The following is a 71659-nucleotide window of genomic DNA, read 5'->3' on the forward strand; positions in this document are numbered from 1 at the left end:
AAACACTTTAGAATGTATTGTGTAACTACGACGGACAGACCCTTTATGTGTAATTCATATATCGAGTCCTCATTTCAGGCTTTGCAAACAAATACAACTTTTCATGACTGTTCACAATTTCTACTTCAGGTTCTGTTTAGTGCTCCCATTCCGAAGAGTTGCAGTGACTTAATCTTAATCACTTTGGGGTGGGGGCTGGTAGAGTGGAGTGTGGTGGGTTATCGCCTTCAGCATGGGGTATTCCCATGTGTCCTTATTCACACCTGGCCTCTGGAAAGTGATGTATATGGTGCTGTCTCCCCGACCTCGTTCTGATGAGGCCCCTTGGGCCTGGCTCCCTCTCAGCCGCTCTTCTGCCTTTCTCTAGATTGCAGAAAATCTTGTTGCTGTTCACTCACTACATCATGTCTGACTCTGACTCAGTGGACTGCAGCATGCCAGGCTCCCCTGTCCTTCACTATCTCCTGGAATTTGCTGAAATTCATGTCCATGGAGTCAGTGCTGCTATCCAACCACCTCCTCCTCTGCTGGCCCCTTCTCCTTTTGCCTTCAATCTTTTCCAGCACTGAGGTCTTTTATTTATTTATTTATTTTTAATTTTTATTTTTACTTCTGAAGTCTTTTCCAGTGAGTCAGCTCTTCACTTCCGGTGGCCAAAGTATTGGCCATTGGTGCAGAAAATATCAAGCTGTAGTTTCTTCCTTGCTTCACCCCCGATTAATTTCTGCCGTATTGTTTCCCATCACGCTGGGCACGGGGGAGTTTGAGGTCTTATGAATGGCGGAGGTTTTACATGTGTTCTGGGGTCTTTCAAGCTCATTGAGTCTCTGTCCATCATCTTTCTTCTCTGGGCTTAGTTCCAGATAGACTGGGGAGGGACAAGGGTCAGGGCTATTTCTGGAACCACATGGTTCAATGGCCAACCCTCTTGACCAACCCTTCACTGATAGGATTTTATCTTGGTTACACTGGACTAACCTGGCTGCAGAGAATCTTCTCCCAATTTTTTTTATTTTTAAGGGCATAATTTTATACTCTGAAAATTTCACCTTCATCACAGACAGGGAAGTTGATGTTGAGGCAAATGAAGCCACTATCCAAAGTTGACTGAGTTCGGAAGAGATGAAGGGACTTGAATTTTAAAGCTGGCACCCTCTCCATCAGGCTAACCTGGCTTTATGGACAAAGAAATGTTTTTGAGCAAAAAAAATGGGACAAAATGGGGATCTTTGGGCATCTCAACTCTAGTGTAAAGATTGCAATGCCTTGTTTGGGAACAAGACAGAGCATTTCTATCTCAGGATATTCTGTTGGGTGGTGGGAGAAGGTCTCAGTTTAGGGGGCAAGATGGAGATGGAATGCTTTCAGATCTTATTTCTAAGACTACAGAACACAGTCCAGATGGAGAGAGTCTGAGGCCAAGTTTCCTCCTTGCTAGAGCTAGAACCGAGTGCCTAGTGGGTCACCCTGGACTCGGTAATTGGGTTTGAAAACCAGGCTTTGGTTTGTGGGCCAGAAAGCAGTGCTTACATGTGGCATGGTTATGCTTCCTCTTACTTTGGGGGAAGACCTGATACATGAAAGCTGTTGTTCTATCTTCTCTGATTTCTGCTGCAAATGATATTCCTTCCAATTTAAGAGATTTTACTCCATTGCTGAGCATAGGAAATACACTTTTGTGATTTAATTAAAGGCGTATTCTTGCTCCAGGCCCCTTCTCCCCCAGTGATACTGTCTACACAAATGATGGACTTGGGCAGACATCACATTCTGTTTATTCTTTGTCAAAACCACAACCTTTTCTTCTCTGTCACTCTTGGCTTCTCTCTCACTTGTCATTAATCATGGTGGCATGCCCAAATATTATCCCTGCAAAATAGCATCACCGTGGCACAGGGAATAGGAAATCAGACAAGTATCTTTTTTGTGTGTGTAACTGTTGACTTTTTTCCAGCCTCTACACGTTCTGAAAGAAGTTGAAATACTCTCTGAAGTATTACTATTTGTCTGTTACTTAGCTTCCCTGCTGCTGCTGCTGCTGCTAAGTCGCTTCAGTCATGTCCGACTCTGTGCGACCCCATAGATGGCAGCCCACCAGGCTCCCCCGTCCCTGGGATTCTCCAGGCAAGAACATTGGAGTGGGTTGCCATTTCCTTCTCCAGTGCATGAAAGTGAAAAGTGAAAGTGAAGTCGCTCAGTCGTGTCTGACCCTCAGTGACCCCGTGGACTGCAGCCTTCTAGGCTCCTCCATCCATGGGATTTTCCAGGCAAGAGTACTGGAGAGGGGTGCCATTGCCTTTTCCGTAGCTTCCCTAAACCTTATGAAATAATGGAATATTGACTGGGGAACAAAAAAGTAGGTGGAGGTCCCAGCTATACGCATTGAACGTCCCATTTGTGTGAAAATATGTACATGAAAAACCTGCTGGCAGAAAACATACCAGTGTATTGATGGTGGTTGTCCTTGGGTTTTGAGATTATGGGCAAATTCGAATTTCTTCTTTATATTACTCAGCTCGACTGCTCTTCTCTTTCACAGAATTTGCTTCCAAGTGAGTTTTCCTGTTCCCAAAATTATACTCATTCTCAAAGACAGAGATGTGCTGCTTTCTAACAGCATTTTTAAAATATACAGCCAGCTTTGAAGGAAATCACACAAAAAAGATTCTCAGCACAGTTTTAAGCATTGGCAACTCTTGGGATAATTGGATGAGGTGACTGGTTTGAAGGAGCAGCATTCATTTTGTCTTATAATTTCTGGCAGCATTAGATATGATGCTTTGATAGTTATGTCCATAGATGGAAAGAAAAGATAGCTTTTTCTATTGTTCAGTCTTTTTTTTAAACTCCAGATCAATGTACCATGAGAAGGTAGTAATTCAACCAGTCACCTGGAAAATTCCTGTATATGAAAAGTAAATACGTACCTTAAAAAACCCAGTTCATTGAGTTCTTCAATATAAAGCAAGTCTTTCTGCCTATATAAATAAAAAGAGGAACTACCCTGGGTTGAAAACTAAGCTATGAAAAAAATATGATTCTGAAGAACTGTTTCTGCTCTCAAATATAGAATATGAAAATCAAGGATTATTAGCTCTCATACACAAAATATATTTTATTAAGAAAACTGAGACATTTAGAATGGTAACATTGGGCATGACTATGAACTTTTCACAGGTTTTACTTTGCAGATTTTAATTAGGTAACTTGTCTGGCTCACTTGTATTTTTGTTAATTTATTTGGGATGGGAAATGAAAAAATTTACTTTCAATATCTTGTGGAACTGATAATTGAAGATTGCCAAAAGAAGACAAAACATATGAAACTGAATGTTAGTAACTCAGAAATATTTACCTGATTGACCAAAACTCAATCACATTTGCCTTTCCTGTGAACATTTCATAAATATTTGAAGGCGTTTTATGGCCAGGGGCTTCCCTGGTGGCTCAGACAGTAAAGAATCTGCCTGCATTGCTGGAGACCCAGGTTCAATCCCTGTATGAGGAAGATCCCCTGGAGAAGGGTGTGGCAACCCACTCCAGTATTCTTGCCTGGAGAAGTCCATGGAGAGAGGAACCCAATGGGCTATAGTCCACGGGGGTGCAGAGTTGGACACGATGGAGCTTCTAATACTTTCACTTTTCACTTTCACTCTTATGGCCCCTGTGTGTAATGCCTTTTGCTGCCCCCCCGTATGTATGATAACAGTGTGTTTTTAAGTAAATATTGGAAGGCTTATTCTGACAAGCATGAGTGATAGTGCTACAGAATATATGTAATTAAGAGTTTTATTGCCTATACTTTGTTCATATGATCTCCGTTCTCAATGACTTCATAGTCTTCTTGAGAAGATTTCAAAAGTGCAGTTATTAAATAATGCTTCAGACTGAGTTCTAGAATGTGTTATACTGAATATAAACCAGGTGCCAAAATATAGGCCACAAAAAAGAAGGGTTTTGTGGTCAAGTTGTGGAGGGTCTGAAGTAGCCAGGGAAGTTTTAATGAAACAGGTGGTCTTTTTCTTTTTGTTTCTCTAGGATTCTGCCTTCTGGTGACTAGTTGTTTTTTTTTTTTTATACACATTTATTTTTAATTGAAGGGTAATTTCTTTACAAAGTTATGCCAGTTTCTGCCACACATCAACATGAGTCAGCCATTGGTATACACGTGTCCCCTCCCTCTTGCACTTCCCTCCCTCCTCCCACTGCATCCCACCCTTCTAGGATGTCACAGGGCATCAGACTGAGCTCCCTGCATTTATAGCAATTTCCCATTAGCTATCCTCTTTACTTGGACTGCAAGGAGATCCAACCAGTCCATTCTGAAGGAGATCAACCCTGGGATTTCTTTGGAGGGAATGATGCTGAAGCTGAAACTCCAGTACTTTGGCCACCTCATGTGAAGAATTGACTCATTGGAAAAGACTCTGATGCTGGGAGGGATTGGGGGCAGTAGGAGAAAGGGACGACCGAGGATGAGATGGCTGGATAGCATCACGGACTCGATGGAGGTGAGTCTGAGTGAACTCCGGGAGATGGTGATGGACAGGGAGGCCTGGCGTGCTGTGATTCATGGGGTCGCAAAGAGTCGGACACGACTGAGCGACTGAACTGAACTGAACTGAACTGATCCACTTTACACATGGTAATGTATATATTTCAGCTCTACTCTCTCAATTTGTCCCACCCTCTCCTTCCCCCAGTGTGTCCATAAATCTTTTCTCTATGACTATTTGCCCTGCAAATAGGTTCATCAGGACCGTTATTCTAGATTCCATATATATGTGTTAATATATGATATTTGTTTTTCTCTTTCTGACTTACTTCACTCTGTATAACAGGCTCTAGGTTCACCCAGAAAGAGGTGGTCTTAAAGGTTATACCATGCAAGGATCAGGTGTAATCTGGCTACAGACCTTACTGCTTAGATACTGTTGTATAAAGAATAAGCCCCCAAATCTCTGTGACTTGCATCACAGACAATTATTTTTCTTGCTCACAGGTCTGCAGGGTGGCTGAGGCTCAGCTGATCTTGGACTCGGTTGGGTCATATCTCCACTTTGGGCCTCCTTTCCCTGTCTCTTTCTGGGACTGGCACTGCCTGGGGCATGGTCTTCTTGTGGTTATGGCAGAAACACAAGAGGCCAACTCAAGTCAGGCCAACACATCTGAAGCTTCTGCTCATTATTTCCCCTAGCATTCTGTCATTCAAAGCAAGTCATGCGACCAAGCCAAATATCAGTGGGGTGAGGAGGGCTTCCCTGGTGGCTCAATGGTAAAGAAGCCACCTGCCAATGAAGGAGACACGAGTTTGAACCCTGGTCGGGGGAAGATCCCACATGCCTCAGGGCAACTAAGCCCATACACCGCAACTATTGAGCTTGTGCTCTAGAGTCTGGGAACTGCAACTAGAGAGTAGCCCTGCTCTCCGCAGCTTGAAAAAGGGCCTTGCAGCAATGAAGACCCAGCAAAAATAAATAAACAAACTAAAACGGGGTGACTTGTGACATGTGACTGCAAGTCACATGGCAAAGGTCATGGATATATAATTCTATATAACTGGGAAAGAGGGAAGAATGGGAAACCATAATTCAACCTGCCACAGTCACATCTGAAAAAAAGAAACAAAACAACAAACATTTGAAAAATTGCAAACAGCACAGATAAGAACCTATAGTGAAGAACACAGGTACAGCGAACTTGAAATGACTGATAACTACTTTATCTTTAAGATTTTGGAGGTTTGTAATAGGACTAATGCTGACTAGTTCTTCTTCCTGGATAAAAAAAAATCACAGTAGACCAAAATTAAGTAAGAACTTGAACTGGATGAAAATCTTCTCTATTTGGGAGTTACAATGCTGGCAGAAATTACTGGAAGAGGTACAGTACCCATTTCTGACTCTTCCGGGAGAGAGCTGTGTTTCAGATCACAGAGGTGCCTGGACACAGTGAGCCCTTCAAGCCTTTTTTGGTTCTATGTTCCTGTGATGTCAGTGTTACTTCCCCTCCCAAAACCCCCAACAGTGGCCGCGTGTCAGAATGCCGCATGACAAGACCCATGACGATCTTTGCGAGTTCTTCTTTTGGTTCCTCTCACAGGAAGGGAGGGAGGAGGAATGAAAGACTGGAAGTTCGCTTTGGGGGTCACGGTCCTGGGATGGCTAAACCACCCCAGGAAGCCTGATTGCCAACCCCTGGCAGCATCCCTGTGCTGGAGAGTATTGGGGAGGGGGGAACAAAATATACCTGATATGTGTGGACAGGGCTTCAAACAAAAAACAGATTCTACTTTCAAAATTTTCGTACAGATCTTAGGACCTTCAGAAATAATCTAGGTGGAACTATGTTATCAAACCTCAGTGCACAGAGGGGGATGGTACCAGTGACCTCCCATGGCTGCAGTACAAATTGAATCAGAAAATGTATGTCGCGTTTCCAGTACCATGTCCAGCACATATGAGGTATTAAGTAATTGGTAGCTTTATTTTTAAGCTTTTTATTTTGTATTGGGTTATAGCTGATTAACAGTGTTATGACAGTTTCAAGTGAACTGTAGCTTTTTTTTTTGGATACACCACCAGATACATCCCATTATGGAAACAGATGATATTTTTTTAATTCTTAAAACTCAATTTGGTGGTATATAGACACTGCTAACCTCAGGTGGAATTGCCAGTGGCAAGTCCGAGGTGCTGGTAAAAAATTTCTGAGAGGCTCCCAGCAAAGGAATTCTGGTTAAGAAACTCATACAAAGAAATGGTTATTGAAGGGCAGTATTATCTGGCCTTGGGCCCCACTGCAGACACAAAGCAGGTAATTTGCACAGAGAAGGCAATGGCACCCCACTCCAGTACTCTTTTTTTTTTTTTTTCACTCCAGTACTCTTGCCTGGAAAATCCCATGGACGGAGGAGCCTGGTAGGCTGCGGTCCATGGGGTTGCTAAGAGTCGGAGTCGACTAAACGACTTCACTTTCACTTTTCACTTTCATGCATTGGAGAAGGAAATGGCAACCCACTCCAGAATTCTTGCCTGGAGAATCCCAGGGACGGGGGAGCCTGGTGGGCTGCCATCTATGGGGTCGCACAGAGTCGGACACGATTGAAGCGACTTGGCGGCAGCAGCAGCAGCAGCAGCAGCAGCAGCAGCCCTGAACCTTATTGGTTTCCAGCTGCCAGACTAGAACTTGACTGACTGAGTGGCTTATAATTTTTTCCAGGGTTAAGGCAGGGTCTTACCCACTCTTGTGGGCTCCCTCGTGTTAAGCATAATGGATTCTACACTCTAGGTGCTCGGTTAATGAATGTTTACTGAATGATGGAAGATATCCAGAATCACCCTGTATCCTTAGTACATCTACATCAGCTCAGGGCTACACTGGTCTTCAAATCACAGGCTAAAAATGAACATAAAGTATATGATTATACCTTGGGGTGTAGGAGGCATTCTATCTTCTGAGACCTTCACATTAGCTGAATTGGAGAACCAGGACTCTGTTGAATTAGCTCCGTAATGAACCACACTGGCGGCTCGTCTGCTAGGGATTCTGGCTGACATTTAATTAGGCTTTGATAGAGCTCTCCCCAAACTCACTGAGAACTTTTACTTTTTGTCCTGTGCCAAAGTGTAAAACTAGATTCAAGGGAACTTCCTGAGAAGAGGCCAAACCTGGCCTCTTGTGGGTTCCACATGAGAACCCACCAGAACGTCACCAGCCTCTGTAAGTTCCACCTGGTTTCCTGTCTCCCAGCCAGCTGTACCTGTTTACGTCACCAGGAGACCAGGCCCTAACCTGGACTTACCCCAAGGGCGCCACTAGCTCTCCCAGCAGGTGCTCAGAGGCTAGAGTTCTTGCCTCTGAACTTGTTCCCTCTGTCCTCGACCCTGTCTCCACCCTGACAGCCCCAAGGCAACCACTGGTCTACGTGCCAGCCCCCCTATCTGGGACGATATCCTAGACTTTTTATCTCAGCCAACAGAACTTGAGCTTGAGTCCTTATTCCCCTTCCCTGTCTTCAGTCCATGAACCTTATGTAGCCACTTGCATTTATTAGTACACTTGTGCTTGTGAACTCAGACCTGCGAGCACCAAGCAGATGGGGTCAGGAGTGGAGGTGGCAGGATGAGAGTGGCACGGGTCTCTTTGCTAACCCTTGCCTTCCCCACTCCAGGGAGCGAACGATATAGAGCAGCAGTTCTCCGCCTCAGGGACAAAGAGCAGCCTGAGATGCTGAGTGGTCAGTGGAACCCACTGTCAGTTCAGCTGCAGTGGGGGTGGGGTGGGTGATGCGAGACCAGAGAGTGGGTTAGCCATTCACGACTGGATGAAGGGGCAAGCACCTCACTGTTCTGGCCAGTGTTCCCAAGTCTTGCTCCTTTATTTTTCAGTTCAGTTCAGTTGCTCAGTCGTGTCCGACTCTTTGCGACCCCATGAATCACAGTACGCCTTTATTTTTAAGAGAAAGCAAAAAAAAAAAAAAAAACCTGGATTTTTTTTTTAATCATCCAGCACAGTTTTTTTTTTTTTTTTTTTTTTTTTTTTTTTTTTACAATAAGTGGGCCAGTTTGGAAACTGGGGTATTTTGCATTAAAAAAAAAAACACCCTGAATTTCTTTTTTTAATGCAAAATACCCCAGTTTCCAAACTGGCCCACTTATTGTTAAAAAAAAAAAAACAAACCTGTGCTGGCTGATTAAAACCACCCCGGGGCTGGCTTGTGACCTGTGGGCTGCTGGCAGGTGGTTCCTTGTTTCCTTGGGGCATTGTTCTTACCCGCCCTTCAGATGCGGAGGGCCCCTGGTGAGTGGAAGAGCTGGGATCTGAACCCATTCCCTTCAACTCCAAGTCCGTGGGTCTGGCCACCACAGTCAGCAATTCCCCAGTGACTGAGCGTCCTCCACACACAACCCAATGGGCTGGTGCCCAGGACAAAGAGCCTGCATTAGGCTCCTGTTAACACCGCGCCCACCACACCCAAAGTTCTGTCTGGGCTGGTGCGCTCTGCCATGGAGCTCATCCAGGTCTCTAGGGTCACGAGTCAGACGTGACTGAAGCGACTTAGCTCACACATGAAGCTCATCCCAGCACAGCGGGAGCCTCGGGGCCTCCCACGATGGCCTCAGAGCGTATCCTGTGTTCCCTGCAGACACAGGGGACACGAGTGCCCCAGCCCCAAGGCGGCCGTAGGGGCAGGAAGCCGGGCTCTCCTGCTCCAGCCTTCCCTGACACTTTGGACGTAAGCTTCTCTCCGCTTTCTCCCTCTGTGAGCCTGGGGTGAAGGCCACCCACCACCCCGACTAGTCTGAAGTTGGACCCAGATGGTCTGAGTGTTGCCCCCACCTTTGCTCTCATCTCCCAGCGTGATCTCGGACTCTCTCTTCACCTAGAGTCCGCATTAGGCCAAACAAGACCCGTCAATCAGTGCTCTGTCGAGACTCCGAATGCGCATGACGGAAAACCCAACGCAAGCCGGCCCGGGCAAACGCTTGATGGTTGGAGTCATTAAGTAAAAACAGCAGGCGATTGAACACGATTTCAGCAAATTGGTCTCTTAGGTCTCAGCTCCGCTATCTTCTGTTTTGACTTCCTTTCAAGGTGGCAGCCGGTCACTCCAGGCCTATAGCTTCCTGGACACAAGTGTGGTGAAAAAGAGGAAGGTGGCTTCTGTCCACACAGCCGCAGCTAAAGGCTTACACTGGGTCACTGGCTCTCTCTGTGTTGGACGCCTGACCCTGGACCAGTCCCTATGGCCAGAGAAATGCGATACACAGAATCGTGTTGCATGGGCTGGGCAAGCGGGAGGGAAGTCAGGGTATGGCCAGAGGCGGAAAGGGGTCCTGGGTATTCAACTTTCTTATTGATTTCATTATATGTTTTGATATGTAGAACACTGAAATGCAACCCAAAGTCAAAACCATAGAGAAAAGAAGGCTTGGAGAAGCATACTTCTGTGCTATAGTTCACCATACCCGGACCCCTCACTGCCCTGGTGCGCCTTGGAAACCAACTATATTGCCTTTTGGATTGTTCTTCCTGTGCTTCTTTTCGTAAATAGAAGCAGATATATTGCAATCTGATTATTTCCCTTATTTCATACGTGGAAGAGAGCAGATGATACATTTTCTTTTGTCTTTTCACTTCATAACATCTCCTGGAAATCATTCCATCTCTGCTCATAGAGCTCTTCCTCATATTTTGTAATATCTCAGTACCTTGTTGTGTGTGTATCATATTTAATTCAACCAATCTCCTATGCTTGGGCATTTAGGGAGTTTCCAATATTTTGTGATGATAAATAATGCTGCAATGTATAACCTTGAGTATCTGTGGTTTATTGAAGTATAATTGATTTACAACATTATGTTAGTTTCAGGTGTACAGCAAAGTGATTCATTTATATATATTCATACATATATATATATTCTTTTTAGAATCATTTCCATTATAGGTTATTACATGATACTGAGTATAGTTCCCTGTGCTATACAGTGGGTTCTGAGTATCTATATATTTATATTGCTAGAGGTATCTATTTGGAGTCAATTTCTAGAAGAGGAATCGCTGGGTGGAAGGGTAAATACATGCACATGTTCGTTCAGTTCAGTTTAGTTCAATTCAGTCGCTCAGTCGTGTCGGACTCTTTGCAACCCCATGAATCGCAGCACACCAGGCCTCCCTGTCCACCACCAACTCCCGGAGTTCACTCAAACCCACGTCCATCGAGTCAGTGATGCCATCCAGCCATCTCATCCTCTGTTGTCCCCTGCTCCTCCTGCCCCCAATCCCTCCCAGCATCAGAGTCTTTTCCAATGAGTCAACTCTTCACATGAGGTGGCCAGAGTACTGGAGTTTCAGCTTTAGTATCAGTCCTTCCAAAGAAATCCCAGGGCTGATCTCCTTCAGAATGTATTTGTTGGATCTCCTTGCAGTCCAAGGGACTCTCAAGTCTTCTCCAACACCACAGTTCAAAAGCATCAATTCTTCGGCACTCAGCCTTCTTCACAATCCAACTCTCACATCCATACATGACTACTGGAAAAACCATAGCCTTGACTAGATGGACCTTAGTCGGCAAAGTAATGTCTCTGCTTTTGAATATGCTATCTAGGTTGGTCATGGCTTTTCTTCGGTATTGCCGATTTCCGCTCCCTGGAGGTTGTCCCACATCACAAGCCCACCAGCTGTGTTCCTGAGTGCCTGTTTCTTCAGGCTCACCTACAGAGGGTATTGTTAAACTCTTGAATATTTTTTTGTTTGCTAACATGATGGATAAAAATGTTATTCAATGTAGATTTCATAGGCATTTTTATTAAAAGTGAAATTGATTACACTTTCATATATTTGAATGTTATGTTTCATCTAATGGATTGTCTATTCCTATCTTATGCCCACTTTGCTATTGGATTTTTGGCCTTCCTTAATTTAAAAAATATTAGATATTAGTTCTTTATGATCTATACTACAAAGGCTTTTCTGTCAGTTTTCATTTGTATTTTGATTATGCTAAAGTTTTTTTTTTGTAGTCAAATTTATCAGTTTCTCCTTTGCAGCATGCAGATTTTTAATTATATTAAAAAATATTTTCCTACCCAGTTTATGGGAAATAGATGGGGAAACAGTGGAAACAGTGTCAGACTTTATTTTTTTATGCTCCAAAATCACTGCAGATGGTGACTGCAGCCATGAAATTAAAAGACGCCTACTCCTTGGAAGAAAAGTTATGACCAACCTAGATAGCATATTCAAAAGCAGAGACATTACTTTGCCGACTAAGGTCCGTCTAGTCAAGGCTGTGGTTTTTCCAGTAGTCATGTATGGATGTGAGAGTTGGACTGTGAAGAAGGCTGAGCGCTGAAGAATTGTTGCGTTTGAACTGTGGTGTTGGAGAAGACTCTTGAGAGTCCCTTGGACTGCAAGGAGATCCAACCAGTCCATTCTGAAGGAGATCAACCCTGGGATTTCTTTGGAAGGAATGATGCTAAAGCTGAAACTCCAGTACTTTGGCCACCTCATGTGAAGAGTTGACTCATTGGAAAAGACTCTGATGCTGGGAGGGATTGGGGGCAGGAGGAGAAGGGGACGACCGAGGATGAGATGGCTGGATGGCATCACGTACTCAATGGACGTGAGTCTGAGTGAACTCCGGGTGTTGGTGATGGACAGGGAGGCCTGGCGTGGTGCGATTCATGGGGTTGCAAAGAGTCCGACACGACTGAGCAACTGAACTGAACTGAACCAAACCCAGCTTATATAAAAGTTAATCCATATTTTCTCCTAATACGTGTGAAGTTTTATTTTGTATATAGATCTTTGGTTAATTTGATAACTATGGGGGATCAACTCTGAATATTCATTGGAAGGACTGATGCTGAAGCTGAAGCTCCAATACTTTGGCCACCTGATGTGAAGAGCTGACTCACTGGAAAAGACCCAAATGCTGGGAAAGATAGAAGGCAGGAGGAGAAGGGAAAGACAGAGGATGAGATGGTTGGATGGCATCACTGACTCAATGGGCATGAGTTTGAGCAGGCTCTGGGAGATGGCGAAGGATAGGGAAGCCTGACATGCTGTAGTCCATGAGATCGCAGAGTTGGACACGAATGAAAGACTGAACAACAAGTTCTTGTATATAGTACAAGAAATAGATCTAAATTTATTTTTAAAATGCCTATCCAGTTAGCCTAACACCAGTCAGCCCCAGTGATTCTGAGATATCTCCTTTATCGTAACCTAGATTTCTTCAAGTGTTCAGGCCTATTTCTTGACTTCTCATTTTGTTCCATTGGTGTGCCTTTTTAAGTGTTGCTACCCATGGTTTTGATGATAGAGGCTTTGTTGTGTGTATTTATATCCTGTAGGACCACTCCTCTTTCACAGAAGATTGTTTTTAAAAGACAGGAGTTATTATAGAACATTGGTAGGCAGAGAGAAATGACCAAGTAGAGATATGAGTCGAGAGAGAGAGGGGGGAAAATTGTGATGTCCTTGAATAAGCACAAGCAGAGAATTCTGAAAGGAGCCAGAGAATACAGATTCAGAAGGTGGTAGATTTGCTGGGGAGAAGAATTCTCTTCTGACTTTATTCCCCAGTGAAAGAGAACCAAAGTCAACAGCTGAGTGCGGGGGAAGCGGGGGAGAAGGCTAATCACTCAGACTATCCTGAAGGCCTACTTGAGGTCTGTGGTCATAAATGGAAAGCAAGACCCATGTGCAGAGTTATGTTTTCCTCTAGCCTCACACGATGGCTTGAGCATGAGGGCTGAGCAGGCACGCCATTGAGTTTAAACTGAGTTGGGATTTAGCCAAACAAGCATGGCCAATGGAAAGAGGGGTTAAGTAGTAAAGGCAACATGGATGCAAGTAAGCAGAATGATGGGCCAGGAATCCAAGTTGGGTGAGGAGGGAAATGAAGAGAGTGGGCAAGGGGGGTGGATGTGAAGGCTATCATGACAACGGGTTAATCCTGAAAGCATTTAAGAGGTGCTGGAGTCTTTGGAAGGGGAAGTGATGGTCTTGGGGTGGGTGGATAAGATAGGATAGAAGAAAAGATGTCAACAAAGATGTAAAAAGACTGAGGGGCCAGAATGTGGTCAGATTGTCTTTGTGGTTGGGATGGTAGTGAGGAGGAAACAGACAGAACAGGCTCCATCTTGAAAGCAGGACTCCATCTTGGGCTGGACTGTGGACTTTGAGCTATGTGCCCAGTATCTATAGAAACCACGTACCAACTGGAAAACCAGGTCCCTAGAAGGAAGAGCCCCAGGGCTTGAACCTAGACTCTCCTTAGCCTAAAAGAATACCCTAATTATCTGTGTAATCCAATAGAATCATACATTCTATTATGCTTATTGGGATATGACCACAGGCCTATTGATAATTGTCCACTGTTAACTACCTAGGCTTAAGACATATGAATCACAGGTTATCTTTGATTATATCTTTCTTTTCCTTTGTTCAGACTAGTTTCAGGGAATTTGGGGAGGTGGGTTTGGGCACGTACACTTAGGGTATATAAGCTTTTCACAAAAACTGGTCTGGGTCCTTGGCTAAGAGGAGACTCTGCCTTGGGCCCGCTGGTGTAATAAACTGCACTCCACTATCTGCTTTGTCCTTCTGAGTGAGTTTGTTTCCCGGAGCGCATGGCTACAACAGTAGTGCCAGAGAGAACCAGTAAGCCTGATCCTAAAATCTCTAAGAGTGAAGGGCAGTGGCTGCCAGGTCGGAGGTGCCTGCAAATGAGAGTGAGGAGTGGGTGGGATCTCAAGGCTCCTCAGGGACCCGCAGAATTTCAGCACTGGAAGTTCAGGTCCCCACCACCCTTAGGAATCTCCTCAAGCTCTGCTTCCATCTGTTCCCTTGGCAGCCTTCCAGGGTTGATTAAGCTGTGAAGTCGGAGACTAAGAAGCTTGGCTAACAGATTTGTCTTGAAGTCTGTAGAGCCTGGCATCCCTTAAAACACAAAGACAATTCAAGAGCCCTGAGGGAGATGGTAGAGCTAAGTGGGATGCTTTCTGCAGGGCTGGTGTGAATTCTACCATAGAGAAGATTCTGAAATTCCTTTGCAGTGCTGGCCAGGTGAACAGAGAGGCTATATGCTGTCATGCAGGAACACAATGGGGTAAGCTTAAACTCTCAAAGGGTCAGGTACCCTGGACAGCCCTCCCTGGCTGCAGAATCAAAGCCATAGCTATTTCTAAAGGAGTTCCTAAGTGTTGAAAAGCCATCCTCCTACTTCAAGTATCCTGCTGCATCCAGATTTCCTGAGACTCCCCAACATCTGAAGTTCCATCATGGAAGATGGTGTGTCCCAGCCAGGTGAGCCGGATCTGGGCCGCCTTCAGAAGACCAGCACTCTCATGAGCCCTGGCTCCCATGGGTGACCTGAGTGTGGTTTAGGCCATGCAGTTGAGGCTGACTGTGCCTGAGACTTGTCAACAGGAAAGGGCCCAGGTCTTGACGAGGGAGAAATGGGTAAGGTGAGATGGTTAACCTTTGGGGGAGCAGGAATAGTCAATGGATTTAGGATGGAGTCCATTTGTGAGGTGACAGGACACGTGGAATGTCATATCTGAGTGCTGAGAATGAAAGTTTATGGTCTAGGGCCAGTTAAGATGTTAGATATAAGATTCAAGGTTATTTTCAGTCACATATAGTAATGTGGGCTTCCCTGCTGGCTCAGATGGTAAAGAGTCCACTTGCAATGCAGGAGATCTGGTTTGATTCCTGGGTTGGGAAGATCCCTTGTAGGAGGTCATGGCAACCCACTCCAGTATTCTTACCTGGAGAATTCCATGGACAGAGGAGCCTGGTGGGCTACAGTTGATAAGGTCACAAAGAGTCAGATAGGACTCAGCCACTAAGCACAAACACATAGTAATTTGGAAGCTGGCGTAGACGTAGAAGAAAAGTACATACTGGACTCAGAGCCCACTGACTTGTGCTCACTCGGACTGGACAGAACGGGTGAGAAAACCCCATCTCTCTTTCCCAGCTGGGTCTCAGGAGGTCCTGTGTGGAGGAGGGCCAGGTCCTGTCGGCGCTTACTCTTAGGCTGTGATTTGCCAGTGGGACTGGGTTCTGAGATTGACAGATGGAGCTGGCACTGGGGTAGGAGAGGGGGCGGAGGTGGAGCAGGTTGGTTCCAGACACCTCCACCCTCTCATTCCTGCGGCTCCCTTTGCTCAGAGAGAAGTGGTTATTGGGGGTTCCCAACCTTGAGCCCCCATCCAAAAGAGACACCTCAGATCTTCTAGAAACACACACACACACACACAGCCACTCCCACTTAAGCATATCCTGACTTCCCTGGTAGTTCAGTGAGTAAAGAATCTGCCTGCAGTGCAGAAGACCTGGGTTCGACCCCTGGGTCCAAAAGATCTCCTGGAGAAGGAAATGGCAACCCACTCCAGTATTCTTGCCTGGAAAATCCCATGGATGGAGGAGCATGGTGGGGTGCAGTCCAGGGGGTTGCAAAGAGTCAGGCATGACTGAATGACTAACACACACAAATCCACAAACCCAAAGTTGCAATTTTTCTCCCTTAGCTGCACACAGTGGCTGTGGACCCTCTACTCGCTTGGTGACCTGGGGTGAGAGAGCAGCGCCTCATCACACAGAGAACATCAACCCCAAACTCCAGAGTCTGGTAAGATACCCAGGTCTGTGGAGATGCTCTTAGGCAAACAAATTCCACATCTCCCCAGTGCTTAGAGTTATGTTTCTGTCTATAGCACCTGGCTCCAGGCTCAGCACTCAGGAAACTCAGGAAACAAGTCTGAGGACCTCGGATGGGAATCCTTGCTGAGCTTGGGGGTCCTGGTCCTGCTTGACTCCCGCCTTGCTGCCCAGAGTCCTCAGGCCAAGAGTCTGACCTTGTTTCCCAGCCCAACTTTCTTGTCCAAAACCTGGGAAACACTGTCACGTCCCGTGATGCTGATAATCTAACTTCCTGGCTCCCTGACCCCAAATACACACACTCACACCCATACCCACACACACTGTCTGTCTCTTCCAGCTTGGACCAACTTACCATAAGTCTGATATAATTGAAATGTCAGCTTCTGCTCCCCAAACACTCACCTCTTTTCTTCCTGGTTGGGAGACCCCCTTTTACAGATTTATGTTTTGAACTCACGTCCCCACAAAAGCCTGCCTTTGGAATAGCAGACAGTTAGCTGTACCATCTTTCTTTGGGCTGTGATGAGTCTCCATCGCTCACTCCCATTGCACGGGCTTTTCTCTAATTGCTGCAACTGGAGGCTACTCTCTAGTTACGTACGGTGTGCAGGCTTCTCATTGCAGTTGCTTCTTTGTTGCAGAGCACAGGCCCTAGGGTACCAGGGCTTCAGAGGGCTTCAGTAGTTGTGGTGCACAGGCTTAGTTGCGGCGCACGGGCTGTTTCTCCAAGGTATGTGGGGTCTTCCCAGACTGCTTCCAGGGCCCAAGAGTAGGCGTTTGTCTAACACTTGGAAATGAATTGTCCAAGGAGACCCACGTGCTGACAAAGGAAAAGATTTTATTTGGAAAAAGGCACCCAGGAGGAGAGCAGGAGGGTAAGAGAACCCAGGAGAACTGCTCTGCCACGTGGCTTGAGTCTCGGGTTTTATGGTCATGGGATTAGTTTCCGGGTGGTCTTTGGCCAATCATTCTGACTTATGGTCCTTCCCAGTGGCACACATGTTGCTCAACCAAGATGGATGCCTGCGAGAAGGATTCTGGGAGGTGGTAGGACATGTGAGGTGTCCTTTTGACCTTCCCCAGACTCTTCCTGTTGGTGGTGGCTTATTAGTTCCGTGTTCCTTGCCAGGACCTCCTGTCATAAAGTAACTCATGCTAATGGTTGCTATGGTGCCTGGCCAGGGTGGGCGGTCTCAGCTAGTGTGCTTCCCCTAACAAGACTAAGGATCACACCAGTGTTTGATCCTTAACCACTGGACCCCCAGGGAAGCCCTGTGCCATCATGTTTAAACCTTTGTGTGTTTGCTAAGTCGCTTCAGTCGTGTCTCTTTGGGACCCTATGGACTGCAGCCTGCCAGGCTCCTCTGTTCATGGGATTCTCCAGGCAAGAATACTGGAGTGGGTTGCCATGCCCTCCTCCAGGGCATCTTCCCGACCCAGGGATGGAACCTACATCTCTTACGTCTCCTGCATTGGCAGGGGGTTTCTTTACCACCAGCACCACTGTAAGTCCTATTCTGTTAGCCAGGACACACAGAAAGTCAGCCTTTAACTCAGTGATGTCACAGCATTTTACTCCCACGTAAGCTACTGCGTATGTGTTTTTGAGGAACTTTGGCTTGCTTTTCTATTACATAGGGGATCACACGCAAATATGAATTCTCTCTTCCTTTTTGGTTTGATGCTCACTCGTGTGACCTCAAGGACATTGCTTTGATCAGTTTTGTAAGGCACTGAAGGGTGGGCCCTGGGCTCCTCCTGGGATCACAGCAGAGTGGGCACAGATTCCGAAGCCTGGGCCAGGGACTGCAGAGCAGAGTATTCAAAATGCGGAGAGCCCAAGACACACAACTAATAAACACTGGATTCCTGGGTCAGGCCCCTCTGGGGCTCAATTCCCTTAAGTGGAGAAATAGACTATCGCCCATCAGAATTACCTTAAGGACGAAGCAGTGTGATGTGTGTGTGGTGCGTGTGGTAACCGCTCAGTAGATGTTACTTTCTTTTCTCTTTCTCATCCTTAGTCGAATGTGCTTTCTGTGGCACTGTTGGCATCCGTTCCAGCTGATGAAACCCTTTAAAGAAGCTCAGATGCTTTTGTGCACGAAGCGTCCCTGACAATTAGAGACGCACGCTCTGCCATCTTGGCTTGTCCTCCGGCAGCTGCGCCCCGATCTGTTCAGGTTGGGGAGACCTTTCCTGGCCTTCCTCAAAACCATCATTTGTGCAGCGTCCCCGGGGCTACGAACAGCAAGGAAATGAAGGAAAGCAAGCAACATCTGGCGTTAAACAAATACCATCATCTTACAAATGTCTCGTCTCTGGGATAACGATTCTTGCATATGCAGAGCAAAGAGGGATGTCAACAGCAGGACCCAATACTAGAGAAGAAACAGCTGAAAGGCAGTCATAGCTCTTCCCTACTGTGTCTCCAGCAAAATTCCATTTTGGAAAACAAGAAAAGGTGCTGACGTTCATAGCCTTTTCTCACACCAGACTGAAAACCCACCTCCTGCTCTCTGTTCTGATGAGCTGAATCCTGCAAACATATGTCGTGACAGTGGGTCAGTGTCTGGGGTGGTATCCAGCAAAGGGTGAGCTAGTGTGGACTCCATGAGCATCTTCTGTCTTGCTCCCTTGCTCCCCAGCTGAGACCATTCCTGCTGTGCTGCTGCAGGTGCATTTGGGAGTTCCGGAGACATTCTCAAGCATCATCCAGAGAATTCTGCCTGTAAATGGCTAAGACAGATGTTTTATGTCTTGCTTCGTTATTATGGGTGTTATAGCCCAAAGAAGAAAAACGTTAATGAATCATTTTGTAACACTTAAAAGACTCCTGTTGAGCTGTGATGGGAATGGCCTGGAGCCAAATGGCGATGCAGACCTTTGTCCTTGGCATCCACTCACTCAGTCTTCTCTCCTCTTAGCATGATTTTTTCTCTCTCAACTGAAATCCATCACCTAGTTTCACATGAGGCAACCAGTCACCTCGCGCTGACCCGGGCCATCAAGGATCCTCTTTGTCAGATCTCAGACAAGGCTGCTACCACCAGATGTTGTATCCTGTGACATAAATGGCAGCCGTGGGTGTGTTTGCTTTGCCTTGCCTAGTGTTTTGAACAAAAATCAATGATCAACGGTTTATTTACAACAGGGGTCCCCACCCTCCAGGATCTAATGCCTGATGATCTGAGGTGGAGCTGATGTAATAATAATAGGAAAAAAGTGCACAATAAATGTTATGTACTTGAGTCATCCTGAAAGCATCTCCCCTACCCTGAGGTCCGTGGAAGAGTGATCTTCCACGAAATTGGTCCCTGGTGCCAAAAAGCTTGGGGACAGCTGGCTTACAACATTGAAGAGATTTCATATAAATATCTAAATTCTCAGTTTCTCTGGAAAATAAAAACCCCAGAAAGGCTGGGTTAACATTTTCAAATTAGCAACACTTGGTTGAAGCTGAGACACGGCTGCTCCTTACTGATGTGCGGTTGCTGTTCAGTTTTCCATGGACCCCACTGCTCCCTATTGCCTCCCTTCTCACTTAGGTCAAAGTTCGTGCCAGGCAACTGGCTCTTTTTATTTCCTCATGTTACCTTCCTGGCCCTAGAGGTACCTGTTTGCAGTCTCTGCTTTAGATCTTCCAAGCTTCCAGTGATGCCAACCGTGTGATCAGAAGGTTAGAACATTCAGTCCCACCGACTCCTCCATTCCCCTAATCTCCAGGTAGGGGAGAGGCGCTGGAAATCACGTTCAGTCACCAATGGCCACTGATTTCATTGAGCATGCCTAGGTAACAAAGCCTCCATAAAAAACTAAAAGGAGCCCTGCAGAGCCAAAGCTTTCCTGAGAATGAAGAACAAAGCCAGAGGCATGACCCTCCATGGTTTCATCCTCCATATTAAAACCAATGGTAAGGGCTTTCTTCATTATCCAGTGGTTGAGAATCTGCCCCTATCTTACACCATACACAAAAATCAATTCAAAACAGATTAAAGACTTGAATGTAAGAAGTTAGACCATAAAAATCCTAGAAGAAAGCATCCATGCTAGGCTCTGGGAATCAGTATTTCTGATGATTTTTTTCTTTCTTTCTTTTTTTTTTTTTTTGGATTTTGACACCAGAAGCAGAGACAACAAAAGCAAAAATAAACAAGCGGGACTAAAAGTATCTGCACAGGGAAGAAAACTGTCAACAAAATGAAAATCTATGAATGGGAGAAAATATTTGCCAATCAGACATCTGATAAAGGGTAAATCCTGCAAATATATAAAGACCTCATACAACTTAACAGCTAAAAACAAAATTCAATTCGAAAATGGGCAGAGGATCTGAATAAATATTTTTCCAAAGAAGACATACAGATGAAGGAGAAGGCTTTCCTCTAAAGTGCCTCAAATCAAGTCTGAGGCCGATTTCTCCGTGCATCGTTTCTGTGTAATTTGCTCCTGTTGTGAGCAGCGTCTCTAAGTGCTTCTAGTTTCTCAGAGGAGGAAAGCAAACCAGCCAGAAAAGTACAGAAAAAGGAGGGCTTTCTGTTTATTTTCTTATTTAAGTGAACACACGAGCACATCCTGGAAAGTACAGGGTGACTAAGAAGTAGCCCAAAGGGAAAAACCTAATGGGGGAATTTTGTTAAAAGACAGAATTTACGTATCCACACTTTGGGTTTCCCTCTCAGCCTCTCTGTGGTTCTTTAAGCCCCAGGGAGAAGCCAGAGGGATGGAGGCTATATTCGAAGGTCCCATCAGCTTGAGGGCAAGGCTGCCGGACTGGGGCCCCAAGACCCCATGGGTAGCTCATAAGAGCCCTCCACACAGGGCTGCCTGTGGACTGGAAGGTGCCTGACCACAAGCCTTGACTCTCGACAGGGTTCAACCATGGTAGATTCGTTGGCAGGGTTAGTTCAAGTGCATTCTGTTCATTCAGAAACACTTCTCTGGAAAGGAGTTTCAGAAGACACCCTTGCGGCAAAGGGGAAGCCCACCTTTTCTTTTTATAGGATTTCCTCATCTGTCAGGCCAGTCAACCCAAGAGGTGAGAGTCTGGGTAGAGAGGAGGGTGCCCAGGGTAGCCACCGTAGATTGTGTGCCTGTCAGCCAGCGGCGGTCACCAGATGACCTGTTCCTAGTCAGTCACAAACATCTTTTGCATGTTTGTGATCTGCTCAGCATTTGACAGGCTTGATAAGACTTCAAATACTCAAAGTGTGTTTCCTGGCCCCTCCTGCAGGATTTTCCCTCAAAGCGCACGCTTTACTCTCATTTCCTTTTTCTCCTGATCCAACCTCTGTCCCCTACCCCGCCCCCCCAACAAATCCCGTCCTCACTGTCCCTTCCCTTTATGTAGAACTGCCCTCCAGCTCTTCACCCCACACCCCTCACCCCCAGCCTCGGACCTTCAGAGAAAAATCGTGGAGAATCCAGAGACAAAGCAAGTTCCACTTGAAGAAAGAGTGTCTGCCCACGTAAACTTCTTGAGAACAATCTTTGCACAACTTAACGTGCTGCTTAGTAAGTGTTGAATGGCAAACCCAAACTTCCTCCTCTCCAGGCCCATCCCCCAGAGCCCCTGCTCTGGGAGGGGGAGGGGAGAACTAAGATAACCTTCTTGCTTTCTCCATCCCCAGCTTTCCTATGTCCAAATTCCTCATGTGAGGACATGCTCTACTGGCAGGACCTTTGAGAGTAAACAGAACAACTGAAGGTCCGCAGAAGTGACGAGGGCCCTGGCTATCTCTGTGCTTTGCCAAAGGTGAATGCATGCCTGCTACTGGCAGTGAGAATGGGTGAGGAGTGAGAAAGTGTTAGTGGCTCAGTCGTGTCCGACTCTTTGCGACCCCATGGACTGTAGCCCACCAGGCTCCTCTGTCCATGGGATTCTCCGGGCAAGAACACTGGAGTGGGCTGGCATTCCCTTCCGATGGTTTAAGGTTCTCTTCTTAAAGTAATGGGCAGACACACGTGAAGGTGACCGCTAGTGGTTTCAGAACGACCGTACGCATGTCTTCATGTACATTTTTCTTTTCCCTCTCCAATGGAGGTGAAGCCCAAGCCAACTGTAAACTCTGTTCTCTTGTTCAAGGAAGACCCCCACGGTAGGGCTGGGATATATGTCCCTGCCTATAATTATTTCCACGTCTGGTACACTCTGAGATCCTCTAATTCTTTATTGCAATGTGGCCTGTATAACCCAAGGATTCTTCACAAGGAGCCGCCTTCTCAGAAATATGTTCATACCTCAGTATGAAGGACTATTTAGAAGATGAGGAAGAATACCATACGGATGAAAATGAACGTGAGTAATTCAGTGGGTTTGGTGGGAGCTGCTGTGAAGCCACATTTGAGACTATTAAATAACAGATTGTTCTATTTTTAAGAACATGGTTTTTTGTGTAATGCAAAATAAATGCCACCTTTTGCAAATGTGTAGAACTAATGAATAAACACTAACCAATATCCAGCTGCACCTGCAGGAGAGTAAGGGCATTCTGGAGGGTGAAAAATGAAGAGAGAGCTGTGAAGCTGCAGGAACTACACTGGGGCTTCTTGGTGGGGGCAGTGATAGGGTAAGAGAGCAGACGAGGTACGGGTGGGAAAAGCAGTTGTTTGGGCTTCAGAACTGGCTGAGGAATTAAGGGACTTAGGGCTTAATAACAGCAGGTAGAGGAGACGAAACCTGGACCCCAAGAGAGTAGAAGGTTGGAACCGAGTCCCCTCTGCCACCCCCAGCAACAATGTAGGGGTGAACTAAAAACAACTGCCTACTCACCCGGTGAGATGACAAAGAAGCTTTTAAAAAAAAAAAAAAAAAAAGAACAAAAGCCTCTCCCTTAATTTATTAATTTATAATCATAGAGGTGCCGGTTACAAAGATATGGTATTTAAATTTAAATTACTGGCATGGTCCAGGACACATTCTACTAAAAGAACCCAGCATCAAGTCATATGAGGCAACAAACTGATAAAACTTCAGAGATAAATGGGCAATTTCATAGTCACAGGGGGATTTTGGGGCACATCTCTTTCAGCCACTGACAGTTCAAGATGACAAAAAGTAGGGCTATAGACTTGAGTAACTCAATGAGCAAGGTTGATCAGACACCGATGTGGCAAACGCACATTCTTTTCGAGAGCACGTGATGCGTACATCGAAAAACCACACATTAGGTCCAGAGCACTTCCTGACAAGCAGCAAAGAATCACGCAGACCACACTCTTGAACATACTCAACTGTTAGACTCCAGTAGTAATGACTTAATCAAACCTCATCCTTGGAATTTTGGAGGGAAAAAAACCCTTTAAGTAATTCACGACTACAAGTGTCTTATTGAAGAGTCTAAGAACAAATTCTTTTTTAAAAAGATTTTTTATATGGACCATTTTTAGAGTCTTTATTGAATTTGTTACAACATGGCTTCTGCTTTGGTTTTTTGACCGCACATGGGATCTTAGCTTCCCTGGACTGTGTGCTAAGTTGCTTCAGTCATGTCCAACTCTGTGGCCGTATGGACCACAGCCTTCCAGGCTACTCTGTCCATGGGATTCTTCAGGCAAGAGTACTGGAGAGGGTTGCCAGGCCCTCCTCCAGGGGATCTTCCCATCCCAGGGATGGAATCTGCATTTCTTATATCTCCTGCATTAGCAGGAGGGTTCTTTACCACTAGCACCATCTAGGAAGCCCCTTAGCTCCCCTAGTAGGGATCAAACTCACACCTTCTGTGTTGGAAGGCAAAGTCTTAACCATTGGACTGCCAGGAAAGTCCCCAATTATCAATATTATAAGAAAGTTTGGCAAGATTACTGGCTACACAAAAGTAAATTTTTATTCACAGGCAACAAGCAACTAGAAAACTTAGTTTAGAAAATATCCATGTGTGAATAACACCCTCAAATATAAAGGTACCTCAGAATACAGCGACCAAAAGACAGAAAATTTTTATGTATGAAATTTAAAAAATTCCTGAAGACCTAAATAAGTGAAAAGATACTTAATACTGATGGATTTGTAGAATTGAGGTCTAAAGATGTTAATTTTCTGCAATTAATGAATTGAAATATATTCCTCTTAAAATTCAAACTAGATTTTTTTGAGGTTCACAAGTTGATTCTAACGTGTGTAAGGTAGAGCAAAAAACCAAGAGTTGCCAGGACAACCAACATCTGAGGGCTCACTCACTCCATCATCATAGGAACACTTAAGAAAGAAGTGTTAGTTGCTCAGTCGTGTCCGAGTCTTTGCGACCCCATGGATTGTAGCCTGCCAGGCTCCTCTGTCCATGGGGTTTTCCATCAAGAACACTAACTCTAGTGTAATTAAGCAATAAAGAAAGTGATATGAGCACAGGGAGCCTCCCAAGTGGTGATAGTGGTAAAGAAACCAGCTGCCCATGAAGGAGACATAAGAGATGCAATTTCCATCCCTGGGTCGGGAAGATCCCCTGGAGGAGGAAATGGCAACCCACTCCAGTATTCTTACCCGGAAAATCCATGGACAGAGGAGCCATAGTGTTGCAGAGTTGGACATGACCGAAGCGACTTAGCACGCATGCACGCATGCATTAGCACAGCGAGAGACAGAATAGAGTCAGGCCCACAAACATATGGAAATTTGTATATAACAGAGATGCTATTTCAACTTCAGTGGGGAAATAAGGACTTAAAGCAAGCAGCATTGGAACAATTGGTTATCCATATGGAAAAAATAATTTAGATCCCTACATCAAACCATAGTTAAATGGATTAAAGACCTACATATGAGAAAGCATGACTTTAAAAAGTTTTGGAAGAAAAGAAAAGAGAATGTTCTTCTGATCTCAGGGTAGGAAAAGATTTCTTAACCATAACACCAGAAGCATGAACCATGAATGAATAAAACCAATAAATTTGACTACATTAATATATTTTTTAAAGTCCTTTTGTACATTAAAGGCATCATAAAGTGAGAAATACACAACTTAGACTTGGAGAAGCTCTTTGGCACACACTGTACCAAGAAAGGGTTTTGCTCCCAATTTATAAACAGCTCCAGTGGAAAAGGCCAAATGATATGACACCCAACGGCTTTGAAAGATAAGAAATAATTTTCCTTTGTCCTGGTAATCAATGGCATGTAAGTTAAACAAAGGGGAACTAATATTTCATATTCAATAGACTAGCAAAAATGAAAAACAATCTGATGATGCCAAGGGAGAGTATAAATGGGCACATACATTTTGGAGAACAAAATGTCAGTATCTAATAAAGTGATGGAATTGTTGGACCAGATTAAAGCATCTCCAGCTCCATGCAACACTGTAAGAATGGAAAGACAGCTTAGATGCAGGTATGGGATCTACCAAGGGATGTTTAATTAAGAATCTATTAGAGCTTCCCAGGTGGTCCAGTGGTTAAAATCCACTTTGCAGTGCAGAGGACACCAGTTCTATCCCTGGTCAGGGAAGGCCCCACATGCTGAGAATCAACTAAGCCCTTGCATCATAACTCTTGAGCCTGTTCTCTGGAGCCTGTGAGCCGTAACTACTGAGTCCGCACGCTGCAGCTGCTGAAGCCAGTGCACCTAAGCCTGCCCTCCACAACTAGAGAAAGCCTGCTCACAGTAACAAAAACAGCTCAGCCAAAAGTAAATAAATATTAAAAATTAGTGTGTCACTAAATAAAAATACAATTAAAAAAGAGTCTATTGCATACAGATATGTTTGACTATTTTCTTTTCTGTACCTAGTTTTATATCTTTAAAAATGTCTTAATTGAAACAGTAATTTTAGTGGGGGTTAAGAGGGAAAGGCACTTACACAGAGCTTGTGTGACTGTCAGCTGGTAGAGCCACATTCAGGGCAAACGAAAATGTCGTGTTCTGCCTTTCTTTTTAACTTCTTGAGTGGACAAAGGCGGAAGAGTTAGCTAGTAGTTTGCATCGGCAAGAGTGTTGGGAGAGAGGTATGTTCACGCACCACAGATGGGCATGAAGTGTGAGGACACCCCTGTGGAGCTAATTTCAGCAATATTTAACAAAGCTGTGAATTCCCTTTGACCTAGTACATTGTCCTCTAGGTATTTACTCTAAGAAAATATATCATATTATATATATGTTATGAAGCAAAGTTTTATCTACACAGAAGTTCATCATAATAATCACAGTGTTGTTTTAATAATAGTGAAAGAAATAACTAATACTAACACTATCTAAACTAGTAACCCTAGACTAAGCATCATACAACTGTCAGATGGACTATTACGCAGTGGTGACAATGATGCTGTTGAATCCTTTTAATGATGTGGAAGCTCTTGCAAACATGAAGTTAATATGAATTAGGCTACAAAACAGCATGTGGAGTATCTATGCACTGAAGCAAAGACTCCAAAATGTAACCAGAGGTTATTTCTGGTTGGTCAGAGGCAATCTCTATTTTATTCTGGATTTTAAAGAAATCTTTCATATATATTTTCTCCCTCTCTCTGTGTGTATGTGTGCATAACCTTTGTTTTAAATTATGTGCTGAAATAATTTAAACAGGCTTGATGCTATGGATGACAACGCCAGCAGGCCGGGGCGGGAGGTGGCGGGGTGGGGGTGGGGGGGCGAAGTATGATGGATTTGCCAGGTTCCTGGGGAAACCGAGTCTCATGATCATGGAACCAGGACAAGTGCGAAGACCTGGGTTCACCGTGATGTCACCACCGGCAGCTGGGCTATCAGGGGGGTCGCTCATCCACTCTGAACCTGGTTTCGCTTCCGCGCAAAGGACCTAACAGCCCCGGCTCGCCTGGCTCCCGCCTCTGTTTGCAGGGTGTCCGGCGTGTGCGCGCGCGGCTGCCGAGACCCAGGAGCGGCGCGTTTCACCGGGACTGCGGTCGCCGCGGTAGGGTAGAGGCCAGAGCAGTATCAGCATCAGCGACGCGGGCTGGGGTCTCGGGGGAGGGGCCGGGCCAAAGGGGCGGGGCCGGGCCCGGGCTCGGGGCGGGGCCAAGCTCGGGGGCGGGGCCGGGGCTCTTCGGGTGGCCGCCGCGGGGGTGGGGGAGGAGCACCGCCGCTTCCGCCGCCCGCGGGGATCCCCCCGGGACCGGCGCCCGGGGAAGTCCCGGGTGTGCGCGGGTACAAAAGCCGGCGCCAGGGCTCCAGGCCGGCAGTCCTCAGCGATGTCACGCGGGCTCCAGCTCCTGTTCCTGAGCTGCGGTAGGGCCTGCGGACGCCTGGCGCCCCCCGCCCGCCTCCCCGCAACACCCTCTTTTCTCGCTTGCTCACGCCGCTCTCTCTCCCTCTTGCAGCCTGCAGCCTGGCGCCCGCGGCGCGGGAGGTGAAGGTGGTCTGTTCAGAGGATGTGGACTTGCCCTGCACTGCCCCCTGGGACCCTCAGGTCACCTACACGGTCTCCTGGGCCAAGGTAAGTGCGGCCAGGCTGGCGGGTTGGGGTTTGGTGGTTTAATTGCGGGAGGGGGAACCGCCTCGCTCGGGCCGGTGACCCTCTGTGGCTGGGGGTCAGGGATATCGCCGATAACTGCACTCGGTACCGGGTCTTCGCACGCGCCTCTCCCATCGCGACTCAGCCCCTTCGCATCCAGGTACAGGCTGACATAGATGTCGTTCCCCCGGGGACCTCAAATCTTCTTGCCTCTAAAGGTGGCCTGAGATGAATGATCCAGATAAGACGTTTTGGAGAGCAGAAAACCTCTTATTTGGATTAATTCTAGAGGCCACCTGTGGTTGTGGTCAGCAGGCCAGGGAGAAGGCAGCTGGTGAAGATTTGACATTGGCCGGAGGCATGTCTCTGGATTTATTATTTCTGCTGTTTTGTGACTGCGGTGCTCATACATGTGGGGAGAGGGGAGGGGGCTATTTGAGGGGAAGGATGACCAGATAGAAGCTGATGTAGGCTCTCTTCTTGGATGGTAGCTATCTGCCAGTCATCCCCTTTCAGGGAAACCCTTGGCCTCCTCCCCATCCCTTTCTCCTCCTCCCTCTGAGCATTCTAAAAGTTCCAGCAAGGAGGGCTTCTGTGTGATGGTGCATTGGAGGGTCCTCGTGTGTAAGAGCAGTGTCATCTACCCTACCACAAGAGGATTGAGTCAGACTGGTGCTTTTTTAAGGTTTCCTCTCAACTGTAACCTTTTCAGCTTATAAGATTGTAGTTGTGGTGGCCTTGCAAACACAAGCAACCCAACTGTTTGCTGTCACTGGTTTATTTATATTTTTTTGCACATCACCTTTAATGAGGTTACTGCCACAATGGCACCTCAGGTTGAAGCCCAGTGACTATGCTATCCCAGCCTTGCTTTGGTTAGCTCACTGATTGGTCGTCTTACCTTGCTGGAAATCTCTGTGCCTTTGTAGTTTTCCACAAAACGCTGGGTTTTCTTCTGCCCGCCATAAAAGATGCTGTAAGGACCTGCACAAGTATCTAGCCATTTAATAGGGCAGCCTAGGACCATTATCTGTGTGTGTGTACGCGCGCGCACGTGTGTCTTCTCTCCTAACCAGATTGTCAGTTCCCTAGGGACAGCGCCACAGCTTTTGTGTCTCCTGCACGGCACCCAGTGTTTGCCCTGTTCATTTCAAAGGTGCTCAGTGAATTCAGGCCAACCTTTTGTGATTATGCATGGTGGAAATGGTGCTGAGGCTTGGGGGCCCTGTGTTGTGTATGCAAATAGGTTTGTTATTATTCCTGCATCATCTCCACCTTAGTCACTGTGGAATCAGAGAAGACAGCAATTCCAAAATTGTTCCCTTGTAAAAACAATAGTATTTAAACAGAAATATTGGAAAACCAGTGTTATTTGGGTAGTCACCATCTGGCAAGCTCTGAGGTAAATGTCTTCATGCATCAGCAGTTCCACTGGACTTAAGAGATAACTCCTGTCACTGATGAGGAAACTGAGCCTTAGGGCTGAAGTAACCAACTCACTATTACACAGCTGGCTAAACACTAGAGTTGGGATTTGAATCCAGCAGTCTGGTTCCACAGCCTAAGTTCTTAGAGGTCTGTCTTGTTATTTCTGTTTTCTATCTTAATTCCTTAAAGAAAATGAAAGTGTCTTTGGGCTAGCCAGGCAGGGACTTGGTTATCTAAAAAGAGGAGAAAACATGAAACCATGATCCTTTCCAGATTGATTAAAAAGGGAAAACAATATTAATATCCCCAGGGGAGTAATTGCAAAGTGCTCATGAAACAAGTAGATGAAATTTCAGACTGTAAAGTTCAAACAGTTGTCAAGTTAAATCTTCTTGCACGAGGTCATTTGGAATGATGTAGTAAACCAGAGCGATTAACCTCTGGCTTTTCCTTGGATGTCAGCTGGTGATGTAACCCTATAATGTATGTGCTTGTTTGTTGAACACAGTTCTTACAAACTTTACCCTGAAGGGCTCTCAAAGCTCTGCTAAGAAAAAAGACAACAGTCTCTTGGCATTGTCTTTTTTCTGTTGGTCCATGGAATAGGGGCACTGAAAAATCATGCCCAATTTATTTTTTTAAGAAAGAAACTAGGATGGAGTCATGGTGGATAGAAGCGCTGTGCTGTTTCAGTAAACTAATCAGATACCTTGAAAGTGATACGCTTTGTTTTTCAAGCTCTTTTTAACAGATCTCAGCATATTCTGTAGATATTTATTATTTTCCAGCCCAGTAATTATACTTTTTGCATCAATTGTGCTTGTACAACAAAAACGGATAGAATGTTCTGGAAATAAAGCCAGCGGTGAAGTACTGAAATTCTTCGTCTTACGGAAGATTATCTTGTCATTTTCACTCACAACTTTCTTGTAAAATGTTTCTGCGAAGCTTTAGAGGTAGCTATAAAGTGGGGAATTTAAGCCTGGTGACCACAGCCAACCTCACTGCATCATCAGTAGGGTAACTGGTAAAACCACTTTGCACAGTTGTGGGCTGTGTGCTGGACAAGTAAGCAGAGAGTCCTTTGCAGTGTGGGTTTTCTCCGTCCGCCAGATTGAATCACATTCTTGCAGGATTTCTGCATACCACAATTACGGTTATAATGACTCACGATTAAAAAATCCATTGCCCACTCAGTTCCCTGGCACCCTGGAGCACTCTGCCACTGTCCAGTTGGCGCTGATTACGTGCAGTGAGCGAAAGAGCCCGTGTAAACCATGTGCTTCTTCTCATGTGCCTTTTACCAAAAGACTCAAAGCAGACAGTGTCTAGTTAGTGTTTGCAACATGAGGGCAAGTTGGGAAGGAACAATGTCCATCTTATTCTCTGTGTTTCCAAGATGCAAAGACGGGATTGGGGTTGAGGAATGCAATCTAGACTTGCACGGGGCGTGGGCTCAAAGGTGGAGCCAAGAGTGGGCACTGGTAGCCCCATTCCAGTTAGCACAACTCTTCTTTCTCTTCCCAACTGGGATCCAAGAATGGGACCTCCTCTCATCCCTTCCTGTATTGTACCCTTTAAAGCAGAGTGAATGATTGAGAAGAAGTAGAAAATGCAGTGTATGCATCCAGTGTAGCTGTTAAGATCGTGAATAGATTGTGGTTGTTGGAGGAGACGTTTTGAGATATTATAAGGCACATAGGCCTTGGTCCAGCCCTCTTCTACCAATGGCTGTGACCTCCGATTAGATTTCTAGCATAAGAAGATCATAGCACAAATTCCGTGTCTGCCAGGAGGAAGACCATCCGTTTGGGGGCCAGTCTGTGCTTCTCGTGGGGTGGCCTGGTCCATGCTCTCTTTCATGAGGCTACAGTAGGTCCGGAGGGGCAGGATGGCACTGGGTGCACGGAACGTCTGGGCATGGGTGAGGTTGGCCACTGCTAATGATGAGTGGTTGCTCACGAGGGAAACATATCTCTATCTTGTATTGTTCTGGGGGCTCCCACAGCCTGTGTGGATGCATATCGAAAGAGGATCTCTGAGATGAAACTCAGGTTTCCTCTCTGAGTGACACTGCGGAGGAGAGGACAGACCTGCGTCACAAGACAAGTGCCCTTTTTAGATGATTTCCAAAGGAAGGTATAAAGGGGAAGTGAGACTATGATTTCAGAGGCTAGAGCAGACTTGAACTTTATCATATTTAGAAGAGCTGCAGCTGCGGCAAGTCAGGGGCTCTCCTGGGGACTAAGGGAGAGCAGGTTGATGGCTTGTGTGTGGCCACTTGGAAAGTTCCAGGATAGTCGTTCCACGGCTCTTGCTTGTCCTTGATGTGTTTAAGAGCCGTCCGCCGTGGGCATGGCCAGTCTCCTGTTTTCTGTCTCTACAGCATCTTGTGTGATAATGAACCACAAAGCAAGGAGGCACTAAGGAGGAGCCCGCAGAGGGTCTAGGCTTGATGAATGGCCCGGGCAGATGGCAGCGGTACAGCTACCAACTCTGACGGCCCCACAGGGAGACAACGCATGCCGCTTACCGCACTTACCTGATTCTAGAATGCCATCTGCTTTAAGATAAGATTTGAGATGTTTTAGGAGAAGAAGGAAACATTTCTATATTAAATATAGAAGCACTGAAACACTGCAATGTAAAAAACAAGGCCTGTGTGAGCGTCAAAGAAACGTTGTATCATCCCCATGGGACCGGTATTACTTGACCTGATTGAATAACCTTTAGGTCAGACTATGAAAGGCATAAAATTAGTTTTCAGATGTCTGTCATATTTTCATTTTCATCATTTAGTTAATATTTCTATGTCCCAAATGTGTGCCACGTCCTGGGCCTGGCAGTGACTGTCCTAAGACCAATCCAGAACATTGGCCAGAGGACAGAGGCCTGGACGCAAGAATGCACAGGCGTTGTTTGGGGAGCTGATGGGTAACTGCTAATCTGGAAGGGAGGATTATACTGCAGAGAATACCGCAGCAAGCAGGCTGGGAACAGAGGGTGAGGACCCCTGAATGCTGAATCATAGGGGCTAGAATTTGGTCCATTCGGCATCAAGGAGCCTTTGACAGTTTTTAAGCGAAGAGGACAACATAATGGAAAATACGTCAGAAGAAAATCGTATTTCTTATGGTGAGAGGCAGAATATAATTCATCCTAGCAAATGAATGTCAGAGGCGGGCTTCAGCCTTGTGCTCCAGTGAAGCTGCCGGTGGGTTAACTGTGAGCCTGCAATGTGGGCCTGGGGTTTGCCTCCCCTTTCTCTCTCGGGCACCAGTCCTGTCATCCATGTGGGTCTAGGGACCAGTGAGCCAGGATTTGGAAGAAATCCCAGCCAGATGAAAACGATGGAGCACTGAGATTTTTGGACCATGATGAGAAACGTTGCTAAAAATCTTTCAGCTTGGAAGAGGGGTGGGAGGGAAAAGGCAGCTGAGAGTGAAATCCTAAAGACTGCAAACACTTGTTTTCCATAAATAAAAGGGGGAACCCGAATCACATGACGACTGATTATCTTAGTTCTGTATATGGTTATGTCACTTCACAAAGAAGAGGAAGTTAGGAGAAGGTCTCAGTGACATAAGGGAAGGTTTTCTGTAGGGCAGGACTAAAAAGAGGTTCATTACCTTAAAGGGAGGCTTCCTCCATCTATTAATACAACTGTTCTCCATAAGCTCTTTCTGGAAACTCTTGGGATAACCCCCAAATTTCTACCAACAATGCTTAGCTCAAACCAGAGCTGAACTAAAGTACTTCCCTAAGACTCTTCCACCCTGAAGTACATTTTTGACTTTGTTTTTGCACTGAGGTATACCTGGGTAAAATTTCTCTATGTGTCGTGTATTTCTGGTACAGATGTAAGAGCCCAAGGCTTGTGAATCTCACTTGATATTTTTGTGGAGCACCAGTTAATCTACCGCATGGTCTTGTCTCAGTTGTCCAAGAGAAGACAGATCCCAGAACGGGTAGTTGTCCAGGATTATCAGTCCAGATGGGGAAAACCAAAGGGAAAAAAGACAGATGCTCGTTGCTGTGGATAGTTCATATTCACTTACAACCAGACTCACTGGGTCAGTTCTAGAGAACAGAGGTTCTGAGTCCAGTCAGACCCGGGTGTCTCTTTCCGTGAGAAGTGGGAGGCACGTGAGCCCAAGTGACAAAACAGGACTGGCCTTGAGGTTGGAGCCCTGTGAAGGTCCTCCCTTATATGCCACGTGTATTTTTGGAGGAGGGCAAGGTGCACGTATCAGTTGGCAATCTTTCTGTTGTGAAGGCTTGTAATCCAGTCAAAACTGGCTTCAAGAAAAGGGAATATATTGGCTTCTCTAGTTGAAACAATTTTTTGAAATGAAAATATAGTTCATACTTCAGTTATGGTTGATGTTGTAGGTTAGTGTCCCACAAAATGACATGTGTCAGTCCTAATCCCTGGTGTTTGTGAATAGAACCTTATTTGGAAATAAGGTCTTTGCAGATGTAACCAAGTTAAAATGAGGTCATGCTTGATCAGGATGGGCCCTGAATCCAATGGCTGGTGTCATTAAAAGAAAACAGACAGACACACAGGGAGATCCCATGGGAAGATGGAGGCAGCGATTGGAGTGATGTGTCTACAGATCAAAGAACGCCAGTTTCCAGCAACACCAGAAGCTGGGAGCGAGACCTGAAACAGATTCTCCCCTTCAGAGAGAGCGTGGCCCCGCCAGCACCTTGATATTGCCCTTAACGGTCTTCAGAACCATGACAGAATACATTTCTGCTGTTTTAAGCCACCCAGTTTGGAGTAAGGCTAGATGTGGAGGTTCGTGGCTGTCCAAAGGGCTTGGTGACTTTCTGTCTCTCAACTTGCCTTTCCTTAGTGTTGGTTTTATTGTCAGCCTCCACGAGGCAGTGAGATAGTAGCCGATAACTGCAGACCTGTCTGTCCTCCCAAGGTCAAGTGCCAAGCGAAAGATTATGCCTCTTCCATCTCAACAAATGTCTGATTATGCTCAAGTGGCTTTGATTGGGTCATGAACTCATCAGAACCAGTCTCTCTGGTCACAGAGGCCAGGCGGGTGTCAAGTGTGCCTTTTCTAGAATGAGAGGTAGTACCCTTGAAGAACATGAATTCAGAGGATTCAGGAATTTAGGAATGCCCCTCCAGGGTCCAGCAGGATCCCTAAGAAGCTCTTGGGAGAAGGATGATTGGCATGAACAGTGAGTAGCCTAACCTTCTCGTCAAATCCTAGTTCCAGAGGGGCTTTGCCAATTACAATGATGCCGTAGAAAATTCAGAATATTCTGGCTGTTTTGGAGACCTTGTGGATAGAAAAATAACTTCTTTCTAGAGCAGAGATTGAGACTTCCAGAACAGCTTTGCCAGAGAGGAGACAGGAAGGGTCAGCAGGAAGAAATGACTGAATGGGTGGGTGGAGATAGAAAGCTATCAGATACAACACCAATTCCTATGTCCTACATTACCGCTTATAAAGCACTATTATATGTTTTCCCATTTGATCCTTAAAATACCAAGAGGGAAGTAGGTAGTTACAGGTGAGGAACTCGGAATCAGAGGTGAAGGGATTTCCCAGCAATGACCCAGTTATCTGATGAAGCAGCCAGGGCTTGACCTCAGGCCCTCTGATTCTGGATCGACTTACTCATTGTTTTTAAAATTTACTCATTCATTCAGTAAATAATGTTGTTTTGAATATTTCCTACGTGCAGGGAAGTATTTAGAATGCCGAAGGAAACCTTAGCTGTGAAAAAAAAAAAGAGTGGTAACATTTTTAGGTGTGATTGACATTATGCTCCATGATCCACCTACGCCATCATAGGTATCTTCACACCAACTTTCAGTTCAGGTCAGTTCAGTTGCTCAGTCTTGTCCGACTCTTTGTGACCCATGAATCGCAGCATGCCAGGCCTCCCTGTCCATCACCATCTCCCGGAGTTCACTGAGTCACGCCAACTTTGGGAGATATTAATTACCCTTCCCCCACCTCAGGGGAGCAAACACAGCCTGAGAGCTCTTCAGTCACTTTGACTAAGCGCAGAGCTGGCCATGGGGTTTGTTTCCACATCTGCCCAAGTCCAAGGCTCTTCATTACGTTGGCTCTGCCATATTCGTGGCTCTGTTAACAGCCATAAATCCAATCTGTCTGTTAGACCCAGTAAATTTCAAAGTGGAAAATCATTTTTCCAATAAAACTACACTTAGAAAAAAACGATGTTAATGCTCGTACATTCTACCCTCATTATGACATCAACCTCTGAGCCAAACTATTTTGCACGTTATAAAGAGCTGTTTTTATGATGAATGGGAATTATATTGGCACTTTAATTGAGTTAGAAACCAAGGTACATGAATGTTAGTGCATGGGAAATGCAATAAAAAAAAAGCTGTTCAATGTGATTGGAATATATCAGATTAATTTAATACCACCTTTAAGTACTTAATGTCCATTCCTTTAAATATGTTTAATTAAATTGTTGGATTAAATATTTATATGCACATATGTGTGCACACATTTTTCCCCTCAAAAAATCTCTTCCTTTTCTTTTACTTTCCTGTCACATTCCAAACACATCACATATGTGATAAATTCAGATTTCAAGGTTGTCAAATCAAAATTCTTTGTGGTAGGAATGGAACAAATATGGTATAGGTAATCTAGATAATCTGGATAATCTATGGTAATCTATGAAGTCAGTATACATTTGGATAAAAATATGTAAACATCTAAAAAACTTCTCACAGTAAGGATTTTGACTGAAATATTGGTTCTATTTCAGCCATATTTAGATATTTATTTGATTTGTTTCTCTCTAGTTCAAATTTATCCACCAGTTAAAAAAAACTTGATTCACATGCCTTTAAAATTAGTACTTGTTGTATTTGCTTGACTTCAGTTCAGTTCAGTTCAGTCCCTCAGTCATGTCCTACTCTTTGCGACCCCATGAATCGCAGCACACCAGGCCTCCCTGTCCATCACCAACTCCTGGAGTTCACCCAAACTCATGTGCATCGAGTCGGTGATGCCATCCAGCCATCTCATCTTCTGTCTTCCCCTTCTCCTCCTGCCCCCAATCCCTCCCAGCATCAGAGTCTTTTCCAATGAGTCAACGCTTCACATGAGGTGGACAAAGTATTGGAGTTTCAGCTTTAGCATCAGTCCTTCCAATGAACACCCAGGACTGATCTCCTTTAGGATGGATTGGTTGGATCTTCTTGCAGTCCAAGGGACTCTCAAGAGTCTTCTCCAACACCACAGTTCAAAAGCATCAATTCTTCGGCACTCAGCTTTCTTCACAGTCCAACTCTCACATCCATACATGACCACAGGAAAAACCATAGCCTTGACTATACGGACCTTTGTTGGCAAAGTATTCAGCAAATTAAAGAGAGTTTATTTTAATTTAAGGCTTAGGTCTCCTTCTTAGAGAATGAATATGGTATTTAAATTATTTAGTCAAATTGGAGGCCTTGAGACAAGTCAAAGGTCTATAGGCCTTCTGAAAATGAGATGTCTTATATTTCACCCTTTTCTGTTTCAATTGGAAAGAATTTGTCAGCATAAGAGTTAATGCACAGAATGTGGATTTTAAAAACATAATTGGGGTGAATGTTTTGAGGAATTAATTTGCCCACTTCGTGCTGTGGTCCAGCCCTCTACAATATTAGCCTCGCAGAGTGTGCACTAAATAGTCCCCATCAATTACGCCTGGCTGTGAATGAATCCGAGGGTTCCTTTTGTTATAAATTATTATTTCCTTAAATGCTTCTGCAGAGAGGCAATGAAACACTTTGGGATTTGGAATGCTGGGAGTTGTTCTTGCCAGTGGTTGGTTTTGAGCCAGCTCAAGTGTTTATAAGAACTCATAAAACCAGGCGAAGTTGAGGATGGCCCATTTGCTGTAATTCCATGTTCCTCCCCCTGAAATTCCTCTGATTCTTGAACGGTGCTGCTCCAGCCACGGCTAACTCACTCTATACTGCAGCGTGATGGCTGCTTGGCCACTGTGCTGAAGACGAGGATTTGCTCTTTTGCAGGAAGTCTCTTTTGCGTATAGTCTCTTGGTACTGCCAGCACCTCACTTCCATCATAAGTACGTGACATTAATGTGAAAACTACAACTGAATTTTTGCAGCAGTACGCAAAAGGCAGGGTGAGTAGGACAGGCAATGTACATACCTACAGCTTGAAGCTAAGGGAGGGCTCTGAACAATTTTCAGGTGCGCTGCGTGAATTTACAGAAGCGTCCTTTTGTTACAGTGAGTTATCAGGCGCAGAGAACTGTTCATTACTTTGGCAAGAGGACTCAGGTTATCAGCCAGTACTTCTCTCAGTTCTCTGGGTCTTTCAAGAAGACCCAGGAAGGGGTCATTGAAAGATGACCCTGTGAAAGTTAAGATATTTTTGCCTGATCTCACTGAGGGCTGCTGCTGTTCAGTAAATCAGAATTCTGAAGGCCGCTTTGGGATTCTTTGACTTTCCTCTCCTTACTTTCATTCATGATCTCACCCTGCCTTTGCTTTGCCATTTGAAAATAACCTCTCTGGAGGATTTGCCAGACACCTGTGGAAATCTGACCATCACTTAAACTACTGTTTTGTTGTTACTGCTGATTTTTAAAAAATGAATTTTCTTTTGCAAGTAGACAGAAAGCCACTGCCAGTCAGTTCTGATCCCCACCGCACACTCGATTCAGCAGTTCGCAGCAGCCATCGTGATGAGGGGCCCATCTTCATGTAAATAAAGCACAGTAGTCTGTATTTCTACCAGCTCTCAGAGGGGCTCTCAGTTTTGATCTTGACTTTCAGACAGGCCTTTCTGAGTTGAGGGAGGGGTCACTGGATAGGAGAGAAGATCCCCTGATGGAGAAAACCAGAGGTAGATAATCTCAAAATGACTGTTGCAGCCAAGCTCACATCTTTTTGAATGCAGGGATTTCTAGCAAAACTGAGTTCCAGTGATATTGGTTAGAAAGAGGGGTTTCCCTGGTGGCTCAGATTATAAAGACTCCACCGGCAATGCAGGAGACCGGGGTTTGATCCCTGGGTTGGGAAGGTCCCCTGGAGAAGAGAATGGCAACCTGCTCCAGTATTCTTGCCTGGAGAATCCCACGGACAGAGGAGCCTGGTGTGCTACAGTTCATGGGGTCACAAAGAGTCAGACATGACTGAGCGACTAACACGTTCACTTTTCATGCTGTTAGAAAGAAATCTGAGTTGAACTCATTTGGAGGTTAATTCAGAAAAGCAAAGCAGGATGAGACGGCATCACGGGGACTGCAGAGATTAAGCTCAGTTAATTAGTTCAAACTGGCCTTTGAGCCGGGGCTGGCGGGGCGGCGGGGGGAAGGGGGGGAAGCCTTGGAAGCAGTTGACCCTGGATGGTCCTGGGTAGCTGACCCACCAAAAGCTGTGGTCCAGGGGAGCCCTTTGTCAAGCAGTGGGTGAGGGGAGAGGTGCACCTACGTGATAAGACTGCGCTTACTGGTTTCATCATGCCTGTAAAGAGGAGAACTGGGCTAACTTACACGTGTTCTAGAATCAGTCGGACACCTACAGTTCCTCGACCACAACTCCTTTCGTTTTCTTGCTTTCTCTTTGAACACCTAAATGCCCCGGTCTGTAGATCCTTGATTATTTAGGAAGGAACTTTTCAACACAAGCAGAGCTTTCAAGAATTGGGATTGATGTTCAGAGACTTGGCCTGAGAGAAGCTGTTAGTCTCAGCCCGGTGCTGGGAGTGAATGAAGCGGGGATTCTTGTAGGAGCGATAAATCTACCACCAGATGTCTCTGCAGGCCACTCCACAGGCGTGCTCACTGGAGCTGGGGCCACGGAGGCGGGAACCCGAGCTTCCCATGGACCTCACGGTGCATCCCCCGCCCTAATACCTGAAGCAGAATCCAAGGAGGGGGTGTGCGTGCACACACATGTGTATGTCTCCTGTCTTGAGCTGCCTCTGCCTCTGTTCCCCGCATTCCTTGGTTATTTATTTCCCTGTGCTGATTGCCTGTTGAAACTAGGAGAGGAGTTGTACGGTGCTTCCTACAGGAGATGCTCCCTATAGGAGATGAAACGGTGGCAAGTACAGCCAGAGAGAGCAGTGGTGTCTTTTCCTAAGGGGCCCTCTGGTGTGGGCACCACTCCAGGGACCAGGAAGGAATGCCACCAGACCCCAGGCTCCCTGCTGGTTCCCAGCCACTCAGCAAAGGCTCAGGGCTGCCCTAGAGCCCTGAAAACAGTGATTGGCTTTCCTGTTTATGTAAATCAGGTTTAGAAGCTTTAAAACATTTCAGTGGAGGACCAATGAGCAAGTTAACTAGGCCAGTTAAAAATATACCTGGGAAGAGAGAGAATTGATGGTGAACAAGGTGTGTACTTAATCGTGGGACTAGGAGATGATGGAAAGACTCCACCAGTTTAATAACAAAGATTGTTCGGGGAAAGAAAACCAGCCAGGTTAGTGTGGGTAAACTTGGCATCTACTCCCGTCGGGCTGATCCATCCTGACTTCAGTGATTTAAGTCATAACTGCCGTTCCATGGGGACTTCCCTGCAGTAAAGAATCCGCCTGCAGTGCAGGAGCCAAGGAGACACTGGTTCGATCACTGGGTTGGGAAGGTCCCCTGGAGGAGGGCATGGCAACCCACTCCAGTATTCTTGCCTGGACAGAGGAGCCTGGTGGGCTACAGTCCATAGGGTCGCAAAGAGTCGGACACGACTGAAGCAACTTAGCACGCACACACGCCCTTCCACGTGTGTCTTGGTATGGCTGCCAAGTGGCCTGACATATAAAGTCTCCACGCGGCGCTGTTGTCAGCTGTCTTCCTGCCGTAGCAGAGGGCTGAGTGTGGTCCATCCTGCAGGGTCATGGATGAGCCCACATATGCGCAATCTGTGAAGAACACAATGACTCTTCATGGGAGGCTTTGCTCATCTGAATCTCTGTGTTTCCTTGGTCAAGTTGTCCGGCAATGACCTTAACAGAGTTAGGAACGTTTTCTAAATAAAACCCTGAGCTACAAAAATAAGAGTCAGTCACTGGATGAGTTGGTATCTGAAGAAAAGAAGAGAACATTGAATAGACAACAACCAGCAAGAGAATGTGATTCAGCATGATTCATGCACTTCATCACGTAATCATTAATGATGCAAGGTTATTGTCAACAGGAGCACGGTCTGCTTCATGTAGAGTGGAAGTTGGGATACAGAGAATCGTTAAGATGCAGTCCTGATCTCATTCCAGAAAGAGGTGGAACCTTAAAGAATCCTCTTAGATTCTCTCCTCCCCCCTGCAAACATCACACATACTCACGGTACCTTCTTTTAAAACAGCCAGCTGAGGATAGATTTTATGAAAGCAAGAGGTAGAATCTTGACGTCTCAGAGACCCAAGGGCTTGTGGGTTCTGACGGTAGAGCATGATGCAAATCTGATTCTTGCTTTTTAAATTTTTTTTATTGAAGTATAGTTGATTTGCAGTGTTGTGTTCATTTCTGCTGTGGAACCAAGTGAGTCAGTTATACGTGTATACATTCTTTTCCATCAAGATGGTTTGTCACAGGATATTGAATATAAGTACCTGTGCTACACAGTAGGACCGTGTCTATTCATTCTCTGGGTAAAGTTTGCATCTGCTAATCTCAAGTGCCCAGGCCACCCCTCCCTACCCCATCCCCCTTGGCAACCACAGGTTTATATACTCTTGGTCCCTGAGTCTGTATGTGATTCTTTCTTAACAGCTCACAGACGGAGGTGCAGAAAGGGTGGAGGTGACCCAGGAAGACCTGCAATCCCCTCAGCAGAGGAACTCTTCAGAGGTCCCCAGGGAAAGGCTGTACTCCCTGAAGATCCGAAACACTACGAGCTGCAACTCGGGGACCTACAGGTGCACTCTGGTGGGTCCGGAAGGGCAGAGAAACCTGAGTGGCACCGTGATCCTCCAAGTGACAGGTGAGGGGGTCTGCAAAACCTGTTTTCTGCCTACAGCGCACAGGGCACTTTCTGTAAGTCCTGACCTTGATCCACTCAGTCCGAGTTTAATTTGGAAGCTGTGGCTCACATCTGTAGCTGAAAGCTAAATTCTGCTGCAAAGGTAGCATAACTTTCTCTCCCTTCTTTTTGCTTTTTCCTTTTTTTTTTTTAAAGGGATCTACCCCAGTTTGATTGGGGTAGATGCCAAATGGAGTCAAGCAACTAAATCTGACTGTTGTTTATTCATATAAGAGTCCTTTGGAGCCAGTAGGAAGTTTCCAAGTCTAGTTTTTGGAAGACAGAGAAACTGGGTAGTCTTGAATTTATCAGATAGCTGTGCAATAGTCTGCTCACTGGGGGCTCTCTAATGTGGCCTAAGAGAGCTGCTACATGTTTCCGCCTTTTTCAATGCGAGAACAGCATTTCTTGTCCACTTTACAGTGATTGGATGTCCTAATCCCTCCAGTCAGGCCAAAGAAAAAGCATCCAGCAAGAAAAGAGGCTTCCCAAGTAGAAGGCACATTTTTGCTCTGTGCAGTAAGACCAGGACTCGAGTGTCAAGACAAGGATTATCTCCGTGGACTTTTTTCCATAACTTTTCTTGATGTAGCTTAAAATATGCCTTGAATCTGACTTTGGCCCAGCTCTTATTAGTGGCTGAGGCTTGAAATGACAAACATGTTGTTACAGAGACCCTGACTTTGTGTAGCAGCTATTATCTCCTTCCATGGAAAAGCTTAAAGGAATCTGACTCAAGATCATATTCCCACACTCATGAGAAGGCAAGCACGGGTTAGGGGCCAGTGTTTGGATTTTTTTAAAGTTTCCTTTTCTTGGCGTGGTCCATTTTCAGAGTCTTTATTGAATGTGCCACAGTATTGTTTCTGTTTTATGTTTTGGTTTTTTGGCCACAAGGCATGTGGGATCTCAGCTCCCCAATCAGGGATGGAACCATCACCCCCTGCATTGGAAGGCAAAGTCTTAAACATTGGACCACCAAGGAAGTTCCTCAGTATTTGGACTTGGTTCACTATCTCGCACAAACACACACACCGTATATGCTTCTCAGTCTCCAGCCCTATACTGCGTTTAAGTTCATGGCACTTACCATGCCTGCCCGGATACAGTCTCTGCTTTGTTCCCTCCTGCCTCCTGGTGCAGTCAGCCCGGAGTATCATTCACATGAATGAGAAATGGAGCAGGAAGAGCAGAGAGGATGGGTGCACGCCCCGGGGAGCGGGGAGCAAAGGAGCTGAGAACAGCTGACTTGCTTCCCTGTCCTCTGCAAAGGCGGTGCAGTCACCAAATTAAGTGGTCAGACTAGACCCACTTGGATCTGGCTCCAGTATGAGCTCAGCTACTCATTTACATGGGATCTTGGGCAAACCTCTGATTGAGTCTAAGCCTTGCTTTTCTCATCTTCAAAATGGGGATAATATCATCTATGACACAGGCTTGTGGTGACGATTGAACGAGGTATTGCACCAAAATGTTCGGTCCGCTGCCTGGGGGTGACCAAGTGCTGCATAAATGTTAGAACTGTCGGGACAGTGGCTCTCGGGTCTTCTCTTCTGGGATCACAGACCTCTGAACATCCATCCCCACCGCACAGACCACTGCACAGTGTTTGAATCCAGTTTCAGGGGTCACAGTTCTCTGGAGGGCCCCCTATGACCCAGGGGGTGGAACCCTCCAGTCACCTGGAGTCCGCCTGCTCCTGCCCCAGAGCTCAAGCTGACTGCAGGAGCAACCTCGCTGCCCAAAACAGCATGCTGGATGCTGTGCCCGAATCGGGAGAGCCTGTCCGACCCAGTCTCCTCCTGGGCTGAAGGTGTCCCTCCTCCCGCACTTGCCCCACCCCTGCCCCGCCGCTGTCGGCTTTGGTGGAGCGGCTTTGTTTAAAATTCAAAAAACAAATTTTTTAGAGGGATATCGTTGATTTACAATGTTGTGTTAGTTTCAGCTGTACAGTAGAGTGAATCATTATTCATATACACATATTCACTCTGTTTTCAGATTCTTTTCCCATATAGGCCCTTACAGGGTATTGAGTCGAGTTGCCTGTGCTGTCAGTCAGGTCCTTGTTAGTGACCTGTTTTCTATACAATAGCGTATATTGTTGATTGTTGTGCTCAGTTGCCTTCGACTATTGGTGACCATATGGACTGTGGCCCTCTAAGCTCCTTCATCCATGGGATTTTCCCAGCAGGGATACTGGCGTGGGTTGCCATTTCATCCTCCAGCCGCTCCTCCCAACCTTGGGATAGAGCTCGAGTCTTGTGTGTCTCCTGCATTGGCAGGCGGGTTCTTACCACTCGCACCCTAGCTAGTGGGTACAGTCAGTCCCAGGCTTTCAAGGCGGAGGGGCTTTAATGATCCTACAAAGATAGATCAGCACCAACCTGTTCCATAATAGCAGGGCAGCTCTGCCACCTGCCTTAGCACCTCAGCCTCTCTGAGCCCTGGTTCCTTCTTCTGCAGACAGGGGACACTCAGCCTTGCCTGAAGGTTCAGTGAGATGCTGGCTGTCGACTCTTTTGCACGCAGCCGGGCACAGAGTAAGCACAAGTGCCAGCGTCCCTGCCAGTATAACCCGTGTCCTTCCCTGCGGAACAGACTTGAGGGTAGGAAGGGGGGACAAGGAGGACTTCAAAAAGCCAGAACAAAGCACGCTTGGTTTTTCACCTTGGTAGAAGAGTCCATTCAGTGGCTTCATATATTACTTATTTCTTTTTGCAGGATGCTCTAAGGAACGCAGAGGAGAGACTTTTAAGAACTACAGAGCTGAGATCGTCCTGCTGTTGGCCCTGGTCATTTTCTATGTAACACTCATCATTTTCACTTGCGTAAGTGTCTTCGCAAACGTCTCTCATTATTAAAAGATCACCTGGGGCACCAATGTGAATGTGTTTTGTAGATGGTGCAAATCATTTAATAATAGCAAGGGACCTGTTCTCAGAACCCTGGCCTTACTGAGGTCCCCAGACTGTGAGACTCTCTGCAGGAGGCTCCCAGCTTATTCTCCATCTGATGGTTCTGCATAGAGCTGTGTGAGGAGAAGGTGAATCAGGAGGTGAAGAAAGTTTGTGAAAGGTGAAAGGATCCTCTTAGGGCACCAGCAGGCTGGGACATCCCTGGCGGTCCAGTGGTCAAGACTTCACCTTCTAGTGCTCGGGGTGCAGGTTTGATCTCTAGTCAGGGAACTGAGATTCCATGCGCCTTAGGGCCAAACAAACAAAAAATAAACAGCAGAAGTATTGTAACAAATTCAATAAAACCTTAAAAAAAAAAAGGTCCACATCAAGAGAAAAGTCTTTAAAAAAGCACCAACAGGGCTTGTAGATATGCTGGAAGAAAGTGGGACCTTGCCCGTCCAATACCGGGAGAGGTGCTCTTCTTCCCACAGATGGATGAGCAAGCCTGTCCACTCCATTGGTGGATTTGTCTCCTTCATCTGCCCTTGAACTCTGTTCTCTTAGAGCAGGGGTCCCCAGCCCCCAGGCCACGGATTGGTAGCTCTTGTTCAATCAGGGGTGGCAGCAGATTAAAGTCCACAATAAATGTAATGCACTTGAATCACCCCCAAACCATCCCCCCTTACCCCACCACCTCTGGTCCACGGCCCCTGGTGCCAAAAAGGTTGGGGACCGCTGTCTTAGAGATTCCCTCTAATAATTTTGGTACTTCCTCTCCGTTTTAAGCATTAACCTTGAGAAGTCAGAGATACACAGGGTGTGGCCTGGGTGGAGTATGGCTGGCCTGTAATGACATGCCCTTGAGCTGTTGGATGCAGACTGCAGCCGAGACTCCTCCCTGCCCCCCATGCCTCCTCGTGCATGGCTGCTCACCTGGAGTGACAGTGGTCATTGGGGAGCAGGGCCAGCTCCAGTCCTGACCCACCAGGAAGTGATCCGTCTCGTATGCCTTAGCAGGAATGGGAAGTACTGGCCATTTGGGGACCAGGACATGGGTCACCCTGGAGCTATTCCAGGGCTGGTTCTTGTTGCTCGCTGGGCTCTTTTGTTCACTTAGTGAACTCTCTGGCCCAACACTCATCTCTCTGGTTGCTATTTTAGACGTGAATCCAGCCTGAGTGAGCATGTGCCGTGTACAGGGCTTTATATAAGCACTGAGGGGATGTAAAAAGGCTAAGACCTATGTCCTTCCTTCAAGAAACTTAGAGCTTGGTCTTTAGAGTTATTTGCATGTGAGAAGATAATTGTTGCCTAGTTGCTCAGTCGTGTCCAACTCTTTTGCAACCCCATGGACTGTAACCCACCAGGCTCCTCTAGCCATGGGATTTCCCAGGCTAGAATTACTGGAGTGGGTTGCCATTTTCCTTCTCCAGGGCATCTTCCCGACACAGGGATCGAACTTGAGTCTCCTGCATTGGCAAGCAGATTCTTTACCATGGAGCCGCCAGGAAAGCCCATAATTAGAATGGCCTGGTGGTAAATTTTAAAAACGAGTGACTTTAGTGTTTTGTTGGCAAATGCCCATTTCTGTAGGCACTGACTTTCCATGCAGGAAATCCTAATGGTAGGGTCTGGAAATGGCCCCAGACTGTGACTCCTTGTTGAGGTTCGGAGATAACCAGTGAAATAGTGCAAGCCCACCGCAGAGTGAGTGAGGTAGCCTGCCTCAGGAGGGCTCCCAGATGAGCTGTCCAGCCAGCTCCTAGTGAATGGTGTTTAAATCAAGGTGATGCATTTTTCTAATTATTCACTTCTCAATGTATCTCTTTTATTTGACTTTATTTTTCAGAAGTTTGCACGACAGCAGAGTATATTTCCAGACTTTTCTAAACCTGCCCTGGAACATGCTTTCCTCCCAGTCACCTCTCCAAATAAGCATCTGGAACCAGTGACTCTTCACAAGACAGAACTGGTGTGAGCTGGGTTTCTGCACCTTTTTTCTGAGGCCGAAAGCTCTGTGGTGTGCGTCCACGTCAGGAGAAGCATGAGCCCCACGTGAAGACAACATCCTTCCTGTGAAGCCCTTCTCTTGACCGAAGCATCCCAAAGTAGACCCCACCACACTGTCCTTGAGCAGGGCTTTGAGAATTCTGATGTGATCACCACGCATGGAGCTGCCTGCAAGGTGCTTTCCAGTGTTGCTGCTTCATGACCTTCTTAGCATTTTATTCAGCTATCTGGTCAACCTCTTGGATGGGGGTATTTTTTTTTTTTTTTTTCCAGTCCTAGAAAAGCTATGGTGAGATGCAGTTGGAAAAGGACCTTGGGAAATACGAGTGCCCGGAGCTGGTCCTTTGTAGACTCTTGAGGACAGCTGTCCTCTTCCACATCTGGAGCATATCTCCGAATGTGCTGTGTTTTCTTGTCTGAGCCCAGATGTTTTATGTCTGGGAGATATCGACAGGCCAAGCTGTGAAACAGGGGGAAATATTTAGCAACTAATTTCCCACCGTGAAGGCCCTTCTATTACCAAGGGGTAGGATGTGTACATAGAAATAGCAGGTCGGTGAACCGCCCCCAACTGGGCCTTTTTAATCTGGGAAAGACATCCATAAAGAGGCAAGAGCAAAGAGTGCCACATTTATTTTTATTAATTCATCTGTGTATTCTTGTCAAAAAAGGATTTGTGGTTTTTCTCCTTTTGAAATCCGTATCTTCAGTTCAATGTCATTGTAACTGACAAGGAACGTGCTTATGGAGGGTGAGAAGTCAGAGACCGTGTCAGTAGGAGAGAGACATGCAGGGACCTGACAGAAAATGCTGGAGCAATCGTGCAGTCTGGGTGCTGGCGCCAGTTGTCCCCCTACCTAGCTGTCTGATCCTGGACAAGATCCCCATGGTTTCTGGTTTTTCTGTTGTAAACCAAAAGGTTGTCATATGTGTTGATTGAAAAAAAAGATGTATGTGGAAATGCTTTGAAAGAGTATAAAGCACTATCCAGATTCCAGACTTCTTTTGGTCATTTTCCTTATTACTCCAGTGGTGTTCTGGGCATGAGAAAATACTTTTCATTTTTCATGTTTTCCATCGTCCCAAACAAAGAAGGCAACAAGGGACACTTTCCCATCGTCTTATGTATGAATTCCTTTGGGGAAGTGAAGCCGGTTGAGTGGTCTGTTCTTGAAGCAGCAGCCAAAAGTTAACTCCAAGATATGGACACTCAGGAGTTACCCAGCCATGGGGAGAAGAGCGTTCTCAAATGTTCCATTGATGGTCTGGCAATTGTTGGGTTTCTCTTATCAAACTTGGCCCTCTCCCCACTTACTTTCCAAAGAGAATATTGCCCACGCTATTATTAGAGAGTTAAAAGAATGCCAAGTTTACTGGTTTTGCCTCTGTCATAGTTCTCATGTGATTAAATGTGTGTGTGTGAAGAGGGAGTGCTTTTCTCTTTTATATTTGAAACTACTCATAAGATTTTGGGATCAGTGCTGGGAGGCCTGGAAACTAGTTTGAGAACCAGAACCCAAGGTGAAATTCTAGAGATGAAAGCTTGGCTGAGAACGTCCTCTGAGTGGGGAGTGGGGTGGGATTTATGGCAGGTAGACCTCTCTGAAGCAGCAGCCTCTTCTTCCCAGAGATGCTCCTGAATCCACTCCTGAGTGGCCTTGCCACCAGGCAGTACATGACCAGCTGGACCACATCCATGACCACAGGTGGGAAGGATGGGCAGGAGGGTTTCTACTTCAGAAGGATGTGTAAAGTCAGGGGCTCAGTACCTGCGACTCGTGGAGTTTGACTCAAAATTCTCAACTCGTTCCATTACCCCCCAAACTGCAAGAACAATCTAGTGCAAGTGGTGGTAAAAGTTACAGAAGCATCGTAGGTGAATCCACTTTGGAAAATGGCTCTTTGTGAAATGAATGCCCATAAAATGCTTGTTAAAGCTATAGATTCCCTTTCAGTGGAATCAATTCCATCCTCAAATGCTTGACCAGAAATGCTAGGGAGACCACTGGTGTAATGAAGAGCTCAGCGTTTCTAGCTGGTTGGACGTCCAGCTTTACCACTTTGAGGTTTTACCGCTTGGGCAGGGGAGTCACCTCTCATAAGCCGCAGCTGGCAGTTCTTTAGAATGTGAATTAAAAAGAGAACCTGCATATTATGTATTTTGGATTAAATGAGATAACATATCTAAGATGTCTAGCCTGGAAAGTGAAGTCGCTCAGTCGTGTCCAACTCTTTGTGACCCCGTGGGCTGTAGCCCACCAGGCTCCTCCGTCCATGGGATTCTCCAGGCAAGAATACTGGAGTGGGTTGCCATTTCCTTCTCCAGGGGATCTTCCCAACCCAGGGATTGAACCCAGGTCTCTTACATTGTAGGCAGATGCTTTAACCTCTGAGCCACCAGGGAAGCCTAGCCTAGTATCTGGCAAATAGTACCATGAGAACAAGATTAACGTTAGAACAAGACGGAAGAAAAAAGCTGCAGAGAAAGTGATGAGGACAGTGAATATTTGACAAAGTACTTTTGTTAAAAAGAACAGAATTGGGGCTTCCCTGGTGGCTCAGAGGTAAAGAATATACCTGCCAATGTGGGAGACACAGGTTCGATCCCTGATCCTGGAAGATCCCACGTGCCGTGGAGCAGCTAAGCCTGTGCGCCACAGCTCTGGAGCCTCTGCTCTGAAGCCCAGAAGCCCATCTACTGAGCCCACAGACAGCAGCTGCTGACACAAGCATGCCCTCGAGCCTCTGCTCCACAACAAGAGAAGCTGCTGCAAAGACAGGGCACTGCAGTTAGAGAGGAGCTCCCACTCGCTGCAACTCGAGAAAAGCCCAAGCAGCAAGGAAGACCCAGCAGAGCCGAAAATAAATAAAATCTTAAAACAAGAACAGAATTGACTTGGTGGGAGAGTCATGATGCTTTCAAAGAATTAATACAAGGTGAGATTAGATGCCTTGTGATCATTAGATGTGTGTAGGAGAGAGAGAGAGAAGGATCAGGGTGGGTAGGGTGGAATTTATCAAAGAGAGTGAGCTAGTTTTCCACTGCCGTGGTTGGAGCCTCTCAAGGTATTTTGGAGGAGGTAGATGATCCGGGACCATATTTATTCTTTGTCTCTACTGCCAGGGAGAGCTTTGTTTTCAGAGCCCTGCTTGCCTATGGAATTCGATCTATGGGTATAATCATTTCACTTCGGGATGTCCCAAGACACAAACACAGACATGAATATTAGCTCCATATTCTCCCAAAAGAAGGCCTGTGGGTTTTGCTTTCATAATAATTCTTGGCAGATTTCATCGCAGAAAATACTGTGCCTCACTCACAGAGCCCAGCAGAGCCTGAGAAATTGCTAGAGTTGCCATGGAGGAGATCACATGGCAGCCCGTGGACACAGAGTCCCTGAGGCTCATGTGTTCGACCCCACAGTACAGTAAAGAGTGGGGGTCTCAGAATAATTCAGTCTGGTTACCAGACTCTCCTCACTGGCAACTTTATTTGACTACATTACTTGGATAATTGTTTAACACTCTATCCTCCCTGTGTAAAATAGTCAAAGGCCTAAAAATCTTAGGGTAGGTGCTGTTTGGGCTTCCCAGATGGCTCAGCAGTAAAGAATTTGGCTGCAGTGCAGGAGACTCAGGAGACATGGGTTGGGAAGATCCATTCCCATTGCCTGGATTGGGAAGATCCCCTGGAGGAGGGCATGGCAACCCACTTCAGTATTCTTGCCTGGAAAATCCCATGGACAGAAGAAACTGGTGAGCTACAGTCCACGGGGTGGCAAAGAGTCAGACACGATTGAGCATGCACGCATGCATGCATGGGCGCTCTTTGCTTAATTCAACAGCAGTTGTCTTTCATAGTTTTTCGACTGATGGTTTGCGAGCCAGATTTGTCCTAACTGGTTCCTAAGATATAAACAATCAGTTCTTTGGTCAGACACTGGATTAATTTTATTTATTATCTGTCCAAGGCCAGATGCGTTTTTTTAAATTTTCACCTTTAAATTGCATAAGAAATTAAAATTTTACCCTGTGCCTTTTTGTTGTGTCTCTCTGTGTGTGCTGAATGGGTGAAATTAAGCCAAAGCATCTTTGTCGAGCATGTTCTCTGGCACTCTATGTAATACTCAGAAAAGGCAAGGTAGAGGCCTTTCTTTCAAGAATTTTATAATCTAGTTGAAGGAGAAATGAGCTCAGAGCCATATACAGAGCTACTTGTTTTGCTTAGCATTAAAGAATTATACAAAGACTAGTGGGGATGCAGAAAAGGACTGTTCAGCTCCTTCTAGGGGCACCTTAAAAAGATTTATAGAACTAATTGTGTTTGCTCTTGGGCTTGAAAGATAAGCAGGATTTTAAGTGGTAGTAAGCATCCGGGATTGTGGAAATGGCAGAGCCACAATCTCTAGGTAAAAAGGTAGAGAACACACTTGAACAGAGGGTTGTATGAGGGTTTTTGTAGGCACAGGTCATCCGCAATCTAGGATAAGTAGGAAGAAGGTGATCATGAAAGATGGGCAAGTTGTCATAGAGGATTTACACAGGGGGGCAGGATGGAATGATTCTGAGTTGGGGAGCCATAGATTCATTTCTAGGATAGTAGCCAGGAAGACAAAGTGAAGGATGAAATGAAAGAGCTGGGAGGAATGGGAAGAGGAAGACCAAGAGGTCGATGGAAGTCCAAAGAAGCGGAGCATCAGTGGAAGCGAAAAGAGGAGGATGGAAACAAGCTGTTTCCTACACATTATAATCTCAATTTTCAGTCTTTTTTTTTTTTTTTTAATGATCCTAGCTAATATCTCTCTCTAACCCATCTATCTATCTGATTTTTTTTGCTTAGTTCTCCTTTCCTCTTTTTATATTTTTAACTAATTTTTGTTGAAGTGTAGATGCTTTACGATGTTGCATTTGTTTCTGTCGCACAGCAAAGTGAATCCGATATACATATACACACATCCCCTCTTTTTTTGGATTTCCTTCCCATTTAGGTCAGCACAGAACATCAGGTAGAGTCCCTTGTGCCCTACTTGAGTTTCTCATTAGTTACCTATTTCATGCACAGTATCAATAGTATGTGTATGTCAATCCCTCCTTAATGGAAAGAAAGAAACAACCCCTTCCGTCTTGTCCTCTACATAACCTGCAGAACCCTATCACCTTAGACCACAGGTAAGGCTTCTATGTGTCCCAGCCACCTCAATAGCCAACAGGGCTCTGGTGCTCCTGCAATCGTAGACGTTAGGATTAACCAGCTGGTTAAAGCTGGTTTTAGCCATCCTTATTCCCAGTCCCACCTCAAATTCCTTGTCCCAGCGGAATAATCCTGCTTTCCCCCTTCTATAATTTGACATCACATTTAATCACTGATTGGCTGACTTAGAAAACAAAGAATATCATGCGTGTTCTTTTGTTGTTGTTTTTTTTTTTTCTGTGATATGGCAAACGCTTGCTTCTTTCATTGGTCCCATGGCTTTATACTTTTGTCCCACTGATTATGTGTTACATACCTGATGGTCCCTTAGCGATTTTTAAAAATAAAATCTTCCAGCAGTTGATTAATCGCCTGCTAACCAAGCATTAAGATAAACCGAAAGATACCTTGAAGGGATCCTAGTGGATTGTGCATGGATATTGAGGGATGAGTATGGATACATTTTAGAGAAAAGGAAAACGGTGCCTTAAGACCTTGTTCATTGCCCCAGAGCTGATGAATGACACATGAGCCCCATCCTGTCTTTCAGAGACAAGGCATTTCACTTGCAGACATATCTTTTCTCGTTAGCACTTCTTCATTTCATTCTCCCCACAGGATCCCAGGCAAGTGCACAGTTAGGCAACGAAGAAAAGGAGGAAAACAGCCTCTAGGCGGGGTATGTTTGTTTCCATGGTTCCTGAGAAGTTCGAATGAAGGAAGGAAGTGAAACTTGGGCACTGAAAGCAAATCTACTATTATTTTCCCCTTTCGGTGTATAAACATGCACAGAATCCCTCTGGGCAAGGGAGACAGACTTCCCTGAGTGATTCATTCAGATTCTGCATGAGAAGGAGATATTGCTTGATTCTTCTTTATAGGAGGGGCCATTTCTTCAAAATGACCATTTTTTCCCTCCCTCTTTTCCAGTGGAGCCTGTTTACAATCTACTCTTGGAGATCTCAGTACTCAGCAGAGATAAGTAGGGAGACATTCAGATGGTGAAAACCTGCAAGACATCCCACCGAGTTGGAATGCTTTTCTCAAAGGAAAAAAAAGTCTGCAAATGCCTACGTACTGGCCTATGCACCCGAAAGAGCCAGCTGAACAGCCCATAAACAGCTCCCATTCAGGAACAACAAAAGCCCATGCCAGAGGTCAAGGGACAGGGGGGCTGAGAACTAATAATAATTTTGCACTTACACAGCAGTTTCCATCTGAAGACCTCAGAGTGCTTTATAAACGTTAATTAAATGGTCCGACAGCCCTGTGAGGTGGCTGTGTATCACTATTTCCAATTTGCAGGGAGTGGAGGGAGGAGAGATGTGTGCATGGAGTGAAGTTGGAACCAGGCCATGCTACAGTACACGTGGATTGTGGACTCAGAAAAAAGCAGCGGGACTTTTTCCTCTGTGAATCTAAGGCTTCGGTCACGTGTCACGGTACCTGCTGAGCCAAGAAGGAGATGGCTTAGCGACAGGGCTGTCCGGGGCGACCTCTCAGCGGGGCTCACCTCGTGAATGAGAGAGCCACCGGCATGGGCTTGAGGGTGCCAGGGCGCTCTCACCCACAAACTCACACTCATTATCACAGATGCATCCCTTCAGTGGGACCCAGGAGGCCAAGTCGCCTTCACCCAAGGTGCAGACTCTGATTGCTTGGAGATGTAGTCATGACAGCCGCTTGGAGAAGGGTTGTGATGAGTACGCAGCAGAAAATCTCATGATCAGTTACTACTGGCCTTGCATTTGGAAAGGTAGCTGTGTGTCGAATTGCATCCCCTGAAAAAATACGGTGTTTTAAAAAAATTATTGAAGCGCAGTTGATTTACATTGCTGTGTCAATTTCTACGTACAGAAACGTGAGTCAGTTATAGGTCCAGATATACATAAACATTATTTTTCATATTCTTTTCATGGTTTATCACAGGATATTGAATATAGTTCCCTGTGCTATATAGCAGGAACTTGTTGTTTATCCATTCTATAGATAGCAGTTTGCATCTGCTAATCCCAAACCCCCAAGCTGTCCCTTCTCTACCCCTACTTCCCCCTTGGCAACCACATCTGTTCTCTATGTCCATGAGTCTGTTTCTGTTTTGTAATAAGTTCATTTGTCTCATATTTTAGATTCCACATATAAGTGATATCGTATGGCATTTGTCTTTCTCTGACTTACTTCACTTAGGATGACATCCATGTTGCTGCAGATGGCATGATTTTATTCTCTCTGGAAACATCTCCTTTCCATTCTCCCTGGAAAGTCCTAACCCCAGTACCCATGCCTGTGACCTTATTTGGAATCAGGGTCTTTGCAGATGTAACAAGTGAAGATGAGGTCATGCTGGATTAGAATGGCTCTAACTCCAGACCTAACAGAAGCAGAAGATATTAAGAAGAGGTGGCAAGAATACACAGAAGAACTGTACAAAAAAGATATTCATGACCTGGATAATCACGATGGTGTGATCACTCATCTAGAGCCAGATATCCTGGAATGTGAAGTCAAGTGGGCCTTAGGAAGCATCACTATGAACAAAGCTAGTGGAGGTGATGGAATTCCAGTAGAGCTATTTCACATCCTGAAAGATGATGCTGTGAAAGTACTGCACACAATATGCCAGCAAATTTGGAAAACTCAGCAGTGGCCACAGGACTGGAAAAGGTCAGTTTTCATTCCAATCCCAAAGAAAGGCAATGCCAAAGAATGCTCAAACTACCATACAATTGCACTCATCTCACATGCTAGTAAAGTAATGCTCAAAATTCTCCAAGCCAGGCTTCAGCCATACGTGAACCATGAACTTCCTGATGTTCAAGCTGGTTTTAGAAAAGACAGAGGAACCAGAGATCAAATTGCCACAATCCGCTGGATCATGGAAAAAGCAAGAGAGTTCCAGAAAAACATCTATTTCTGCTTTATTGACTATGCCAAAGCCTTTGACTGTGTGGATCACAATAAACTGTGGAAGATTCTGAGAGAGATGGGAATACCAGACCACCTGACCTGCCTCTTGAGAAACCTGTATGCAGGTCAGGAAGCAACAGTTAGAACTGGACATGGAACAACAGACTGGTTCCAAATAGGAAAAGGAGTACATCAAGGCTGTATATTGTCACCCTGCTTATTTAACTTCTGTGCAGAGTACATCATGAGAAATGCTGGACTGGAAGAAACACAAGCTGGAATCAAGATTGCCGGGAGAAATCTCAATAACCTCAGATATGCAGATGACACCACCCTTATGGCAGAAAGTGAAGAGGAGCTAAAAAGCCTCTTGATGAAAGTGAAAGAGGAGAGCGAAAAAGTTGGCTTAAAGCTCAACATTCAGAAAATGAAGATCATGGCATCCGGTCCCATCACTTCATGGGAAATAGATGGGAAAACAGTGGAAACAGGGTCAGACTTTATTTTTGGGGGCTCCAAAATCACTGTAGATGGTGACTGCAGCCATGAAGTTAAAAGACGCTTACTCCTTGGAAGGAAAGCTATGATCAACCTAGACAGCATATTCAAAAGCAGAGACATTACTTTGCCGACTAAGGTCCGTCTAGTCAAGGCTATGGTTTCTCCAGTAGTCATGTATGGATGTGAGAGTTGGACTGTGAAGAAGGCTGAGCGCCGAAGAATTGATGCATTTGAAGTGTGGTGTTGGAGAAGACTCTTGAGAGTCTCTTGGACTGCAAGGAGATCCAACCAGTCCATTCTGAAGGAGATCAACCCTGGGATTTCTTTGGAAGGAATGATGCTAAAGCTGAAACTCCAGTACTTTGGCCACCTCAGGTGAAGAGTTGACTCATTGGAGATTTTGATGCTGGGAGGGATTGGGGGCAGGAGGAAAAGGGGACGACCATGGATGAGATGGCTGGATGGCATCACTGACTCTACGGACGTGAGTCTGAGTGAACTCCGGGAGTTGGTGATGGACAGGGAGGCCTGGCGTGGTGCGATTCATGGGGTCGCAAAGAGTCGGACACGACTGAGCGACTGAACTGAACTGAACTCCAAAGACTGTGTCCCTGAGACAAGGGCAACCTGGATGCAGATATAGAGAGAGTGCCCTGTGAAGATGGAGGCAGTAACTGGGGTGATGTGTCTACAAGCCAAGGAATGACTGGGACCCCCAAAGCTAGAGGAGGCCAGGACAGAGTTCTTCACAGAGCCTTGGCAAGGGGGCATAGCCCCCGCTGGCACTTTGGTTTTGAACTTTTGGCCTCAAGAATTGTGAAAGAATAAATTTCTATTCCTTTAAGACATTCGGTTTGTGGTACTTCGTTACAACAGACTTAGGAAATGAATACGATAGTCTACATTTTGGAAGTTTCCAAATGCAGGATCATTAAAATGGTTGTTTATTTAAAAACACATCCCACCATTGTAATAAATGAAGGAAGGTTTTCTGGAGAGATTAGGCTGTGACAACGGAGATGAGGGCAGGATGAGAACATCCTCCTGATGGTGACAGTGACACTATTGTGGTCCCCTGACATAGTACACGCTGACGGTTCTCAGCCACTTAGATGTTTGGTATGTCAGTCCTGTTGGAACATGTTGAATTAGAATTGTGTAAATTCATTTAATGCATCCCATGTTTTCACCCCTACAATGGTATAGCAAGAAAATCCAGGAAGGCATCCAGAAGCCAGATCAAGTGCAGCTAAAGACAAAAACAATCTACAAACAAATAAAAGGAAAAAAATAAGATACAATCACTGGGAAAATTAATCTGACATGGGTGAGGTTGCACGTATTTGGTTCAAGAGATTGCTGTATTTATCTATAGTCTTGCCCTTTGCTGCTGCTGCTACGTGGCTAAGTCATGTTCGACTGTTTTTGATCTCATGTAGCCTGTCAGACTCCTCTGTCCGTGAAATTTTCCAGGCGAGAATACTGGAAAGTCGGTTGGCATTTCCTTCTTCAAGGGATCTTCCTGACCCAGGGATCAAACCTGTGTCTCCTGCTTGGCAGGTGGATTCTTTACCACTGTGCCAACTAGGAAGCCTGCGCTTTGCCAGCTCCCTTTTAAAAAAGTGCAAATAGTCCTGAGAGGGGCAACACATATAAAACAATACAATAATGTCAGGCTTTGGAGTCAGACAGATGTGAATCAAAATCCAGGCTCTGTCATTCACAAGCTCTGTGGCAATAGGAAAGTCATCTGACCTTGCGGGGCCTGAACTTACTCATCTGCTTAGTGGGTGCATGATGTTTTCATAGGTTTGCTGCGAGAATTAAATGAGTTAATAATTGTTTCAAAGCCCACTATATAGTATGTATAGCGTTACCAGTAGCATTTGCTTCTGCTCAATACTCTTCCTTCCCATGGACAGTGGACAAGGCAGAAAAGGCAAGATGGAGAGGCAGCGGAAGAAGAGGTTGCAAGAGGGGGCCTAGCTGAAAGATCCTGCACAACGGAGCCTGCCACTGGGCTGTGGTTTGAGGAGAAGCTACCTCCTTTTCCACATGGCCTCGGGGTAGCCCAGCTCCAAGTATTCTCCTTTCCTTCTTGGCCAGGGTCCCCCAGAACCAGGGCGGTGACACACTGCCCACGTGGGGCTGCCGTGGGCAAGGGAGCTGCTTCTTCATCTGCCTTTGTTCTCTGAGCAGAGCTGTATCGGGGCACTGGAGACAGGGAGCGCCCTGGAGGCAGCCCCAGCTCTCAGCAGAGTCCTTTTCCACAGGCTAGGAGCCAAGGAGAGCACAGACAGGAAGACAGAGATGTTCCTATCAGACTGGCGGAGAAGTCAGCAACCTCACTTTCTTTGACAGTGATCTTTGAGCTCCAGTTAAATGGATCAGCTCCTATTTACTATTTACACAATCTTTCCAAAATGATTGTCATCTTTTTTTTTTTTGCTAACGTGAGCATGTATTGAGTATAACTTATTTCCTCAGGTTCCACATAATCGAAGGCATGAGTGACAGCCTTGATACAAATCTAAATATCCCACGTTGAGTTCCCCCACCAAATATGGCCGGGAACAAACACAGACCCACCCCCTGCAGGTCCTGAGCGGCCCTCCACCGCCCTTGGCCACCATCATGGTTTCCTCTTGGGGCGGCCACGCCGCTCTCGCTCTGCCACCTGGTGGACTGGCTCCGCAACTTCATCTCCTCTACCCCTGGCTTTCATCACAGGAGACTGTGGCTTGGTTGCCGTTCCTGCTGCTACTGGGCTCATAAACATGGGAAAAACCGCTCTTGCCAATGAAAGCTCCCCAAATAAGAAGCTAGCTACTTGAAATTTCTTTCAGTTCCTAGAATTGGGGCACCTTCTATCCCTACCCCCAGTGCTGCATTCAGAAACATCTTGCACCCCACCATTAGCCAAACTCCCCAGCAGGGCCCTTGTTCAGTAGCTGAGTCATGCCCGACTCTCTGCGACCCCATGGACTGCAGCGCACCAGGCTTCCCTGTCCTTCACCATCTCCCAGAGTTTGCTCAAATTAATGTCCATTGATTCAGTGATGGCATCTGACCATCTCATCCTCTGTCGCCCCCTTCTCCTCCTGTCTTCGGTCTTTCCCACCATCAGGGTCTTTTCCCAACAAGCCAGCTCTTCAAATCAGGTGGACAAAGTATTGAAGCCGCAGCATCAGTCCTTCCAATGAATATTCAGCGTTGTTGACAAAGACCCTCTCCTTTGATCAAACTCTAATCAGCCTCCTCAGAGCCCCTGACTGGACTAGGGATGACCTTGGACTTCCTTCTCCATCCTTGCAGAATCCAGTTTGAGCAAGAATCCTATGAAGTCAGTTGAGTGAAAACTCCCCAAAAGTGTCTGGCTACCCTCAATATCATGCTGATATCAGGTTGGCCTGCCTTAAGCAAGGGTTCTGTTGAGTCAGTCTTGCAAGAAGTTCCCTACCCATGAATACTCTCCTTAGTCATTTTCCATCCACTGGTCCACATCCTCGCCCTTCACTACGGATCCCCACTGTCCTTGTTAGAGTCAGAGTTTAGCCTGGTCTCTCTCCCCTACCACAAACCCCATCTTAGTAGCCTTACTGTCTCTGTGTACATGTGCATATAAGCTAAGTCTCTTCAGTCGTGTCTGACTCTGTGTGACCCTATAGACTGCAGTCCACCAGGCTCCTTTGTCCATGGGATTCTTCTGACAAGAATACTAGAGTGGGTTGCCAGGCTCTCCTTGAGGGGATCTTCCCGACCCAGGGATCAAACCTGTGTCTCTTGTGTCTCCTGCTTTGGCAGGAGGGTTCTTTACCACTAGCCCCACCTGGGAAGCTCCTTACCATCTCTAATGAGTGTCATAAAGTTTTTTCTTTGACACGCTTGAGCTGTCCCTGCAGAAGGCATGCCCCACTCACCCGGGCAACCCAGGTTGGGACAGACATCCTTTCTCATCTTTGAGACACTTAATCTAAGAAAGGGCCTGACCCATCAGATTTAAAGTCTCCCAATAATCTCTCCCGGGAGGCCCACTGAAGTTGGCAGTCATATAGCTTAGATCTGGGAGCACATTCGTCATTTCAAATCATCTTTCTCACTGCCAGACAATGAGTCCTGAAGCTTTGGCTTTGATAAAGAAGTCTCTATATTTTCTGCTCTGGCTCTTGGTCTCTCTCCTGATCACCCCTGCTAAGCGCAATGTTACATTCTTTGAGTTTGCGTGGTCTGTTTCAAATGTCCAGACGTTTCCTTCAGCCTCAGAGCCTGCATCTCCTTCCTGAACTCACAGGAGGGTTAGCTCAGGATCGCAGCTGACTGGCTGTGGCCGACTAGGCTTGCTTTCTTGGCTCTGTGGGACTAGATGGGAGCCCATCAAAAGAAGGAGAAGGCGAGGTGTGCCTTTGCTCTCTCTCTCCTCCTTGCCTCCCTGCCTAGCATCACGCCGCTGGGCAGGTGATATGCTGAACCGACTACGTTTTCCTCCTGAAAGTCCAACCCCATTGTTCCCAAGGCCAAATGCTCAGTAAAGACAGGGCCAGGCTAAGCCTCCAACATGATGACAGGAAGCGAAGGTAGCCCTGAGATTCTGGGCATTAAAAAAGGACCAATTAAGAGATGAGAAGAAAAGAGATGGTATGTGGCGAGTCTCCACTGGGAACAGACACACATGAGGAACGTGGATGGGATCTGTGCCAGGCACTTTCCACCATTAGCTCCTCCCATGTTGTAGATTAGGTAACTGAACCTCAGAGAGATTAATAATGTCCCCAGGTCCCGGAGCTCATGAGTGGAGCCAAGATTTGGACTTGGGTCTGCAGATCTGTTTGACTTCTACGCTCCAGCTCTTTCCAGGAAACCCTATTCCTCCCAGGGGAGGGGGTGTCTGGGCTCCTGGGGACAGGGGCGCAGTCCTCACTCGTCTTCTACTGGAGAGGCCTGGCGGCCATCAGTCAGCCCCCCCTCTGCTCTTCAGATCTCGTTACCATTCCTGCACTTTCCAATAACATATTCGTAGTCATCTCCGAGGTGACAGAAATGGCTCCAGCCCACTGCCATCTGGGAGGGCTTAGGGCTGCCACGACCCTTGGCACAGCCTCAGGGCTCAGCTGGCACTTGCTGTGAACCCTGGATGCCTGGAATCAGATCCGCAGGCCTGACAGGGCGCGAGCAAAGTGGCACCCCAGGGAGGGTTCCCTGAGATGGAGCCATGCAGCCATGAGCTACGGCCGATCTGTGCATAGCGCATCTGGGGAGTGGATAACCCAGCCTGACAAGCGACCTTGACAGAATTACAGCAGTAATATTTTCAGTTGGTTGAGCTAGTCTTGGCCAATTTCTCTAGAGCATTAGGTGCAAACATAAGTCCGCGGTTCCACATCGCTCACGCTGGCGCCTGCCGCCTCCCCTTTGCTGTTTCTAGTATTTATCCTGTGGCTTGTACAAGCCTCGTCTTTCTCTTCCCTGGTGAGAGCGAGAGTCTCTAGGCCACCTTCGCCTCCGCTGGATGTGCAGTGAAGCAGTGCGGATGAGAATCCTGCCCCCAGCCCGTCGAGCCAGGCTGGCACTGAATGACCTCCTGCACCAGCCAGCCTGTTCTCTGAGGACTGAAATTGATTTTCCTTCGTTCTGTGTGTGAGCACAGCCCGAGGTACAGCTCTGTTCCGCACCAGTCCCAGGTGTGCGTTTAAAGGTGAACAGTGACATTCTTGAAAAGATAAATGGGAAAAGTTCTTTAAGAACGCCCTCTGTCACCTCTGCTAGTGAACGGAATGCCTGCTTACATTTCCAAACAGTAGCTTTTAATTTCTCCATGCCACTGTGCGTGTGTGTGTGTGTGTGTATGTGTGTGTGTGTGTGTGTGTATGTGTGTGTGTGAGTGCATAGGGATGGGGGTGAGAGGTTTCTGAAGGTATGAGAGAAAATGTTCAAAACTCCAAACTCCTGTCCATGTGGCCAAGTTGAGGTCTGATGTGTGATTTAAGGAGGTGACCAAAAAATCAGTACTCAAAACGTTTTATTGTCATACATTAAAAAAAATCAAAATTAATGCAAAAAATCCACTGTGAGCAACATATCAAACTTTAAAATAAATAAACAGTTGACATTCTTAGTTTTTCCCTTTGTCTCAGAGTCCAAGATGACTCAACAAGACACTTTATAAGCTTCTCATATGATGGTCATCATGGATTTTTATGTTATTAATTTTCAAAATACTGTGTGAAGATGTTTATCTTGACGACTGAGTTGTTTCTGGTCCCTTTGAGTTTTGCATGCTGGAAGAACTGCCTCTCCCAGGTCTCAGCCCCCTTCAGGCCTGGCCCAAATCAGAGGTAGGGTTGTTTCTGAGACTAGCTGAAGGTCCTAGCTGGCATTTATATTCAGCCTCCAAACTGAGAAAGAGTTGTTAACTCTTCCTCTAGATGGTGACTGTTTGAGCCCAGAATGGCATTTGGATTTTGTCATTGACTTGGTCACAGCTAAAGTCATCCCAAGTGCCAAGCAGGAGTGAAGAATAGGCTTTGATGGAGGTAGTGTCCGTTCTGTACATACCAGGGGTGGTCCAGGAACTGGCCAGGCCACAGGAGATTACAAGGGGACTCTTGGTAGATATCCAAGTTCAGTGCTGCTGCACAGTCACCTCACCGATGATGCTTGTAGAGGAACCTCAATCTCCACTCTCAAGTTGCCAGTTCATTGCTCAGTGGGGCACTCAGGCCCTTCCCCCACCCCACCCCTCCCCCACCCCACCCCACCCCTCCCCCACCCCACCCCCACTCCCAAATAATCGTCACTGGTGTCCCTAGCAGCCACAAGGCTCTGTGTGGATATCACTTCAGTGACTGCCTTTTAAAGATATGGCCTGTTGCTTCTGGAAAAGCTAGCTATTTCATAATTGTAAAATTGACCTCTATTCCGCAGCTCTACTACACACTGGTGTATTTCCTGGCAAATCCATCTAACCCCAAATTAAATGACATTTCCTGGCGAGAGATGGGCAAGTGGTTGAAAATATCACAGCAAATGCTCCACTCAACTTGTAATATTCCTTTACATTAGATATCTTAGGGCTTTCCTGGGTCTCTTAACTGGCAAGTTAAGGGAGGACACTGTGGGCTCAGAGTCTGGCCATTTGAAATAAGAAGCCAGCAGGGAGAGGCTTCTTGACTCTGGTTTTTAGTTTTACCTTTTCCAACGTCTCCTTCCCATCTTAAACATGCCCTTCCTCCTCCTGTATGCTTTCTTTCAGGAGTTGACATCATCACCTATACCCAAGCACGAGGTGGCGCCAGAATGATCCTGCCAGAATGTTGATGTGATCATGTCATTTTGTTCAGAACCCTTTGTAACAACTCCTCCTAGTCCCTCCTCCAGGGGATCTTCCCAACCCAGGGATCTAACACAGATCTTCAGGATTGCAGGCGGATTCTTGACCAGTTGAGCTACCAGGAAAGCCCAAGAATGCTGGAGTGGGTACCCTATCTCTTCTCCAGCAGATCTCCCCAACCCAGAAATTGAACCCATGTCTCCTGCATTGCAGGTGGATTCTTTACCAGCCAAGCTACTAGGGAAGCCCCCCGTAACAACTCCTCTTAGCCTAGAAGGTAATGTTCACCGGGCCTGTTTTGGCTCTGCCCTCTTCACTCACCTCATGGCTCACTGCTCTTCCCACTTGCAGCCCCGGCTCAACCCCTGGGCCTTTGCACACCCTTCCCTCCTGTCACACTCTAGTTTCCTGCCTTAGCCTAACTGCACGGCTGCCAGCCTTCTTGGAATGAGCCAGGTGGCAGCGGCGTTTTAGAGTTCCGCATGTGGACCTTTACTCATCATCCTGATGTCAGTAGGGTGCCGCCCCTTTGTCTTTCCTCATATCTGATGGCTTTGATTCTAGAGCCTATCACGCTAGTTTTGTCCCCCGCATAAGACCCCTGTACCTCCTAGTGGATGGGGATGGGGACCAATTGCCTGGCTGGATCAACTGATGAAGCAGCCTGGGGGAATCTTGTCTCTTTCATGACTGGAAGTAATCAATTATCTTGTTTTCTTTTTCCTGCCGCCCTCCCATCTTTGATGAAACTCAGAGCTTCAACTTCCCAATTGGATTCTAGAGAACAGATCATTATTCATCATTGATACCCCTTTTTGGAGGCACTTAAGATCCAGCTTTCTCAGATTGGCTAACATCTTTGTCCTGACTTCATTTTACTTATCTATAAAATGATAAAAATGTTACATCACTTTCAATTCCATCAAAGCTGTCGAATGAGCTAACCTCTCAGGTGACTCCTAAACCAGGACTATCTTACAAGGAGTCAAGGAATTTCGATTTGCAGGCATGTTGTATAATTTCTCTTTCTTTCCTAGTTGACTGTGGTCAGACACATCGGCTCCAAGGGAATCTGGCACATTAATGTATACTGTTTTTAGGTTAAAGGAAAGTTTGTTTATACATAACTTTTTATGATTCCCTGTCTTAGTGCACTTCTTGATTAATTGACTGACAATGATATTGTGGATAGTACGTTGGATAAGAGTTTGGGAAAGAAAAGTTTCATGCTGGCGGGGAGCTGAAGGACCTAGAGAGGCGTGAATGATGTCACTGCTGGTGGAGGGAGTAACCACATTACCTGTGTCCCCTCCTTGACTTGGCAGGTGATGGTATAAGCTTCAGGGGTAGGTGTTATTGGACCAATTAAATAAAGTCCTTAAAACAAAGCCCAAGTTTTCATGATGCTTTCCAAGAGTGGGCCGTCATTTTTATTTGCATACACACAAGCACAGGAGTCTGAGATGCATTACGACTCAATGGATGTGACTGCTGTTGGGTGTATGGGGGACTGCCCTGGACTGCAGCTCTGGGAGTCACGTGTGGTCACCGCTGGCAACAACCCATCACCTGGGCAGTGCTTTCCTGCCATACGCTGGCCAGAGCTCGGGGCGGCAATGATGCTGGCAGGACACACGAGCGGCTGTGCCCCTCCGCTGACGCCCCAGCCTGCCTTGGGGCTCATTTGCATGTTACTTAGGGCCTCGGACACCCTAAGGTGTAGAGTTGCTTTTGGTTAGTTGTTATGACCGTGTGTGAGAAATGGCCAAGTCGTTTCCTTTGGACCAGAAATGGAAAAATCTTTCAGAGGATGAAGTTTGCTTTGGCATTTTGATAAGTCATTAGCCTGAAAATGTGCACTTGGCTTTTTTGCTGCTAGGCTGGAGGAAAGGAATGGTAACGCTTCAGGGTCTTTACATTCTGCTGACCGAGACCAGCCTCCTGTCCCCCAGGCCCCCTAGAGCCCAAGGGCTGGCCCTGCTTCTGACCAAACGCTCCTGGCCCATCTCCTTGCCATGGGGGTGGGGTGGAGGGCTACGGAGGAGGAGGGTGGGGCCACCCCCGAGTCTCCATTCCCTGGCAGGAGCATTTGGCTTTGCTGGACGTTACACACGGTCTTTTCAGCCTCACTGCTTCCTGTGGCTACACCAGCCCCATCTTTTCGCCTCCCTGACTCCCCTACGTGACTTGGCTTCACTTCTGCCTTCTGGTACCCCCAACCCCACGACCCAGCGTGGTCCATACCAGGAAGTTCAGCGTGGACACTGCTGTCATTTCTTACTAATGCCCGAGTCCCTTCTTGACAAGCTGGTGACCCTGAGGGATTTTGTCTGTTTTGTCCTTTTTTTTTTTTAAATTACATGGCTCCCATATACACAGATGACCCAGCTTCTGACGTGACTAAATTTCATCCCATATGGAAAGAAATGTACCAATCTTTGGACACTCAGAGCTGAGTCTGGAAGAAACTGATATAGCTCATGATGTGTGCAGATTTATGTGACAAGCTTCTCTGGCCAGCCACCACCGTGGAGGCCACAGCTCCCAGTCTTTTCCAAACTGTAACCAAACTTATCTGCATCTCAGAGTGTCATGGACTTGAATGACGGCTGGTGCCAGAATGAGTCATGAGTTGGATGCTGCGTGAGCGGGGGAAGAATGGGAGACAGGAAGGGCAGAGGGGGAGATGCAGAGGCCTAGTGGTGGAGGACTTGGGGGCCGACAGCTTGAGTGATGAGAAGGGAGAATTGTAAGGAAACGGAATTGATCTCTGGGACTCGGTGCTGGCATAGCTCAGAGAGGAGGTGGGGAAGGACAGGGGCTGGACACGCCTTCAGGTTCTGTGGGGTCCGGGTGCTGAGCGTGCTGGTCACTTGCTTTGAGACTAGACTCTGCACCTCCGTCCCTTCTGCTGTTGACACCGTGAAGACTAAACGGTCCACCTTCAGGGGTGCACACAGGGACTTTTAGGAGCCTGTTTCCAAGTATGGAGTGGGGCGGCACTGAGATCATGAAGACCTGAGCTGTGTCCAGGGGTCCCTGAGATTCTTGTAGTAACTGGAGGTCAGATGTTAGAACTGGGTCAGTACAGAAGGGGAGTTATTTGCCCATGGATCAGCATGAATAGAGCCTGGGTGAGTAATTCTCTAGGAAGAAATGAAAATCAAATCCAGGCAGGCCATCCTCAGGGGCAGAGGATGTTGTATTGACTGTTCCTTTTGAACTGTGGCCTCAGAAACACATGGAAAGTACTGCTCCAAGCTGTTTAGTTGCTAAGCTGGGTGCAAGGCCTGGACTGTTGCCTGCCAGGCTCCTCTGTCCATGGGATTTCCCAGGCAAGAATACCAGAGTGGGCTGCCATTCCCTTTTCCAGGGGATCTTCCCCACCCAGGGATCGACCCCATGCCTCTTACACTGGCAGGCGGATTCTTCACCGCTGAGCCACCAGGGAAGCCCACACCACCAAGAATGAGTCCTAATTAAACTGCAGACTTTGGGTACTTATGCTGATGGAAGTTCAAGGTTTGAAACAAATGGACCACTCTGGTGGACAATGTTGGTAGTGAGGTCTGAGCCCCTGGGGCATTTATGGGAGATTTCTGTACCTTCCCTCAATTTTACTGAGAGCCCAAAACTGTTCTAAATAAGTAAAATCTTAATAAAAAATTAAAAAAAAGTGTTCTAGCAAGCAGGCCCTAGATCCCATATGACCAATAAAGAACAGACCTGGGCATTAAACCTTTAATACATAATATTTTTTCTTTCTTTTTTTTCCCTTTTAAAATATCAGCTTACATGGTGGTTCACATTGGTTTGAGATTATTTGAAACTGTATGTGAACATGCAGTAGGGCCCCTTCTTCCAGATGTTGTAGCTGAAGCTTTGATTTTAATAATTCTAAATACAATAGTTTATATGCAGTTCTACCATATCAAATCATCTATATTATACCAACTTGCCAAGATCTTTTTGAGACTGAGGTCTGATTTCCAATGTGTTACGTGTTATTCCCAGTTTTCTGGAATTTTATATTCATGCTATGCTTGTATTGACAAAAAGTGTTGAAAGATAAGGTGAAGAACAATTTTTGGTACGATTCTGTTAGTGATCACTTTCCAGCTTGTTGTCATTCCAGCTTTTTGGGATAATTTTAATCAGTCAGCTATGGATCACCTAAGCCAATATGCCAGGTACAGATTGTATTCCTCTTTAATGGCTAATGATCATACTCCCTGGGCCATGTCCTTATCACCCTTCCTGTCTAACCCACATCTCTTTTAAGGGAAATTCTTTTACTTAAGCTCTTACCTAGACAGCCTTGCTTTCTATCCTGTGGTCGTCTTTGCTAGCTCATCCTAACTCAAAGCAGCAATCCTATCACCTTTGGCCTCCTGCGGAAAGCTGGACCAATCATATTCTCCAATTGCAAAGTCTGAACTAAGGAAAATAAAAAGAACTTTATACTTTGTGATAAATCTAGCAGTGAAGAAGATAGCCCGAAGTTGAGTTGGGGCTACGGCAAGCCAAAACTTGCCTCTTTTTGGAGAGAGAGAGGTGATGACAAGGTTTGGAGGCTTCTTAAATATCTTAAGTCATTCTGAGAAGCTTCGGAAAGCTATGGACTCTCTCCCCTGAGAAATATATAAATTAACACTCGGACAGCATGTTGCTTACAGTTTCAGGATGTTTATGTGTGTGTGTGCTAAGGTGCTTCAGTCATGTCCAACTCTTCGTGACCCCACGGACTCTAGCCTGCCAGGCTCCTCTGTCCATGGGATTCTCCAGGCAAGAATAAACTGGAGTGGGTTGCCATTTCCTCCTCCAGGGGATCTCCCTAATCCAGGGATCGAACCCGTATCTCTTATGCCTCCTATATTTGCAGGTGAGTTCTTCACCACTAGTGCCACCTGGGAAGCCCCAAGATATTTATAGACCTTTTCAATCTTGTGGCAGTTAATCCCAGAAAAAAAAATGGTAATAAAATCTGGTTGGTATTGAGACAGTGAAGAGGATGTGCAGAAAAAATAAACAGGAGTGGAGAGAGACAGAGGCCCCTGGACCTGCCTTGTTTGCTGAGGTCTCCAGGTCTGATTTCTAGGTCACCTGACCCTTCCATAAACTCTTGAGATTAATTGAGTGAGTCCCTGTTTCTCCAACTTAAAGTGCTTTATTTAAATAATCGGGCCATCATTCACACAGTCATGCAAGCTGTAAACCCCAGAGTGGCATCTCGATTCCCAACCATCAATTTCCAAGGGCCTCGTGCTTCGGGTTTCTTACTGTGCTGATAGCCCAGGGGCCAACTCAGCCATTCTCTATCGCTTGTTTCCTAATATCTTTTTCTTCTTCTTTTTTGGCTGCGAGACATGTGGGATCTTAGTTCCCCAATGAACTTCCAGCGCCATGGCAGTGGAAGCTCAGAGTCTTAACCACTGAAGCACCAGGGAAGTCCCTAATGATTTAAATGCCTCCAGCTCAGACTGTAAACCCAGGTATTCAGGCACCTGCTGAACAACTCTACTTGGTCTTCCTATAGATATGGCAAATGCAGTAGTTTAAAAACACAGCTCATGGTTTTCTTGCCACCGAAAAAAGACAGAAAGCAAAAATGAAAACAAGGCATACTAAACACCTTGTTTTGGCCAGTGCCATCCATTCAAAGGAGCCTAAGGAGCATCTCTGATACCCTTCTCTCTCCCGGCCTCAATGGACTCAATCATCCATCAGCTGAAAAATGAAACCCTGACCTGTCTCCATGTTTCTAACCTTGACCACTCTAGCTCGTCTTCCAGCTGTAGCCACGTGATCAGTCTCAGATCCAATTCTATGGCATTCCCACTGAAAGTTCTCTGATGCTTCTTTGTAACCCACACGCCCTGCAGGGCAGAGGGGCCTCCGAGATGTCTCCTGCTTCTGGGCCTTCTAGTCTCATCTCCTGCCCCGCCCTGCACATCACTTCATGCTGCAGCCCACTGACCTCCTTGCACTTCCCACCCAGGCCATCCTATTTCCTGTCTCCAGACTCTGCTGGGGATTCCCTTCTCTAGCTGAAGTTTGTTTGTTTGTTTGTTTGTTTTCATAGGCTCCTCTTTGGCTAAACTCCTTTTGGAGATCTGAAAAAATAGGTATACAAACTACGCAAAATTATGAACACTTTCACAAAGAAATGGAAAAGAATTGCACATCACACATTCCATGGCCAGACATAAAATTCCACTTAAAAATCTCTAACATATTGAACACATTCAGTACTTACTAAGGCCCCCAGCTTTCCTCTTTTGATGGTCTCTTCATGGCTCCTTTCTGCCCCAGTGGCGTTTACTCTGCAGCCTCTCTGGCCATGCTCACTTCACCTTTCTCTCTTATATTCATATTCAATCACCCAAGTTTCCTTTTTTAAAATAGAGACCAATATGGTTCTCATTTAGATTTTCCAAGGAGTATCCTTCAACCTAGCACTCCATCAGCAGATGCAGTATTATTCTAGGAACTGGCCTTTATTGGAAAGCAGCTCAATCCCTGAGTTGGGAAGATCCCCTGGAGTAGGAAACACAACCCATTCCAGTATGCTTGCCTCAAGAATCCCATGGACAGAGGAGCCTGGCAGACTACAGTCCATGGGATTACGAAGAGTCAGACACGACTGAACATCACATCACCTTCATTGGAAAGCAGGGTGAATCTGAAATATGTGAATTTTAACTAATATGTGAATTTTCAAGGACATATACATTTTCAAATAACACTTTTTTCTGGTTTAAAAACTCATTTCTACTCATTGAGAAAATATTAGAAATAATAAAGGAATATAAAGAGGGCTATAACAATCATCACATACCTAACTGCACAGATGTAATGACCTTCTGTCCCTCCTTCTCCCTCTTTCTCCTTGGTTTGGCTAGGATCCCCACCATAAACCTGAAAGAATCTCTCCTAGGACCTCTTGGAAGGCTGAAATCAAGCCTACATTGCAAAAAAATAAATTCTGAAGAAAGTTGACTTTTTCTTTTCTTTTAATAAAAACAAGCTGTCGCAACCTGGAAACCCATAGGTATTCACTCTCTTAAAAAATGATTGATTGAGTTAATATTTGAATAAGTGGTTCATTCACATGGTTCAAAATTCTAGGACTATAAAAACTTAATGTGGTTTTTAACTATGTCTGCAAATTCTTTGCCATTTCTCCCATCAAAATATAGAGTCAAATTCCTCTCCCTTTGAATATAAACTTGCCTTAGTGACCCAATTCCTTGGGTATCCATCCAGAGATTTTTGTGCACTTGAAAAAATATATAAATATATACTTCTTTTCCCTTGTTTCTATATGTTATTTCATATTTTGATTGTTGTTCACCTATCAGTACATCTTTTATTCACAGTTGAATAATATTGTCTTGTCTGGGTACTTTCTAATGGACATTTTGGTGGCTTCCAATCTTTCGCTCTTACAATGTTACAGCAAATAATCTTATACATATATTACCTTGCATATATGTGGGTTTAACTGTAGGATAAAGGCCTGGAAATGGAACTGCTGTGTCAAAGGGTGGGCGCATTTGTAATTTTAATAGACATTGCCATATTGACCTTCACAGTCTTCCAATTTATTCCTGCTCAAGTGATAAATTTTGTTTCCTTTATTTCCAACTTCACTCACCCAGTATGTTACTGGACTTTTGGATCTTTGTCAATCCGAGCAACAAAAAAAAATAGTATCTCAGTGCAGTTTTAATTTATATTTTTAAAATGAGTGATGCTGAACATATTTTATATTTTAAAGATAAAATATTTATTTTAAAAATAAAATATTTAAATAAAAATATTTATTTGTCCATCCTCTATCTACTTTTATATCTTTTGCCCATTAAATTTTTTTTCCTTTGCTCATTTTTGAATGAAATGATGATCTTTTAAGAAATTAATTTGAACATATGTATTAGGGGAAAAAAACCTTTGTTGTTTGTCTTTTGACTTTGTAATTTTTATTACATGGAGAATTTGTATTTTATTTTTCCATGGAGAAATTTACTGAATGTTGTTTTTTCTCTTTTGGCTTCTGAATCTTATGTCACACTTGGAAGAGTCTTCCCCATTCTAAAGTTACTAAATAATTCCCTATGTTTTCTTCTACCTCTTTGGGGTTTTAATCTTATACATTTGGAATTTATCCAGGTGTGAGGTGTAAAGTGGTCTTCCCAGGTGGTGCAGTGGTAAAGAATCTGCCTGTCAATGCAGGAGACACAAGAGACATGAGTTCTATCCCTGGGTTGGAAAGATCCCCTGGAGTAGGAAATGGCAACCCCATGCAGTATTCTTGCCTGGAGAATTCCATGGACAGAGGAGCCTGATGGCTACTGTCCATGGGGTCGAAAAGAGTTGGATATGACTGAGTGACTGACACACATACCTCATTCTTACTTTTTTGGTCAGAGGCAATTCATACCCTTTCTATTGAAAGACAGCCGTAAGTGCTGGACTTACGGCTTAGGAGGACTCCGACTGTGTGAGTGTGGTAAGTCATGTCCTACTCTTTGAGACCCCACGGACTGTAGCCTGCCAATCTCCTCTGTTCCTGGAATTCTCCAGGCAAGAGTACTGGAGCAGGGTGCGTTTCCTTCTCCAGAGATCTTCCAGACCCAGGGGTCAAACCCACATCCTCTGCATGGGGAGGCTGATTCTCTAACACTGAGACACCTGGGAAGTCCCAGGTCTCTAAAAGAGAGCAGTCTTTAAGACATCCTACTCTGGGGGTGGGGACTGGGTTGAACCATAGTTTCTAGTGGATTTCTTCTGGCTGATAACTTGTAAAAAGAAAAAACTGAGGCTCCTCTACATTTTAGGAGCAGAGGTGTCTCAGAAATGATGACAAAAGTTGGAAGAAAGCTTCAGAGTTTCTTTGCCATGAGTGGATGAGCTGGTTAGGGCCCAGGAAAAAAAAAGAAAGGAATCTGGGTCTGAAGAATCTCAGCAGCTGGCCTACATGGGACTCCAGAGTCAAAAATCACTGCTCAGCATGAAACTACAGACTTGATGTGAAGGGATGTGAGTGTGGATTGGGGAAGCAAGGGTTACAGCCCCCTTGGTCACATAGACCCTTCACCAATTTTGGTAAGTATATATTTTTAATACTCACCAATATGACAGCTGTCGCAATACAATCTAGCAAAATTGTTTCCAATGAAGTTAAAGACAACTCAGTACTTCTAGAGCCATCTTAACAGAAAAAAACGAATGAAGCATTTGGCCAACCCAATACTTTATTTTTTTTTTTCAGTAAGAACTTTATTTTTTTATTTAATTTTAATTTTATTTTTTAACACCAAAAACATTTTGTGTTGAGGTGCAGCTGATTCACAACGTTGTGCTAGTTTCTGATGAACAGTGAAGGGACTCATCCATATATATGCATGTATCCATTCTCCCAACCCTGCTCCCATCCAGGCTTGGCTGGCCCAAAGTTGAAAGCCTTCTCTGCAACGCTTTCCTTCTCAACTACCATCTTTCTCAAATTCCCTCTTTTTGTTCAGAATCCTTCTCATTGCCCTAGTGGTTGGTCTGACCGCCCCTGTTGCTGCAAACAGCCTTCAGGAACAGCCAGCCTGTGCAGCTGAGCTCCTGGAGAGGTTCTTGAGTAGGGAGGTTGTCTAGTTGCCTTCCCCTTGCCAGGAGAGATGCCAATTTCCAGGGCATTTTCCTCCCACCACTGACTCTCTTGTTTGGCTTTGCACAGAGATGCTGTGACCCCTCGTCTCATTGGCTTTTGACACTCTTTCCTTTTGACCCATTTTCTGAAGAAACTTTCCATGCCTTTGGCATGTTCTATGG

At 45.8% G+C, this 71659-nt stretch overlaps 1 protein-coding gene across 3 annotated transcripts; it reads left to right on the forward strand.

Annotated features, from left to right (window-relative positions):
* Positions 27159 to 52452, forward strand: CD83 (CD83 molecule). Of its 3 annotated transcripts, XR_001917135.1 has the most exons (6): positions 27159 to 27355; positions 27448 to 27563; positions 40752 to 40962; positions 43723 to 43829; positions 45748 to 46083; positions 52030 to 52452. XR_001917135.1 is itself a non-coding variant. In XM_018039289.1 (5 exons), exons 1-5 carry the CDS (start codon positions 27319 to 27321, stop codon positions 45874 to 45876), a joined length of 600 nt encoding a protein of 199 aa, XP_017894778.1. In that variant the 5' UTR covers positions 27159 to 27318; the 3' UTR covers positions 45877 to 47332. The 3 variants fall into 3 exon arrangements, 2 of the variants coding, with proteins under 2 accessions (XP_017894778.1, XP_017894779.1); XM_018039289.1 differs by lacking the exon at positions 52030 to 52452 and having other exon boundaries at positions 45748 to 47332; XM_018039290.1 differs by lacking the exon at positions 52030 to 52452 and having other exon boundaries at positions 27230 to 27355; positions 45751 to 47334.

This window comes from Capra hircus, chromosome 23, assembly GCF_001704415.2.
Source record: "Capra hircus breed San Clemente chromosome 23, ASM170441v1, whole genome shotgun sequence".
In the NCBI taxonomy this organism is placed as follows: Eukaryota; Metazoa; Chordata; class Mammalia; order Artiodactyla; family Bovidae; genus Capra; species Capra hircus.

Excerpts from the sequence above, each read along its gene's own strand:
- CD83 (XM_018039289.1), top strand. The coding sequence starts at position 27,319 with ATGTCACGCGGGCTCCAGCTCCTGTTCCTGAGCTGCG. Across the intron at positions 27,356-27,447 it reads GCTCCTGTTCCTGAGCTGCG|CCTGCAGCCTGGCGCCCGCG; the intron begins GTAGGGCCTGCG and ends TCCCTCTTGCAG. Across the intron at positions 43,830-45,747 it reads CACTCATCATTTTCACTTGC|AAGTTTGCACGACAGCAGAG; the intron begins GTAAGTGTCTTC and ends TTTATTTTTCAG.